Here is a 69,282-nt window from a genome sequence, read left to right as displayed (position 1 = left end):
CCAGGTGAGGTCCTCCCTTCACCCAGCCTCCTCACTGCCCTCCCCAACCCCCCAGCCTGAGCAGCTGCCAGCCAGGAAGCTTAGCAGCGGTGGGGCTCCCCCCCCCAGCACTGTTCCTTTCCAGGAAAAGAACAGCCAGGTGGCAGGGGTGTAGGACTCTGGTTTTACTGGGGCCTGCACCTGTACCTGCCCCCTCCCCCCCAGACCTAACGGTGTCCCGCAGGCCTGGAACGCAGTGTTGCTGCGGTATTTCAACCCCACGGGCGCCCACGCCTCAGGCTGCATCGGGGAGGATCCCCAGGGCATCCCCAACAACCTCATGCCCTATGTCTCCCAGGTAATGGTGGGAAATGACAAGAGGGGTGGCCCCAGGGTTGAGGGGTACAATTGGTGCCAAGGGCCCGGGAGGAGCTGACGTGACCTCCGCACCAGGTGGCCATCGGCCGACGGGAGATACTGAATGTCTTTGGCAACGACTATGACACGGAAGATGGCACAGGTAAGCCCAGGACCAGGAGGACCCAGGAAGGGGAGCCAGGAGGAAAACTGAGGTAGGACAGAGACTGGGCTGAACCCGCTACCCAGACTGTCCTCCTCTGCAGGTGTCCGGGACTATATCCATGTCGTGGATCTGGCCCAGGGCCACATTGCAGCTTTGAAGAAGCTGAGAGAACAGTGTGGCTGCCGGGTAGGGAAAGAAGGGAAGATGGGCGGAGAGGAGGGAGAGCAAGTCCTGGGCAAATGTGGCCAGAGAAGTACGGAGTCCAGTCTTCTCCACAACCCCTTTTTCCTCTTCTGGGCAGATCTACAACCTGGGCACAGGCACAGGCTATTCGGTGCTGCAGATGGTCCAGGCCATGGAGAAGGCCTCCGGGAAGAAGGTAGGCTAGTGGGAGGATGGGGTGGCTGGGCGGCCTACCTGATGGGCACCCCACTGCCACATCTGCTCAGCTGGCCTTTGTGCCAGGCACCTGCAAGCTAGGGCCTGCCTCGCACCTCCATTTCTCAAGGGGTATGGGCAAGGCCAGCTCAGCTGAGTTCCGAGGGCCCCCTCTTACAGATCCCGTATAAGGTAGTGGCGCGGAGAGAAGGCGACGTGGCTGCTTGTTACGCCAACCCCAGCCTGGCCCGGGAGGAGTTGGGCTGGACTGCAGCCTTAGGGCTGGACAGGATGTGTGAGTGCTGGCTTGAGCCCTGGGAGAGCTGGGGCTAGGAAGGGGCTGACCGGGGCTGCGCGTGCGTGCCTATCCTGGGCAGCTCTGAGGTGGTGGAGGCCCCGCGTTCCAGGGTGGACTCTGACCCACACCTGGCTGTGTTGCAGGTGAAGATCTATGGCGCTGGCAGAAGCAGAACCCCGCAGGCTTTGGCACACAAGCATGAAGACTGTCCTGTATCTTGCACCAGAGAAGGGAAAGAGAACAACTGCTTGCTCTCCAGCTCTGGCAGGAATGCAGGGGCCTCAGTACCCCTCTACCTCAAACCCCAGCTGGGCCTATTCAGCCCACCAGGTCTGAGGCTGAGGACTCCTGGTAGGAGTAGGAGTCACTAACTCCTCTCTCCCACAGGGGTCAGGAACCCAGTGGGACCCCAAGAGCAAGTGGGGGAGACAGGGCCCTGGGATAAAAGCCCCTCCACCAGGGCACTAATTTATACTGCTATGAAGGCGCTTTCCAAAGTATTTAAAATAAAATGTTTTCTTATGCTGGGGCAGATTTTCACAGATGTTCACTCTCTATCCCTTGGATAGACTCAGCCAGGCCTAAGAGTTGAAGCAGTTTCTTTAATTTTATCGGAATCCAGGACACACAAGAAAAACACCCAAAACCACATGAAGACAGAAGACGAGACACAACTCCTCCCCCACGGCCCCTTGGCCCTAGTGTGGGGACAAGGTGGGGTGAGGCAGCTAGGAGAGACCTTGAGCCTCGGGCCAACCCTGCAAGCTCCTGGCCTGCAGGGAAGGAGGGTGATGGGGAGGCAGGGCCCAGCCCCCGTGTTGGGAAAACTGCTGAGGGAAGGCCCCCTCGCCAGTACTGCCAGAGGCAGCAGCCCGCAGCAGCAAGAGGGCCCGGGCACGGACACATTCATGACTGAGAAGCAGCTGGAGTGGAGGCAGGAGAGACATACGATTATCTGGGCAGAATCAGTTGGGGGTGGGGTGGTGGTAGGTGGGGCCTGGGAGGGCCCCATGGGCCAAACCCTGAGGTCACAGGAGGGGGCCCAAAGCGGGGCTAGTGAGTGAGGTCCTGAGTGAGTGGGTCAGCGGCTGGGCCCCTTTCTCCCGCTGCCTACAGCCCCTCCAATACTGCTGCCAGGGGGCCCACCTCCAGGGAAATGGGTAAGAAAGCAGCCCACCACCTGCTGCTGCAGAGAGCCAGTGGCTGAGGAAGACCTGGCCAGGCCCACCTGCCCCAGAGGCCTGTGGGAAGAGAGTAGGTTGGGAAGGGTGGGAACAGGGGCTCGACCGGCTCAGATCCAAGATGGTGCCACGCTTGCTGGGTCCCCCTGTGAGCTGGGGGACTATGCTGGGGGTCAGCGATGCTGGTTAGACAGGAGGCAGCAGCTTCTCAAGAAACTCCTTCACAGCTGCCATCTCCTGAGGGCGAAGGGGATAATTGTGAGAGGTTCCTGGCTGGAGGGAGGAGGAAGAGGTGGGAAGAGGGAGAGGTAGGAGGAGTGGGCCCCACCACTGACCTGAGGACAGCAGGTGTGCATGACACCTGGGTAAGTCTTGAACTGGACCCTGGCGGGTGTGACAACCGACCGGAGCTTCTCGGCAGTCAGGGCCCCAAACCGTACGGGAACCATGGGGTCCAGCTCCCCATGACACTGAAGGATGGCCAGGTCCTTAGCACTGCCATTAGCTGCCTGTGGGCCAGACAGGACTCAGAGGACAAAGCCAGCACTCTGGCACAGCCCCCAGGCCACAGCTGACCAGAACAGGAGGGATCTCGGGAACACTCACCTGGGGGAAGGCCTGATGCAGAGGCAGCCAACAGCTCAAAGCCACAATGCCAGCCAGAGGGTGGGGGCAGGTGAGAGCAGTGTAGAGGGACAGGGCCCCGCCCTGGAGGGAGGAGAGAATGAGAGGTCATGAGGGCACTGCTCACCCACCTGCCACCCACCGCCCTCTCTCTCCCCTCACCTGTGAAAAGCCTCCCAGGACGATACGATTGGCAGGGATCCCATTCTTCATCTCGTGCTCAATCAAAGCCTTGACTGGGGGGAGGGGGCACACCTGGGTGGGGGAAGCTGCGGGAGGGGCCCAGGGAAGGGAGCCAGACAAGTTCTGCCCAAAGCTTTGAGGGGGAAGAAGAAGAGGTGGGGGTGCTGGAGGGGGTGGGGCTTACTGTTCTCTGCTGCCTTCTTGATGCCAGCCTCGTCCTCAGGGGCGTCTGGACTCAATCCCATCAGGTCAAACCTGGGGGAGCAGAGGTAATGGCAGCTACTGGCAGAGCCCCGCCAGCACCCAGCAGCTCCCTCCACTGCCCTCCCTGCTCCCCCAACTCACCAGGAAGGCATGACCATCTTCATATTGAGTGTCACAGGGATGCGAGGCCTGCAGAGAGACTATGCTCAAGAGGGATGAAGCCACGCCCCAGAGCACAGGCTTGGGGCAGAGCACTCTGGGGGCGCCTCCCAGCAGGCAGGGCCTGTGTTTCAGGTGTTGCCAGGCAACCTGCCACGTGGGGCTGGGGCCTGTTTGGGGCAGAAGCCGCAGCAATGGAGTAGCAGTGCGCCACTCAGCGTGACGGGGTCCTCTCAGTCGGTGAGTACTTGGAGGGACGGGGGCACTGGCTGTCCTGCTCCTAGGGGGCCTCAGGTCTAGGGGGCCTGGGGCTGGGTGTTGGACCCCATTCCTGGGGGGTCCACAGAAGTGAAAGCCACAAGGCTACTCCCGACTGCCCTGGGCCCGAGCCCCAAGACACACCTGCAGGAGCACCTAGGCTTGGGATCACAGGCTTCCCCCCAACAACAGACTCAGCGCCCCCCTGCTTGGGTGACACTTACGCATGGGGACAGATGTACTTGACGTGAGGAAGGCGGATGGAGGAGAGGGCGTCAGCCCAGCTGTGCCTATAGGAGAAAGGGAGAAAAGGCACTGATAAGGGAGGCGGAGGAGGAGCAGGGCCTATCCAGCCTGGTGCTAGGCACTTGCCCCCACCCCGTGAGCTCCCCCTTCCCAGCCCACTTACCCTGTGTCTCCAAGTCCATGTAAAAAAATAACCTGGAAAAGAATCAGAGAAGGGAGATGGGAGACAGGGCAATCACCATCCTGCCCTATCGACTTCTGTCCTCCAACTTGTGGTGCCCTGAACCCCTCCCCACACCTGGGAGCTAAGGTAGCAACCTAACAGGTCATTAGCCCCAGGCCTCCTGGCTTCAGGCCACTCCCCTCCTCCCCCCCTTCCCTAACTGGCCAGGGGGATGGCAGGGGAGGGAGGGCTCTTACCGCAGCCGTTTCCCGCTCAGCTCCAGACACAGTGGCAGCATCAGTGAGCAGGGGCACAGACATGGTGTTACCGCACATACACTGCAGGCCTCCAAGGCTGGGGCCTGTCAGTCAGGGGGCAGTCAAGATCAAGGCCAGGCAGGAGCAAGACTCTTGACACAGGGGCATAGCCTCAAACCCAGAGGCCACCCAGTCACCAACCCCCACAGCACCTCGGGTTCTGTCCTGGGCCCCCTGCAGCCTGGCTTGGGTGCGTCACACCCCCTGAGCTCCCTGAAGAAGTCAGAGGCAGGGCTCAGGACCCTGGCGGGGGCAGCCAGGGGCCCCCAGTGCCTTCCCACCAACTACACTGCTCAGCACTAACTGCCTCATCCCTGGCTCTGTTGCCCCCCTCCCGCTCCTCCCAGCAGATGATGGAGAGAAAACTGCCAGGGAATTATGCGCGCAGCCCCCACCACATACATTCTCCAATCTCCCTGCCTTTCAGCCCCCGTCAGTCTTCAAGGAGTTTTTGGCTCCCCATTCCCAGATGGCCTGGGGGTTGCCCGCAGCCCAAAAGGCACACCATCCACATCTACTCACCATCCACACCCCCTGCTGCTGCCCACTAACTCCAAATGGGTCCGGGCTAGACTGCACTCAGGGACTCCCAAGCACAAAGGAATGTCAGGCTGGCCGGCTCCTCCCCATCCGAGCATCCTCCCAACTCTCCGGATTCTTCCCCGCCAGTCCCCCAAGCGCCCATCCTCCCACCCCCCAGCTGGCTCCCAGATTCCACCTGTCCCCGTCCACCCCTCCACACCGGATCCTTCACTTCTGATCCTGGGGTCCCTCTTCCCACAGGCGAGGGCACCTTTTGCCCCAAGTTGAGGTTCCCTACTTTCTCGCAGGGGACTTGCACCTCTCTCCCCGGTCCCCATGTCTCACGGAGGTGCCCTCCCGCCCCGACCAGGGTTCTCGCTCCCCACAGTAAAAAACTTCGTTGATTCTGGGCTCCCACAAGAGACCAACGTGGGAACTTCTGTGCCGACCAAGGGCCACCCCCTCCCCGCAGAAACATCTAGATCAGGACCCGCTCCTGTCACAAAGGGGTGTTCTACCTTTGACCCTGGGAGTGCCCGCCCACAAAAGGCGCTTCCACTTCCAAGGCTGGAGTCCCTGTCATCACACCCCAGCCTTCCTGTCCTGTCCCCCAAGTCCTCAAGACCGGCCAGTGCCTCTTCGCACATCACTCCCCACCCCCATCCCTCACAACCGTGCTCCCTCCCCACCCGCCAGGCCAGCGTGGGTCTCCCCAGCGCCCTCCCGCTGCCTGGGCCGGAGGCTACCTCTACTCCCTGGGGCTTCGAGACCTCTCGGCGAGTCTCCTCTTTCTCCCGCACAGACACACACTCTTCCCCCTCCGCCGCCCCCACCGGAACTTCCGCTCGAGTCCCGGGAACCCAGCCATCGTGCTGCCGGAAGTAGCCTGGCCAGCGCTACGGAACCCGGAAGTGGGCGTTGGGGCTTCGCCCATAGGAGCTGCCATGTTGGATCGGAGGGTCCCTCCCCGTGAGTAAGTTGGAGAGGCACCTGCAGCATCTGGGCAGTGCATCCCAGAGACGCCCACTCACTGCCACCACCCCTCCCCCTCCAGAAGGAAAGCTTTCTGGAGGGAAAAGGCATCCCTCACCGCCCCCCCCCCACCTTCCCCGGCCTTGGGGATTCACCACTGACAGCATGGTGGACAGACATGCCTCTAGGGACCCTCTGGCCTTCCAGTCTTACTTTCAAGATGAGGATCTGAGTTTCAGGTAGGGGAAGTAAATAAACAACAATCTCAAGATGACCCTGTAACGCTGCCTTGCTGCGTCTGCTTCCTGAACTGTAAATTGGTGATAATAACCACCCCAGTCTACTTCAAGCTTTGCTCAAATGAGGTCAAACGGAAATGCTTTGTACACTGTTAAATCAGTGTGAGGCCTTAATGACTCTAAAATCAACCCTGGGAAAATAACACAGGCCATACCAGGACAGCTGGGCAGGCATGGACAGTGTTGTCTTAGCTCTGCTCCAGACAAGCCAGCCATGCAGATAATGTGCAAAATATCACCATCAATAGTGCCTAGTTACGAACAAGAAGGGCTTCGTCTGGTCAGTCTTAGCCCCTTGCTTGCTCTGGTAAAGTGGAGACAGGGCTCAGTATCCACAGTAAGGTTAGAAAGGGAGGCAAGTTGTTGGAGAACCACACCCTGAGAAAACATGTGGGCATCTCAAACTGGAAATGACTTCTGCTCATCCCTCATCTTAGGGCTCATTCTCCCAGCTTAAGCTGCACATTTTCCCTTGAACTAAAAACAGTGAACTTGGAAGCTCAATAAAATACTTTCCCCCAGATCGAGTAGTTTACTCTGAAGTGCTCAAAGGATCGATGACAGGACCTAAAACCTAGGATTCTAAGCAGGAAAATGGCACCCAGGGGACCACAATAAGCCAAAGTCCCAAGAGTAAATGTCAGAAGAAAGTGAAGATGAATGGACAAAGACCATACAGCTGCACCTCACCCCCAACAGAATGCCTGCTAGGTCTTTTATGAATGATTCCTGCACCTTCGATCTCTGAGACACTGTGGGCTCTGAGCGAATTCTTCAGAGTGAAACTTCATATGCAGAGATCTAGGGCTTTAATTTATGGAATTGGCAAAGAACTAATCTCTTCTGAGATTCCTAACTTTTCTCTCCTTGCTCCAAGTGAAAACACAGCTCTTTTATCTCCAAAGTGATCCAACTAAAAGAGGCTGTGGCTGACGAGTAGGATCCTTAGTGCAGCGGGAATTGTTTACACTCTGATTCCAGGCTGCATTTTAGAAAACATGATGTTCAGCTAAACTTCGGTGTCTTTTCTAGCAGAAAGTAGGCAAATTCCTCAAAGGATTCATGGAGGAATGTAGTGGGTGCCCTCCCCAGCCTAAAGCTCCCAGGACAAGGTGAATCTGCTGAGGAATATATACTCGCTGTGACTGCCCAAGAGCCTACCTCAGGACCCTCTGGATGAAGACAGCCGGGGAAGGAAAAGGAAACAACAGCAATTAAGAAAAAGGTCAGATTCAACACTAATTCCCATTTTTTCTGCAAAGGAAAGAATGACCATCTCAAATTCCAGTTCTTGTACTGATTTTAAAAATTTATGTCCCAAGTTTTGGGTCCACCTCAGACAGAAATGTGCTGCTCACTCACTTTCCTCATCCCCATTTCTTCTGGGACTCTGTAAATGCCATTCCACAAGTTACTACTTTTCACCTTCCTCTGCAAAATGTGGGTGGGTGTAGGAGTGTTTTTAGCCTACAGTACAGAATTAAGCTTTCTTTCCTTGAGAAACTGACCTCATCTTGATACACCTGCAGTTGTCTAAAATAACAAATTCCAAAGTTCTACACAGTTCTCAGTAAGCTTCACTGTAAATCAAGAACACAACATACAACCATTAAGTTTGGCAAAGATTTATTTGGAAGCTTATTAGTCACAGTGAAAAAAAGCCATCAACAGAAGAGCTGAGATCTCCAATTCTGGCTTTGAGCTTACAACACTAGTTGGAAACTAATAAACATTAAAGATGTCCCAGGGGGTTGCTGAATCCCAACTGGATGGTGAGGAGGATACCTACACACACACAGAAATGGTGTCCCCAGACTGCTTATGTGGGTGGTAGGAAAAAGGCCTTCTCCCCAAGCTATTAAATGTCATCAGGGATTCCTGCTCTTCTAGCTATTACCATAGGACACTTGGGCCTGACAGGTAACTCCAAACTGGGCAACTTGACAAGAACGCTGAATGATGACAGAGATGGAGCAAGCAGGGACAAGTATTTTCATTTGAAGACCTTCCTGACAGCTAATACAAACACAATGCCGAGTCTTCAGAAAAGCTTACTGCAGGCCAGGCTGAGATAACATTTTAAAAAAACAAGTCACATTATTAAAATCCTGCTGTAAAGCAACACTTGAGATCCCCTGGCCACACTGACTGCAAAGACAGGCAGTATCCAGGAGCGCCAGGTGCGCTCCTAAGACCCATTTCTGCAGTGACCTAGAGAACTGTGATTGCCCCTCAGTCCCCACACAACCCTCCCTGGAGGTGCAGATGTCTCCACAGGCCAGGTTTCTGCAGAAGGCCCCAAAGACGAAGCTTGGAAGACGCCGTGGCAGCCATCTCTCTCTGGAGCCAAACTTTGTCCTCCTCAACAGGTTGTTATACATCTTCACTGATGTGGCCCTCGCTAAGCGCCTGGGCCAGCACTTAGGAAATGAAGTGTGTCTGCGGGGTAACCTGATGGACCTTGTGGTCTGCTGGATTGGCTGATGCTTCATAATTGCAGATTGTCACCTCATGCCGGCGAAGCTGCAAGAAAATTGAGAGGCTAGGTCAGCTAGCCATTTCCCAGACCACACTCATTGGTATGGTCCATATCCAGGTTCATTTCCAGAAGTCATCATCTAATCTCTTCCTTCTCTGGTACTTTATCATTACCAATGACTTACCCCTTAACTTAGAAGGTTCATTCTCCTACTATCATGGCAGCACCATAAGAACAGAACCTTGTCTATCTTGTTTATTATCTTATCTCTGGTGTCCAGACAAAGGTTATCAAAAAAGTTGACTGAAGAAAATGACTTTTTAAAAAAATAATATAATAGTTTATTTTTACATCATTTTGTACTTTTTTTCCATCTCAATTGTTGAAGAAAATGATTTTAAAATGAAAAAAAAAGGAGAATTTTTATCAGTTATTATTTCAACCCCATTAAAATTACTCTTTACTGTCAAATGAGATGGATGGTTTACAATGAGGAAACCAAGAAAAAATATAAAACAGACAGCGAGCTATTAATGAGTGCCTTATTTGCTCTAGTTGCTTTTCTTTAAGCTCCCACAGCACAGCATGTGGTGATATTACACACAGACAATAATGCCTCCAACTCCATCTCACCTCAGTCCATTCTCCTCTCAGGCCAATGTAAAACACCTTTGTGGTATCTGCTCCAAAGTTTTTTGAAATATGAATTGAGAGATGATAGACATTTGAAAAACGAGAAATCCTAGGGACAAAAGGAATGGGGAGAGAAAATACGGGTTAGAGATCAAGGAAATCTCACCACATCAAAAACAATTCCAGCTCTCAATTATGGGAAAATCCAAGAAAACACCCTTGGGTTATGTTTCATTTTTCTCTTCTGGACAAGAAGTTCAGTGAATAGTTACTAAGCATCAGCTAGATTTTGCCTAGGAAACAGGAACAGAAAATTCAACCAACACTGCTTCTGCCCTCAAGGAGAAGGATGCAAAATGCTGTGTAACCAAGTAGGTATTCTAAAGCAAGCTCACCTCAACCTCAGAAAAGAGAGAGCCAGTAGAGAGAAGGTGGTCACCTTTAACTTGGCCATAGCACTCTAAGCCCAGCGTGCACAGGAGTGCTGAAAACAGCTTTCCTAAGGCCACTCTAGACGCTTACTGAGATCTGCCAAATGCACTGAAGTTAACAAGTCTGTGGCTTGCACTGAGTCTCTGCCAAAAGTTGACCGAGCCAAGGATCAAGCCTTCTCTGCTGTTTTAACTCGTTTCTGATGCTGAGAAGAGCAGACAGCCAAAAATAAAATGCATGCGTGGTAAGCATTAATACATACATGCTCATTGCAAGTGAGGAGTCTGCTGCTCCTCCAAAGACACAGAGATGGCAAGACAGGCCCAGGGCTTACTTTGTGGCATACTCTAATTCTCCTGTAAGGTCCCGGTTCAGACTAAAGGTCTGATCTGGCTCCCTGTCTGTATCATCAAAGGACATCTGTGGAATGTTCTTGTACCTGATAAAGGAAAAAAATGTCCATTATCACATTTTTTAGTCTTTTAAAACTTCCCACCAACTTCTCAACTGCCTATCAAAAAGAAATCAAATTCTGGAAATGGCATTTATACACAAAGATCTTTAATCAGCTTTTTGAGTGGGTTAAGATCACATGAGAAACAATACACAAAGAGATTGCTTAAACTAGGTCACATGCAGCAAGACTTGGAGAAAACAGCAACTCAGCACATTCAGACCAAGCTAAGGATGTTAAGTAAAATAGCTTACTCACGGGGAAAAATACTTTGGCAGAAACATTAGACTCAGTTAAAAGATAAAATCAGGTAACCTGATATTCAAGCATTTTTTGAATTTTTTGCTTGAAATTACCCTCTGTACTGAGTATGTTCTTTAAAAAAAAATACAGCTTGGAAATTTTCACTGTGAAAAGAGTACAAGAGACTGCAAACTCCAACCAGGTTTTGGAAAGTCACGTACAACTATTAATGAAGTATAAAATACTGAAAATAAAATAAAACTGCTAATGAAGAAAAAATATCTTTCAAAGAAATGGCTAAGAATCCCAATGCTGTCTCCTCCGTAACTCACAAATTGTAAAGGACTGAGCCACACCCCCCCACATCTCTGGTGTTTTGCTGACGCATCCACACAGTAAAGGCCTAGATATTAACTGAAGCACAATGCATGTAATTTAAGAAAGTAAATGTTTGCTTCAAAGTATTTCTAAGAATGATGCACAGAAGAAGAAGAATAGTAGTAAACATTTATGGGCGGCATTATGAGAGGCAGGTAACACTGTAGTTAAAAGCAGTGTCTGGAGTCAGACTTTATAGGTTTAAAGCCTGGCTCTACCAGCTTCACTTACCAACTAGGTAATTTTGGGCCTGTGATTTAACCTTTCTGTCAGTTTCCTCATTTGTAAAACTGGGCCCATGAGAGTACACATCCCATAGTTGATATGGAGATTAAACTGAATCAAATTATGCGACACATACATTTAAAAAGTATTAAGGTAAGTTTCAAACACAAAACTACAAAACAAAAACTACAAAAGTAGAGAAAATATAAAGCATCTCCTTATAACTATCCCTCAGCTTCAATAGGCAAGAAAATGTGCTGATTTACCACCCCCATTCTTTTTCTACTTGATATTTTTTCATTGAGTTAACTTTGGTTTACATCATAATTTGTGTTTTAGAGGTACAGGATCTCCCCTTCAGGTATTATTACACCAACCACTACCAAAGCCTCATAGTCCACCCCATAGTCCTTTGTGTTCTTGCCCCAACTGTCTGATATTTTTTATTACACATGTATCATTTTACACCCTTGTGTTTTCATGATATAGGATTTGTCTCCTCAGGTGTGGTCCCCATAGTATTCCCAATAACAAAGCACGCGGGGTACTCCAATACAGTCCACTGTGTGCTCCTCACCCTGTTTTCTACCTACATAGTCTTCCTCTGCTTGGTATTTTAAGGGGATCCTAAACATGTTCATTCCACTCATAAATGTTTCAGTATGTATATCTAAAAAGAAATTTAAATATATCTATGATGCCTTTCACAGTATATCTTTAATATCATCTAATACTTTCCAAATTTCACCAATTTTAAGTCACAATTTAACTTTTTTGGATGTGTCAAGGGCATGTGATAGTCAAGTAGGGAGTACTTCTTTAATGATAATATAGGAATGATGATGTATTTCACATTCATTGACATCTTAGATTCAAAAAAGCCTAATAAAGTCCTCAGTAATAGGGTGCTGGAAAGTGTGTAAGTAAAACCACATACAACAAAACCAGGCCTCAGAATAATGTCATTTTGCTCAACACCAGTGGAATTTTTTTCATCAATGTTAAGATGAAACATCTGAAGCCACGCTCTATATGTAACATGCTTAGAACCCAAAGGCTATCTATTTGTACATGTCCTACCCAAAGTAGGCGCTTACTATGTTCCAGACTGACTTTAAGGTCTTTATATGACATCATTTTATTCTTTCCAGTCTTATGAGGTCTGTACTATTACTGTTCCCACTTTACATATGAAAAAGACGAAAGAGATAAGCCTCAAAATCAGAAAGCTAGCAAGTGATACCACCACAATTTGAACGCATTTATTCCAGCTCCTATTCCTAACCAAATTGTAATACAAATGTGTAGTCTTTTCTAGCCATTCATCTCAAGCGATGAGTTTCCAAAAGCATCAACTCAAATGTACGTTGTTCCTTAAAATGCTTCACTATGTGGATTTGCTTGCAAATAGATTTTTAACATTCAAAGGCATCGGTTTCTTAATTCTCATTTAAATTGACCAATTTTTTCATTTTTTTTTTTTTAATGTAAAGTTCTTCTGATATCTGTTTCTCCAATATCTAGAAAGTGGTTTCCCCTTCATTTGGGAAAGTTATGCTGGAATAAGCCAACATGTCAAAAAAGGAAGTACCTACTTCTTTTGGTGAAACCAGAGCCCATATGCAATGGCATACGGAACTCTTGTAACTACACACAAGTTCAGATTCCATGTCAATGATGCACACACAAAGATTATAACTATGAAAAAGCAAGGGGAAACTTTAAACGGCCCCAGACATAGAAGGCAGAGAGATAAGCCCTGCCACAGGATGATAACGAAAACTGCAGAGTCATCAACAACTGACAGTCACAGGATGCTCTCAGGATGAATGGCGCCATGGTAGGCACCCTAAAAAGAAAAGATGTTGGCCTTACAGATACTTAATCTAAAAATTCAGGAAAATAAGTGCATTCTGATGCAGAACAAGAACCAGACCAAGATTAGGGAATGGTGTGGTGTTGATATTTATAACCCAGTTAAAAAATAAAATGTGACTCTAGAATATAGTGTTACTCAAGAAAAGAGAAAAAATTCTAGGAGTTTGAGGGCCTAAGCCCTTGCCACTTACAGTCTCATCTCAGAGGGGTGTGAGTCATCATCCTCTCCCATTATAATGATGCCTTTGAGCTTGACATTGCCTGTAAATCTGCCAGAATGCAAAAGAGAGGGTTGTCAGCATGGGTTTGATTTTCTGCTTAGCTGTGTGACCCTGGGCAAGACCCTTCCCATTTCTGGATTTCAGTTTACTCCTGTGTCAGACTTGACTAAGAATTTCTAAGGTCCTGTCTACTTCTGAGTTCTACTTCAACTTTGCAGTTATCTTTCAATAAATAGATCTTTTTTCAATCTGTATCAAGAAAGCTATGATGCTTTCCTCCTCAAATGCCCCACCATGATCTGCTCCACTGCAAGACACAGATGTGTGCTCTTGACACAAGCAATGAATGAATGGATTCAGCTAAGCCAACTGAAGACAGCTATTTAGCCTGAGGTGAGCACTATGGAGATACTTACGGAATATTAAATAGAAGCTCTTCATCCGCATCACTTTCAACAAACTGGAGGGGAGAGAGACGGAAGGAAAAAAAAAACATTTGCTCCAGAACCTAAAACTTCATGCATCTCCCACCCTATTCTACAATGAAGTACAAAGCAAACAGAATCAAACTCCCTCAGTTTTCCGGGGCATACTAACTTGAGATGAATCAGTTAATAGACACAGACCATGCAATCAGAGTTCTTAATGGGGAGCCCAGGAACAAAACTCCAGGGCGACTAGCCTCTTGACACTACGTGCAAAGCTCGGAGCCTAGGCCGTCCACTGCTTTCACCCAGCCTTGTGATGCCATCACGGTAATGCTCTGGACAGGGAAGGCAGACTCCATCTCCCTAGGTCTTTAGCCTTCCTGAGGCGTTCAGATCAGGTAGCTATTAGGGACAGTGGTCAAAGGCTAAGGAACACGCCCTCATGGTCATCCTCGTCACTCCCCACTGCCTGTCACCCACATCCCCGCTGCGTGGATCGCGTCGTCAAGGACCCCTTTGCCCTGCCTGGACTTCAGCACCTCTCCCGGCAAACCGAGGCTCTGTTCGCCTCCCAAAGGGGCTGTCACAAGAGAGGCACGGGAACGCCGCCGTCAGCCAGCATGCTGTTTTTAACATCAGGAGTAGGCTGACTGAACGCGGGTGGCGGGAGACCCCGCGCGCGCCCCGCCTCTCCCGCCCGTCCAAGCCCCGAAAGGCCAACCTTGGAGCGGTCGGTCCGCTCTTCCCACGGCTTGAACACGCCCCGGCCGCTGCCCTCGCGGCTCTCGTTGAGACACTGTAGCCGCTCCAGGTCGATGCGCAGGTACAAGCCGTAGGCTAGGCCGCGCTGCTCCGGGGGCTCCTCCCGTTCGGCGGCGCAGCGGCAGCCACCCCCGCCATGGCTGTGGCCGTGCGACATGGCGACGCCGCCGCCGCTACCTGTGCGGGGTTCCCTCCGCTCCGGCCGCCAAGCGCGCCGCGACCGCCGCGTCGTAAAAGGCGCGCCCGTGCGGCGCATGCGCCCCAGGAAGTGGGCGTGGCTCGGAGGGGCCGGCGTTTGACTGTGCTTCCGGTGCCAGGAATTCTTACTTTTTCGCGCCTGGAGGTGCCGCTATTGCTCTCCCTGCTTCGCAGAGGGGGACCTGAAGGGAGGAGAGATTAAGCTGGGACTCCGAGGACACGGTGGGGCGGGGATTCGAACCCCGCCCCCCTCCTCCCCGGGCTAAAGTCTCCGCTCCTTTCTTTACGGCGCTGTTTCCTCGGGAGCTGGTGGTTTAAAGCTGAGAACGCCGAGTCCCTGAAGTGCCCGGCGCGGCGTTATCGTCGCCTCATGTGTGAGCATTTAGCGCGGAGCTCACAGACCCGCGCTCCTAACCTGTCTCTTCAGCGAGCACTTAGCGGTGAAGCGCACGGCCGCCGGAGACAAGTCCTGAATCTGCCACTGACGGCGTGACTCAATAAGCCGTTGTCCCCATCCTGAGACTGCCTTTCCGCGTCTTAAAGTGGGAGTCAGATGTGTCTCGCAGGAACACAGTGAGTATTACATGAATGAAAGCACTTCGATTTTAGCACGATGACTGACGCTCGCTGAGAACTCAGTAGCCCGGTCAGAGGGCTCAAATCCAAGCACCGCCACTTCGGCTGTGTGGGCAAGTGAATTAAGCTCTGTGAGCCTGGTTGGTGCAAAAGTGCTAAGACTGGGAGAGGACCCACAATCAGGCAACCCTTTTCATATCGGGGTTGCCCTGCAACGATTGGACAAAATTACCTTTACCCCTCCCCATAGGCTATCTCAGAAGGTGTTTCAAATAGCCAACTGGTTGCGACTCATTCATAGGTCTTAAAATTCACTAGAGGATTGTGACTAGCTTTCAGAAAATGCAATACAATTTAAAATTCAGAATGTATCTTACATGCAAGTCTTAATTTATGGAGCTTTGGTCTTAGCGTTCAGTTTGTGTACTCAGCCGAAATGTAGAATGTTTTTCATATTGTGGTTGAGGCCAAAAGGACTAAAAGCCACTGTTTAGAGCTGAAATGATTGTAGTTGTGTATGAGTAGCCCTCGTGGCTCCTGGTTCTCTGAAGGCGCCCAGGTGCCCAGCTGAACATCATCAGCCTGTGCGGCAACCTGGTTTGGCTTTAAGGGAAGAGGGGGAAACCCAGGGCAGTTTTGTAAACAGGTGGATCAGCCCGGTTCCTTCATATACAGGAAAGTTTATCTGCCCAGCTTTGGTGCCAGACAGTGAGGGCAGGTTGGATGTGAGGGCAGGTTGGATGCACTACCAGGGTTTTGGTTTTGAAGCCCAAGCTAGCTTTTTTTTTTTTTTTTAAAGGGTGGGGTTCCAGCTCCCCTGGCACCATCAGGTTCAAGCTTGCAGGGACACCAATTAAGTCTTGGAAACAGCTGGTTTGGAAAACAGACCAATCAGATTCGAACGGTACCTTGAAGGGAGATATTAGCCAAAGTTTCAGGGAGGCCAGAGACTCCACTTGAAGGAAAAGGGTTTTAGGAGATGCTAAACTTGACAATGAGACATAAAGAGAGGCTTAGAGCCAGCTTGAGAGGAGAGGTTTGATTGTTTTGGGGAGGCTTCCGTCTGAGAGAAGCTGCTTACAAAGGTTTCTGTGGGCTTGGGAGGATGGCTAGATTCGAGAAGGTTTAAATTCAGCTTGGAAGAAGCTTCAGGAAGGATGTTGTGGCCTTAACAGTAACACCTGTGACCCCCCCCCCCCCCCAGCTACTGCAGGTTAATTGGGTCCTGGTCAACAGCTTACTGGTATGCCAACAGCTCCAGCTCTTAGCAGAGGGACAGCATATATTTAACTGTGTGGCCTTGGGCAAATCAGCTAACCTCTCTGAACTTGTTTGGCCCCAGTAAACAGCAATGATTAGATAAGCTGTCCATATGCTATTTCAGAGCAGGGAGTGTAGCCATCCTGCCCTTATAGTCTGGGACCAGAACTGTATCTGAATGAATGGGGCTGACACACCTGTTCCAAAAACTGCCCTGGGCCTTTTTCTCTTAAAAGCCAAACCCGGTTGCTGGGCAGGCTGATGACATTCAGCTGGGCATCTTGGTGCTGTTAGAGAATCTGGAGACACGAGGGCTACCCTTACACAACTAAAACCATTGTCTTGGCAGCATAGTTGTCTTGCATGAGCAGCTTTTACATTAGACTGTTGGACATTATGGTCACTGTGGCATAGGACAACCAACCATTTGTGGCCTTAGGAGCAATTTCCTTATCTTGATTTCCCCTTTGGAAACACCCTGTTGTTTTGCACTCTGAGACTGAGCAATTATGAGGGCATGGGTGAAGAACCCAAAAATAGTGACCTTTTCCCTAACTGTACAATGCTTCAGGGGATGTGTTCCAACTCTTTGGTGAGGCGTGGGGGAAAGGGGAGGCATGGTGGGTGACTCTGGAGTGTCCGGTAAAGATGGGAGGCTGGTGAAGTACACAGTTTATCCTACGTTCAAGTTCCTCAGAAGTATATATATATATATATATATATATATTTTATTCATACAGAATTGGGGTACAGGCCAGAGATGCGGAGGGTGAGAGGATTCACCAGAGACAGAGCAGGGAGCAGAACAGGCAGATTGATGAAGTACACTGCTGAGGGGAGCAGCGGGCGGGTCAGGAGAGGTCTGCCACGCCATGTGGATCTCCTCCGGGGCAGGTGGGAATCGAACTCATGCAGAAGTGACTTTAGCTTCCTAGTGCCGTACTTTAACCTGCTGCGCCACCAGGGAGGGCCCAGAAGTATATATTTTTTAAAGATTTGTTTTTATTTATGCATACGAGAACTGGGGTGTAGGCCAGAGATGCCGGGGGGTGGGTGAGAAGATTCACCAGAGGGAGAGTGGGGAGCAGAACAGATGAATCTACTGAAATACACTGCTGAGGGGAGCAGCAGATGACAGGAGAGGCCTGCTGCACTGTGTGGGTGAGCTCCCAGACTGGGGATGGAACTCAAGCTTCAGTGGTTGGCAATAGCCCACCATCAGAAATATTTTTGACGCCTTCGTTCAATCCAAAGTGTGAATTATAGACTTTTGGTTCTGGTTCAAGGTAGCACAGTAAGCCATTCCTGCTTTCACTTCAGTTTCAGGCAAGGGACCCAGCATGGTGTAAACTTAGTAAATGTTTACCTGAATGATGCATGCGGTGCCCTTCTTTAAATTAACACAGGCCTCACCTGGGAAATCTCACTTTTGGCTTCTTTCTGTCATTTTCATTGTAATTACCCTTTACTGATTTATTGAGGACTAGGTGCCTGGCGGTTATGTGCTAGCTCATTATGTAGTTTATCTTAATTGTTTGTCACATGAACTTTGAGAAGAAGCCTTACCATGTGTTATCCTCCATTTGAAAAGGAGGAAAACCAAGCCTCAGAAAAGTGAATGAACTTGCCGGGTGTCAAGACAGGTTAGGAAGTAGCCAGGCCTTGAACTCATCTCTGCTTTTCCTAAAACAAAAGTAACAATTAGTTTATGCTGCCTAATAAATAACACCAAAATGTTAAGACTAAACAGCAAACATTATTTCTCATGATTCTGTAGTTGGTTTGGGCTGGGGAATTTGGAACAGCCTCACTACAGGTTTGCTTGATTCTATCTGTGTGTGTGCAGAAGCGCTCAGACTACAGCGGTGGTAGCACTGAGACTCAACCTCAAGGCCACCAGGGAGCACCTGACTGTTGCTGAGATGACAGGGCCCCCAGTCTCCTGCAGACTGCTTGAACTTAGTCACATCGTAGCAGTTGCCTAGTTCAGGAGCAAGAGGGAAAACCCAGGCACTTTTTAACCATCAGTTTGAAATTTTTGCTCCTGTCCCATCAAGCAAAACAAGTTTCATAGCCAAATCCAAGTCAAGAGTTAAACTTCACCTTTTGATTGTGGCTCCTGCTTCACCTGCTCCAGACCCCTGTTTTAATTATGTTTTTGTGTGTGATAAGTTACTCCCAATATTAATGATGTAAAACAACAATTAACAGTTCTCTCATAGCTCTGAGTCAGAGACTTGAGACAGGCTTAGCTGTGTAGGTCTAGCTCTGTTCTCTGAATTCTTTGGAGGGCTGGACTGGGGCTGGAGGGCCTTCATCTAAGGTGGCACTCATGTGACTGTCAAGTTGGTGTGGGCTGTGGTGCATTCCAGGTTTGAACACTAGGAAGTAGAACCCAAGAGAAGTCAGCACAGTGACATCACAGCTGGACCTAAGCAGTGATCCCCGAAATGTCTTTATTCTTCAGTTGGTGACTTGGCTTGAAGATGTACTTCTTTCAGAATTTTGAAGCTACTGCTTTGCTTCTAACTTTGAGAAGTATGATGCCATTCTGGTTCCTGATTGTATCCTGCCCCCCCACCTTGGAGGCTTTTATTTATTTTATTAAAAATCTTTTTCACTTTTGTCCCTTTTTTAAGAAGTATTTTAAAAACAAAGTTTTATTGAGAAAATTTAATGGAACTGTAGCAGGTGCTGGATTCAGCAGGGTCTTCTCTTTTCCATCTTCATGCTCACCCCTGGTCTTTTCCAGACCCACATCCTAGTGCTCATCTTCCAGGATGAGCTGTGAGTTCTCCCTCTCCCTCTTCTTCAGATTCCATATCTAGATTCTTAGTTGGTGGCTTCTCTGGCTGGGAATTTTGGTTTCTGGGCAATCACAGTTCCAAACAGATTAGAGGACTCTGGCCCATCTTCCCCTTCTTCTAGATCTCAACCTTATCTGTGCAGTCATATCACACAGCTTTCCACAAGACAGCAGAGCCAGGTGGTAGAATCAGAGAGGGAATGGAAATTGAATCTATCTCCCAGTGTACACAACCTACCTCCAGGGAGCTTTTAGAAACTCCTCTTGGGCTACAGTGTTGTGACATGTGATGATGATGTGCTTCTTTTGCTTTTCATTGTGCTGGATACGTGATGGGTCCTTGTTCACTTTGGCAACTCCAGGACAGGACATGAGCACATAGGTTAGGACTCTGCATCTGCCCTAGACTCCTTACAGGGAAACAGTGAGGGCCTTGAAGAGCGGGAGGAGGGCCAAGGTCCTGCTGCTGTTTCTTCCATCATCTTCTAACGCAGATCTCCAAGAGACCAGAAATATGAATGTGCCTTCCAGGTCATTGTGAAGGTGTATTTGTCAAAGCCTCACACTTGGCTGTATTTTGTTGGTTATTTTTGTAGCTGGTTAAGTCGGCCTCCATTTGTACGCCTGCTCCCACTCACAGGTGTTCTTTATGGCCTGCAAATCAAGTGGTTAGCTGCTCTGAGCCTCAGATTTGTCATTACATGGGAGTAAGAACATCTACTCTATAGAGTTTATTGGGAGGGTAATATGTGATAATGCATGAAGTATTTGAAACAACTTTTTTTTTTTTTCAATTTATTTATTTACACATACAGAACTGGGGTACAGGCCAAAGGTGCTGGGGCGGTGAGAGGCTTCACCCAAGACAGAGTGGGGAGTCGAACAGGCAGATCGACGAAGTACACTGGTGAGGGGAGTAGCGGGCGAGTCAGGAGAGTTTTGCCGTGCCATGTGGGTCACCTCTGGCAAGTGGTTTTAGTTTATTAGTGCCGTGCTTTAACCCACTGTGCCACCAGGGAGGGCCCTGAAACAACTTCTGATCCATAGGAAAAAGTTAAATTATTGTTGTCACTAGGAGCGAGACTTTCAGCCCAGCACCCCTGCCTTTGGGTGAATGGGAAACTGTAAAATCCAGCCAAGAGCCCTGGATTTGGGAGAAACCAGCCCTTGCAAGGTACTTCAGTGCTGACTAGGGAATAATGCCTTGTGCTTCTGCTCACTCTAACTCTGAGTTTCCCTTCTCTTGCATGCCTAGGTAGTAGGGAAGTCTGAGGGTAAATGGAAATACTCGCTGACTTCTACTGAATTAGGGTAGATAGGAAAAGCTTCTAATTTTCTTCTTTCTCCCATTCCAAAGCTCATCTGCAGACATTTCTGAAGCCCAAGGACTGCTGGATTTCTAACCGTCTTCCCTTCTTCCCCCCTTCTCCCAATTAAGCTGGGAGTAGCTGTTTTTCCCTTATTTTTTAATGTTTCCTTGTGGCAAACTGAGAGTCTAGTAGTAATAATAATCACTAACAACCATATGGCACTAGTAATGTCCCAAAGACTTAATATTATTTTTAGTCTTCATAATTGCAGAGGTCCCATTATTATCCGTATTGTATAGACTGCTGAGACTGGCACAAAGAGGCTAAGTCCCTTGAACCTTCTCCAAATACTAGTACTTCCTGAGTATTTATGCTAAGCCACATTGAGATCCCAGAATTCAGGCTCCTAACTACCATCCTGCACTTTACCACAGTGATTACCTTGAACAAGTCACTTTCCTCAGAGCTTTCATTTATAACAAGTTTTTTTTTTTTTTACAGAATGTCCATTCCATGTCAATGACGTCACCTAACTATGCCCTGGCTAATGAGTCTGGAGTGCTGTGTGCCAGTCACTGCTCTCAGCAGCCTGCATCTTTTTTTTTTTTTTAAGATTTATTTGTGCATACAGAACTGGGGTACAGGCCAGAGGCTCAGGGGCGGTGAGAGGCTTCACCAGAGACAGAGTGGGGAACAGAACAGGCAGATCGGCGAAGTACACTGCTTAGGGGAGCAGCGGGCGGGTCAGGAGAGGTCTGCCACACCATGTGGTCTCCTCCGGGGCAGGCGGGAATCGAACTCATGCGGAAGCGGCTTTAGATTCTCAGTGCTGTGCTTTAACCCGCTGTGCCACCAGGGAGGGCCAGCCTGCATCTTTTAGCTCAATAAATCATTGTACAATAGCTCTCAGGTTAATGTAGTCTCAGCTGGGGTGGAAGACAGGTGGCTTGAGAGCACCTCAAGGTGTAGGATTTGAAGCTGCACAGGTGGGCTGCGGTGACCGTCTTGGAGTCTCTGGTTCTGCTGGAGATGTTCTCGTTTGTCTGCATCTAGGCACAGGATCACTTGCATGCAACTGCTGATCCCCTTGTTCAGGCACAACCAAATATCAAAACAATGGATCCCACTTGCGGGCATACATGGGGGCCAGCGCAGTGTTCTTTACTGGCCATGGAAGTAGCAACAGAGGCAGGAGCCTCCCTCAGCCTGGTCCCCGGGTGAGGGTAACAAAAAGTAAAACCCCAGACCCACAGTGGACATGTGTGAATGAGAAACAAACCTTTGTTGCTTCTAGCCGCTGAGACTGGGAGTTATTACGACAGCGTTACCTGGCCTAAGGTTCCTCAGCCTCAGCAAGATTGCCGAGTGGGCTAGATAATTCTTTGCTGTGTGGGGCTTTTCTGTGCATTGCGGGACATTTAAATTTTTGCTGAATGTATCTTACAGAGGCAGGGTCATCTCCACTTAAGAATAACTGTCCTCGCCTCTCCTGCCAGCCCTAAATTTAGGGGTGATGTCACTGTTTTAATATTCTAGTAGATTACCCCAATATTTAGGATAGTTACATCAATATTCATAAGTCAGATTTGTCTGTAATGTTTTTATTGGCATCGTCTTTACTCAGTTTTAATGTGACTCTTAGAGCAGGTGGATAGAGGTGTCTTTTCTTCTCTTTAGAATAGCTTAAGCGGCACTGGTATTACCAGAACTTTAGGTTGAAAGAATTCCCCTGAGGAGCCATCTTGGGCCTGCAACTTGTTAACAAAGGAGTTTCTACAATGTCTTTATCTGTCTTTTCACAGTAATCAGTCCATTTAGACTTGCCTTCATTATAAGGGTCAACTGGATTTTTCTGGAAAATTATCCACTTCATATAGGATTTCTGATAAGATTGCATAGAGTTGTGGCACCAGGTTTTAAAAACAGAAAACTTGTAAGTCTAGGTTTGTTCTTTTAAACATACACAGGTGGTGTGGCAACACTGGCCCAGCCTTCTAACTGCAGTCAGAGGGAGCTGTCAGCATTCCCACCAGATGCTTTCCACCACAGTCACGGCCACTTCTGAAAATCTGATGCATAGAGATTTTGAGAGGAGGCATTAACTTGTTCTATTTTGTTGTTACTGTTGGTAATCTCTCACTGCTTAATCTATAAATTACACTCTCAAGGGTGTGGACATATAGGAAAAGCACTGCCTATAGCAGGTCTCAAGCTTGGGGTGTGTGTGTGTATGGATGTATCCTTGAAAGGGGAAGTTCTCATTTTCCTTTTGTTCCCCACTCCCTACTGTCTCATTCCAAACTTGGTCTCTATCCCATGTCTAATAATACAAGTCCTGGCAGACATTCAATGAGTAAGGGACAAGGGCTAACTGACAAACTCCAGGTAAAGTCATCCCTTAGATATCACATTCCATCATTAACTTCAGTGTTTAGGTATTTCTGACATTGAGAATGAGATCTGGTAAAAAAAAAAAAAAAAAAAAAACTGGAAAAAGCAAGTCCAAGTCACACACCAAGGATGCCCCTTTAGGGGAGAAGGGGTAGTAAAATGTGTTGCTGTGAGATGTAGGGTTGGTTTAAGATTCCACACACCCCATGGGTACAGGGGCTGCCCTGGTGCCACCAGTTCAGCCAGGGTCAACCTGGCAGGGCTGCTTAGGTCCTTGCTGATCTCTCTACCTCTGCCTGTGAAATGGGGTTAATAGCTTAGGTCCCCACTAAGTGTTCCTTTTTACCAGCATTTCCCCGGAATTCCCCTTGCCCACAATTCCTGCTATGCTACAGAAAGCTGACGTCTTCTGTGGGCCAGCCCAAAGGCGAAGCTGTGCCTCCAGGTGGGAGTCAGACACGTCCATCCCAGCTCCCATCTCATATAAGCAAGACAATGTATGTGCGTTTTTTGTTTTTTATTTAGACATGGAATTTCCTTTTCATATAACTTATCTAATTAAAATATTCATCTTGGTAGTTACCACAAAAAAGTAACATAGAAAATTGTATTTACATTTTGGGACCAAAATACAAATGAAGAGCAAGATAAGACCTTGCTCCTTTCCCTCCCACTTCCCAGAAAGAGAAAGCCCCCAAAGAAGCTGCTCATTGCACCAAGGGTCACAAAGGGTTAATTTGGAACGGGTGATTTGTATGTAGTGTAGCACAGGGTAAAAAACTGCACAAGTTTTCACAAATGAGACCACGTCATCTTGTGTCTGCTCTGCAGCCATTTCAATAACCTGGGTGAGGAGGTCGCGAAGATGTTAGTTTTTCCCCTCCCTCCTCACTCTTCTTGCCAAGTCACATCCCTGATGCAGACACGCTTGGAGGAGGAGGAGGGAAAGATCTGGCTCTATGTAACCAGAGGCAATGCTTTGTGCCAGAAATGGGTAGTGATGCTGGGATGAGTAAGTATGTGTCCCATCTTCCCGCTCTGCCCAAAGACTCCTAGTAAAGGCAGTAAGATGACGCACAACTGAGTCGAAAATAGGAACTGGACTCAAGGCTGGAGATCAGACACAAAGCTAAGAGACAAGTCAAGGTGTGGGAAACCTTGGGGAAGCTATTCTAGGGAACAGATGTCTGGTAGCTGACCCAGATGTTCATTGCGTTTTAGAGTAAGAGGCTTCCTGTATCACATTTGGGAACAGGCTGGGTAACAGAGTGGAAGGGCAATACAGATGATCAAAGGAAACAATGCTTTACCCAGTTAAGAAATACAGCAAATTAAAACACAGCGATACCATGTATCAATATCATGTATCCAGCTGCCACAGGTGCTCTCACTGCAGTGTGTGCCCAACAGTGCTTTTGTTGCACAGGTTTTCTGCATTGCTCTGGCTTCTGCAAAGCTGGCCTGGGGTGTGCAGGATAGTTAAAAACAGGGGGCTCCACAGCCAGGGCCGTGAGCCAAGGGTGAGCAAGTGTGAGCAGGAGCGGACTGCCTGGCCCCTCAGGTTATCACTGTAGCCATGCCCTCCGTTGCTGCTCAGGTTTGCGAAAGACCGGCACCTCAGAGTCAAAGCATCTGCTTCCATCTGTGTGACAACCAGTGTGCTCCTACTGGATCAGAGTTCAACAGCCAAGACAGGCCCTACCACTGTCCTCCTAATTCTGATCTCACCAATAGCAAGTGGAAAGTGAGAGCCTTCCTCCCCTAACTGGATGGATGTCCCCAAGGGACTCCCTCATCCTGATAATCCTGCCTTCTTCCCTAAGTTGGCCCTTTCTTCCAAATCCTGGCTTCAGCACCCAGAAGGTAGAGAGAGCATCACCTGCACAGTTCTCTGCAAAACAGAGCAAACTTGTGCTCTTGCAATCACATGATCTTACCTTTTAAAGAAAAAAGGAAAACAATTTCCAACATAGCATTGTGACTTTAAAAACCATTCTCTTGTAGTAACAATTCATAGGCAACAAGAGATTAAAGTGCTGGCATTTAAAACTCTAAAGTTGTGTTCAGGAGCTACAAAAAGCCCTGCCGTGTGCCTGTGCTTTACCCCCATGCTAGTGAGAAGGGAAAGCAGGGGAGCGAAAAGACCTAAAGTTCTGAATCAGAAACTGGTAAAATGCTGGGGGTTCTGTGCAAATTGATCTCCCAAATTCTGTGACCTCCATTGAGCCTCAAAAAAAAAAAAAAAAGGGAACTGGCTAAAATGTTAGAGGAAAGACTAGACCTTTACAGATAACCTCCCTTAATAAATACTATTTAGTGAGTGAGAGAGATGCACCTGCATAGGACTCAAAGCAACACTGAGCAGGGGCAGGATGTGCGGGTCTGTCCATGTTGAGTTCCCTTCAATGGGCAGCCCAGCACCCACTCCTGGGCCCATGAGCAACAGGCACCACTCAGGCTCTGTCAGGACTGCCCAGTCCTGGACTGTTGGCTCAGGAGAGCTGAACTGGGCAGGGGAATGGCTTTCACTAGGCTTTCAACTAACTTTAATAAAGGGCCCTGAAAATAAAGGGCCAAGCATGTGGTAGAGGACCAAAAAAGGAAACCACCCCCAAACAAAACAAAATAACCTGGGGATAATATAAATACAATCTGGGGGCAATATTTATTCATTAAAACTATGTCTGGTAGTTTACAAAGAAGCTAATTAACAACAAAAGTATAATTGACCTTAAAATCCTCAGTGAGACTGAGGCTTCACATCTTCCTCGGCGCTCTGAAGCATTCTCCAGGCAGGAGGCAGTGGCTGCGCACAGGCCCACAGAGGAGCCCCAGCAAACTGTGCAGAATTCAGAGACCAAGGACTCTGGTCTCCTTTGGAAGTCCGTTCTCCAATCCCATTGTCCTTATATTCCTCCCCCCAAATTTCATCTCCAAGGCAAGTCCTCCGTTTATCTTCGGGAGAATCTGTTCTTGAAAGCTTTAATTGTCTTGGCCATCATTGGGGCGATTTCTGTGAAAAGGAAGTACAGCAGTGGACTCAGATCCATAGCGGTTCAGACATACACCGCCAGTGGTTAGGTCCAGGCCACGCCTAGGTCCTCCCAGCTCTGCGTCACGAGTGGCCTCTAGTGCCACAATCAAAGCATCAGCACCTACTGGCCCAGGGCAGTTGTGATCTCTAATTGTAACCACCTTCCCAACACTCAGACTGGACCCTTGTCCTCGGCTGCACAGTAAGTGGCAGGACTAAAATTCAATCCTTCTCAGATTCTAAAGGCCACAGTGATGAATCACTGAGGTAGTTACATTACCTCACCACTATCCAAAACAGCCAAAAAAAAAAAACAAAACAAAACCAAAGCCCCTATACCCTGCTGTTCAGTGTAGCAAGGGGCTAAGAGAGGCTCAGTGCAAGCAGCACTGAAGGACACTGGCTGCCCCCGGGACTGAGCAGCCTGAGCACAACCAAAGCTTGAGCCAGGTAGGTGACCTCACTCTCCAAGGAGCCCTAAATGAGTACAGAATGATGAAGTTAGGACACTCCTTAGAATATGTGTGTAAATGGTAATAAAGTTAAAAACATAAATACACTCAACTAGATTCAAAAAGTACTTGGACCTCATTTCATAAATCCCCATTAAGATAATCGCTTGGCTATTAATTGTAATTATGAAACCCATGAGTTGCCTGCAAAAACAAGTTTACATTTAGGTTTTAAAAAAGTGTGAGTAAGTAGGGGAAGGAGGCACCAGCATCCTAACCAGCCCTGAGGAAGGCTTCAGCGTGCTACATCCTGTGCACGCAACAGGCAGTGGTGATGGTATCAGTGGGGTTCAAATATTAGTTTTGGAATATCTGAGCAGGAACCCTGAGTCACTTACTCTTCACAGTTGGTTTCCTGGGATCATAGGACACAGTGCTGCTGACCATGGGTGCCAAATGGGCGCTGCTGGTGCTTGGGCCGTCGTAGGCGGGCTCCTCTGGGCTGGAGTTAAAGCTGTTGCTGCAACCACTATTGGCGGAAGTGTGGCCACTTCCAGAATGGAAGGGAGCTGGCTTAATCCTGTAACAGAGTGAAGCTGGGGTTAGTCATGGCCTACCTGGGGAAGACATGGTTTTGTGACTTTAACCATTGACCGCAGCTCCTGGAATCTGGTGGTGGCTCAGAGGTGACAGCATGAACCTTCCAGCATGAAAGATAATCTCACCCAATCTTTCACTGTGTGGGGATAATTCCGAAAATGCCAACATGACTTCATTATATAATTTCATCATCACCACAGTATTGCATTTTAGTTTAAATGGGGAGAGAAGAATCATAGGGATAGTTTCCAGGAACCAGGTGCTGTTTCCCACTTATTCTTGATCTGAGGCAGGTGTACTGCAATACTCAGCCCTATTGCAGTTAAGGAAGCTGAGGCTCATGGAGTCACTTCCTGTGCCTGGGCTGCCCCTTTGCATTGATGACAAGCTCTTAGGTGCTCTTCCCTGAGCATGGGGAACCATGGTGGAGCAGAACTCTTACTTGATTCTGTCAGGCACAGCTGCTCCTCCTGTTCCAAACTTCTCCTGCCTCCTTCGAACATCACGAGGTGGCTTGGCCACAGAGTTGACAAAAGCCATCTTTGCTTGTCGGCCTATGGAAAATATGGAGATTAACACCTGCCTTCCTGAGCAGTGATGCTAGTTATTTTAATAACACACTCTGTTAAGAAATAAAGGCTTTTTAAGTACACCTGAAACTAGGGGTTTATCAACCTTGAGAAACCCATTGAAGGGCAGCACAGGCGGCAGCAGGAGAAACAACCCCCCATGCTGAGGGTGGACAAACAAGCTAGCATAACAATCATTCAGGAGCAGGAGGTCCCGCCCAGGCGAGCCCACCAAGGCCTCACTACCTTGCCAGGCTCCACCCTGCTGGTAGTCCCTGCACCCCATCACCTTTGGGCTTGTTGGCATGCGCAGACTGGATGTTCTTCGTCAGTAATCTCAGCCGCTGCTCCCGGGCGTCTTGGAGCCGCAGGTACATCTCCCGCCAAGACTCATACTCTTCAGGTCTTTCTTCCTTAAAGTCTCGGTGACAGTGAACTTTCCATAATTGATCTGTTTCTTCGATTAATACCTAGGAGTGTCATGTATACAGGACATCACTTGTACACAAACTCTCTTACTCATCTTTTTCCATTTTTAATTACCTAAGGATGACAGTTTCCTATTAATGTTTGGTTCTATTAATATTATATTAAAATACCACAGTTCTAGGAGTAAGTAAAATCATTTTATTAAAAAACAAATGCAAGACTCTTGTACTAGCTACTTTCAGGGGCTAAGAGAGAAGACAACACCAAAACTAGGTTAACATCAGTTTTTTTCTTCTAGAAAATCAGCAAAAAAATAGAACTGGGATGAAGTCAAATGCAGGTATTTTCCCAGCACTGCATGAATCGTAATAGCAAGAGGCCCCTATAAAAGATGTGACCTTAAGGATTCCCTGGCATTAGAGATAGCCAATATGAGCAAATGAGTATGCCCCAACACAATGGGAAAGGTTTTTTGAAACAACTGTGCTCTTTTCATTAGACACTTGAGTATCAACACCAGGCTTGGATGCTTTTTACTCCCTTTAATCTCACCTTGATCCTAGCCCAAGAGACCCACTTAAGATGGCAGATGCAAGAGATATGCATATTTCTAGGCCCACAGGCAAACCAAATATGCCCAGGATAGTGATTCGACTTCCAGCCTGCCCTTCAGCCATGGCAGTTCACAGAGACAAAGCAACTTCTGAAACTACAGGCCAGAAAACTGTTCTCTTTCTACTCCATGGGATACTCACGTGATTGTATTCTTCTATGCGATATAGCTGTTCAGGGGTACACCTCTCCAAAACGGGTTCAAGGACAGAATACGGGACACCTCCCACTTCAAAGATTGCTGCAGAGAACCAAAGGTGAAAGTGCTGAGTGGCAGCCAAGCTGCTGAGCAGTCAGGGCCCAGTGCGACAGTGGGCTTGAGGGCGAAAGACAGGCGTGGGACTTACAGTCAATATTATTTTTAAGGACCCGGATGCACTGCTGATGCAAAGTCATCATTTTGGGGAGATAGGCACACTTGGAACCAGAATACACCTGCATCTTAGAATTCATTCTTCGTCCAGTGAATCCAGCTTCTTCCTCTTCGAGGGGTGAAGAGAGTGCTATAGGACAAAAACAGGAATGTAAATTAAATAACTAAAGGTACTAAGTTAGTGAAAGCTCTCCTTTCCACCCTGTTCCTCAGCCTCCCAGTTCCCTTCCTCACAGGCATCCAATGCTTCTAATTCCTTGTATATTCTTCCAGATTGTCTATGAAAAAATATTTTATCCCTTTAGCCAATGAATAACATGTTATCAACTGTTTCACCTTTCACATCTTCAAAATCATCCCGCCAGCACCTAGACTTTCCACGCATTTTACAGGATGCCACCATGTGGGAGAGCCGGGATTTAACTCCTAGTCTCTTGCTAACAGATGCTTATATGGTACGTAATTCTTTTGCTATTAAAAGCAGACTTTTTAAAAAGTTCACACAGAATACATAAAGAATCACTAAAACAGCAGGAGCTAAAATTTACGGAACACTTACTATATGGGAAAACCAAGCACTAAGAGCTTCACCAGCATTTATCACTTTTAATCTACTTAACAACCCTATGCTGTAGATATCCCACGTGCAGATTATGAAACTGAAATCCAAGGAAATTAAGTTGCTCCCCAAGCTCAATAACTGGTACAAGCTAGAGCTGGATTCAAACTCAGGCCATCTACTCCAGCCTGCACACTTAGGAAATGCCTCAAATCTGTTGCCAGATCATGAATACATTTTTTAAAAAAACCTTTTCCACTTAAGAAAAGCTACAGAAAATTACCTTTTCGCTTTGGTTGTAAGGAGATCAGTTCAAGGGAAGGGAGCGGACGGTAATTGGTCTGTATTACGGGGAGTGGGAGGTCTGGCAACACTGGCAATAGATCGGTGGGGACCTGCAGAGAAGAGACCAGTGACTGGGGAGCCCCTCTCCACAAGCACAGCTAGCTCTTTTTGTCGACCCTCAGCGGTGTTGACTAGGCAGGTGACTTGCAGGCAGGGCAGCTGGAGGAAGGGTGACAGCCATGTCTGACACCACCCACCCACATCAAGAAATACCTATAGATGGGGCCCAGCACAACACAGCGCCTGAGGAAAGACTACCTTGGGTACTACCTGCCCTGGAAACTGGGGAGGCTCAGGGGAAATGACCTCAAACTGAAGTTCAACATGGCAAGTCAAGGGGCCTCCCTGGTGGTACTAGGGGTTAAGTCACAGCACAATGAAGTAAGCTCCAGCCACTGCAGCACGAGTTCGATCCCTGGCCAGGGAGCTGACCCACATGGCACAGCAGACCTCTCCTATCTCACCCACTGTTCCCCTCAGCAGTGTCTTTCAGTAGATCTGCCTGTTCTGCTCCCCACTCTGTGGTGAATCCTCTCACCACCACCCCCAACCTCTGGCCTATATTTATGCTCTTGTGTGCAAAAGTAAATCTTTAAAAAAAAAATTTTTTTAAAATGCAAGGCAAACAAAACATCAGTCATGTGGATGCTGGGAGTTCTACAGGTGGCCCGAATGGGAAGCCATCCAGGGGGCTGAATGGTTACCTTTTTCAGCTTGGCTGAGTTGGCTCCAGAAGTCTGCAGCTTCTCTGACTTGTTTTCATTCACCTTAGGTAATTTCTGAACCAAGTCCAAATTTTTACTAGTGCTTTTAGAATCATTCTTTTTAAGTCCTTTTTCTCCAAGAGCTGTGGTGGAAGTTTTTACAATCTTTTTCTTTTTCTTCCGGGGCTGATCGTAGCTGAGGTATGACTCAAAAGACATGGTGGGTTGCTCAAATTCATCGTCCATGTCCGCATCCTCACCTTTTGGAAAGGAGCCCACTGACTTCCGATCCAAATGAGAAGTTTTCACTTTCCCTTCTTGATTCTTTAAGTTGTTAGAAACCTTCTCTTTTACCTTGGGCAACAAGTCTCCTGCCCCCTTTCCTATGTCTAAGCTGTTTATATTTTGCTTATTTTTGTCTGACTTGGTTTTCTCTGAGTCTCTGTGCTTTGGCTTTTTAAGGTGGTTGTCGGAAGTAACCTCCAAAGGGGGTAACAACTTCTTCTTGGCACTGGCCTCTTTTTCCTTCTCCTTCTTGACACCACTAGCTTTCTCCTTTGTTCCATCCCCAGAGAGCAGCCTTTGGTTTTCCTCTCTGCAGATGGCCTTCTGTGACTTCTCCCTGCTCAAAGAGGACTTCTGACCCACCTTGGTGTCTCCCGAGTGCTTGTCCTTATGGGAAGATTTGTGCTCCTTGCTCTGACTCACAGCCCCTTTCCCCTGGGACTCACCCAGGTGTCGCTCCTGACCAACCCCCAGTCTGTCCTGAAGGGCATTGGTGTGGCCCCTTCCAACCTTCTGGTGTGGAACGGAGGGCTCAGGGTCCTCATCCGGGGATCTGTAGTGGTCCACGGACATCTGACGAGGACTGGCACATGATGGAGGGGACTGAACATGGCCATAATCAGAAGACTCATGGTCTGAAGAGTAAACTGGTGAATTTCTGTGGCACCTCTTTTTCTCATCTCTCCTCTCATGGCCGTGAGACACTTTGTGAGTTCTCTCAAGCTCTGAGAGTTTCCTATTTTTTTTCTGTCTGTGATCAGGGCTGTATGATCGGCTACTGGAAGCCTTCCAGTTTTCCTGATAGTCCCCTTCTAGATCCTCCTCCTTCTGAATAGCATCCCTGGGACGCTTTCGGGAATTGCTTTTCTCAAAGTCCTGTTCATCAGGCTCAGTGTTTCTAAAATAGAAGAAAAATCAGATAGAAATCTCAGTGTAATCCTTGATCAGAGGGATAAAGAACATACAGAGCTACAGCCTAGGAAAGTAAATGGGTTCTGCTCCGCAGATTCTCAATGATACTGGAAAACTCAAATATTCAACAAGTGGAAAAGGATGTATTTAACCATAGCATCATAACCTAACAAAGATTAGAATCTTTGTGGATATGGGGGCTTCCCTAGTGACCTAGGAGTTAAGTCTCAATGTTATCACCATGATGACCCACCGTGACAGTCTGAGCTCTATTCCCAGCCAGGGATCTGACCTACATCGTACAGCAGACCTCTCCTATCTCACCTGCTGTTCCCCTCAGCAGTGTATTTCAGTGGATCCACCTGTTCTGCTTCCCATTCTTTTTCTGGTGAATCCTCTCACCCCCACCCCTCCTCACACCTGTAGCCTACACCCCAGTTCCTCTATGCAAAAATAAAATAAAATAAAATTTTTTAAATCACGGATAGGAAGTAGCTTGACTTTTTTTTTTTTTTTTAAAGATTTTATTTCTGCAGTTAAGAACTGGGATGTTGGTCAGAGGTGCTGGAGTTGAGAGGATTCACCAGTGACACAGTGATGGGAGCAGAACAGGCAAACTGACTGAAATACACTGCTGAAGGGAGCAGCAGAGGAGACAGGAGAGGTCTGCTGTGCCATGTGGGTCAGCTCCCTGAGTGGGGATTGAATTCATGCTTCTGATAGCTTCACAATGCTGAGAAATAACCCTTTGTATAACCAGAGAGGCCCTACTTAAAATTTTTTTCAACCTAGGAACATATTGGACTCATTGTTACTGTTACTGAACTGTTGTTACATAAAAGGGGGCTGCTGGTTGTATAATTTGTTCACAACTATATAAAAATGCCTTCTAAGAACAGTTAGAAATATATCAAGATGTTAATCATGCTTATCTTTGGATTGTAGCATTATAAGGGATTTTGATTTTAACATGCATTACATGGATAAAGTGATTTTAAAAAAGGAAAACAGATTTTGACTTTTAAAAATATTTTTCAATACTCTATAATTGTGGTTTATTTCTATAGTTGAAGTAAAATGAATAGTTTACATTTAAAAGGCAGAGAGGTAATAATAAAAGCTGTTCTGTCTATAAATCCTCCAACCATTTAGTTGAACAAATCTACAAGTCATGTCCTTACCGTTCCACAGGAACCAACTTCTTCCACTGGGCCACTAGGTCCCTGGCAAAGCTTCCAACATGCTCGTGTTTTCGAAAGCTATTTACTGTTTTCCCAACCCCTGTCTCCTACAAGTTGAATAAAGGAATTGTTAAGAGGGTTGTGGAACCAGGTTCATAAATATCTTAGGAAATAAAAGGCTTTTGCTCTGAGAAAATCAACAAAGTAACACTTCCTTACAGAAGTATACCCTGTAAGTCTTAATACAAAATTACTCTGTGTCTATGCACCAAACCTCTAATGACAGTTTAGCAAAGCACATCAGATTCAGAAAAAGAAATTAAAACACTTCTAGAACTTTAACAGTAATAACAACAATGATTATAGCAGGTGTCAGGCACAGAGGAACAGCTTCTGGTATCTGATTCAATCTTTACAATGAGGCAGGAATCAGCCCCATTTTACAAAGGAGGACTAAAACTTGGATATGAATCCAGGACTCACTGATGCTCTTTTAATTCTTTATGAAAATTTTTGAAATAAAACGTACACAGTTCCTCATTTTAAAAGACTTAGTTCCGTAATCTCCAGAACACAGCTATCACCACTATCTAATTCCAGAACATTTCCATCATCCTAAAAAGAAAACCTTCTTTTTCCCAATTTCCCCTCCTTCCTGGCAGCTACTAATCTGCTTTCTGTTTATGGACTTAGGTGTCCTGGACATATCATAAAAACAAAATCATACAATGATTGTTTTCACTTTAATTTTTCACTCTTCATCTTACACTACAGTCTCTCCCAGCGGGAAGAGGGTGGGATACAGTTCTATCTAAAGTTACACAGTTCTTACCGCAAGAATGTCTACTGTGATAGGCAAGGTAGAAAGTTTCTTCAAATATTTCAATAGCTGCAGAGAGAATGAAATAAACATTAATTTCTATAAAATCATATTCATTAGAAGAGATAAGAGTAGTATCTGGCAGTTAAGTGCTGACTCAGTGCTAACCAGGTATGATTTTACCTATTTTATAAGTATAAAAACAGGCTCAGAAGTTATTTGCTTCTGGTTGCAAACAGGGCAGGAGTCACTAAGGTCTGGGGCTTTAGATTCTTGGCTTTCAAACACTCACAAGAGGTAGTAGACTTAGAGAAGAAAGCCAAGCCCACCAATGCTAACAATAGTCATCAACAACTATCATTTCACCCACATTTTGAGAGAAAATTTCTGAAAGAGGTACCAATTTTTGGAAAATTACCTATGGGCCCAGCACAATGAAAAGTAAAAAGAAATCTCCACCAGAAAAGAGGATCGTGTTTCCAGGAAAAGTGACAATGTTTAACAGAACTGTTTTCCACTACTTTGGATACAAGTGAAAAGTTACCAGAATGAGAGCCTTGCTGTTAGTGGTAACACAAAATCAAAATGTCTGGGTAGATTAGAAAAGTGATCTGGGCTTGGCCACATTTCCTTTCTGTAGTTCCTAAAAGTAGGTCAAAAACATGATAGCAGAGCTGCTAAAAGAGTCTTGGAGTCACAGACAGGCATCAGAGCGCAGCCACCTTGTCTGGTGATCTTGTACAAGTTGGTAACCTCCCTGAACCTCTGTTACTTCTCTAGTAAAATGGGAACTGGATCCGGTTGTCACTTCACAAGTTGTGGCAATTCACCCTTGACCCTCAACGAGACAGTCCCCAGCCAGTTCCTACTTGGCTACACTTCTACCAAAAGTCCTGACTAGCTATGTCTTTCTTCAGGAAACATTTACTTGCATATTACTACCCAAGGAGTCCTGCAAAGTACAAATAGTTCAAAACAGATAACCTCACTAGGTTTGCATTTAAATATTAGATAACAAGATGCATTCTTTTTCCATGTGCAGGCTGGCTATAATTAGTATGCCATATTGCTATTAGGTGGAGTAGCAAGAATGTTTTTCTGGTCATTCTACTTCGGTAATTACTGAACATGGTCACTATGTAGAGCAATTGATGCAGAAGTGATAGTCTTGTCTGCCTGGAACAAGTGAGAAACCAAATGGCATAGCTAGGGAATTTCACTTTTTTTGGTTAAGACTTTTATTTATGCACACTAGAACTGGGGTGCAGGCATAGGTAAGGGGAGGGGGGCCTAAAGGATCCACCAGAGAGAGAGTGGGCTGCCTACTGAAATACACTGCTAAGGGGAGCAGCAGGTGAGACAGGAGAAGTCTGCTGCACCAAGTGGGTCACCTCCCTGGCCAGAATCGAACTCATGCTACTGCTTGATATCATCCAGACTAACCCCTAAGGAGTTTCACTTTTACAGATGAGTGAAACTTACCCTCCACTTCCAATTTGATCATCACCAACATCCAACTCAGAAGAAAGTTTATGTGTGTTTCTTTTCACCTGAGCAATGGTGTGAAGACTAAGGCCAATTCCTTTTATTAAAGAAAGTCACTGAAAAGGCTAAGTACAGAAGTTCTGCCCTAAAGCCATTCCACGAGAAGTATTTATTTATATGCTATCCACTATGCTAACTCCTTAAATGTGTTACCTCAGTTCATCCTCATTAGCCATCTTCATAAAGTGGAGATTATTCTCATTCACAGATACTGAAACAGCCCCAGCAAGGTTGGTGACTTGCCTACCAAGCTAGTAAGTCAAGTTTGTCTACCGCAACACATACTCTAGGGTCAAGAGGAGCAGCCAGCATCATAATTTTGTCCTTAGAGAACACAGCAATAGCTACAAGCCTGTGAGCACACCTGAACCGAAGCACAACAGGTGCTATTCGGTGTGATGCTGTCAGACAGTGTAGAGTCCAGTGTTGGTGTCATCAAGGGCACAGAGACCAGGGACCTCTACAAAGCCAACATGTGTGGTTGGGGCCAGAAGTCACGGAGGGTGTGTTCAGTTCAAAGCCTGGTGCTAACTGCAAGTGTAAATGTTGCCTTTGTGCTTTGCTTTGTGAGTAGGGGTGACTTAAAAGCAGAAAAATTTAGACCCCTCAAGATTTCTAAACTGATTTAGACCCACATAAGAGAAAAAGGATTGCACAGCCCTGTTTTCAATGAGGTTCAAGAAAGAACAAAGCACTAACAAGGTAAAAGCACTTTGGCATCCTCAAGTAAGTGGAAACTTGCTGTTATAAAACCAAGGGACCAATCGTAGAAGTGGCAAAAATTGGTAACAGGTCACTGAAAAAATGTCAAAATTTCCATAGTACAAGCTCAGGTATCTGAACTGTCCTTTGCAAATTCCTTCTACCCAAAGGGCAAAAGTGAGGGTTCCAATGGAGCCCTCCATCATCAGACTGTGTTCATGATAAAGTTTTTGCATTCAAAATATGACACAGGACAGGTAGCTTTACTAGCCATGAAAATTATTTCCAGGTAAATAGCTAGAATAAGAGCCAAGAGACTACTACCATGTCCCTGATACCTTCTCTCAAATAAGCCTAGATGGTAGATAACTTAAAGCAAAAATGGAATTATATTCAAACGCCAATGTTTAACACCAGAAATCCATGAACACAAGTGTAAAATCAACTCTTTGGCTAATAATGGTTTGAATTAAGATTTAGTTGCAAATTCATTCTGCCACATAATCACCTTGAATTTCAAGAACAACCTGTGGGAGCTTGTTGGGTTAACAGAAGGTTGAGAAGAAGGCTAGTGTGCCAGCTTGCAGTTTTCCCTCTGCTGTTAGCTCATTTCTGAATGCTGACTATTGTGCCCTTTGCAAAATGGTCTCCCAACATTTTCACATCTTAATAATGCTATTTCATGGTGCAAAGCCAGAAATGCAGGATGGTTTTTTATCTGGGGATAGAAAACCCAAATGCTGACAACAAATACAGTTCAACCAGGATGAGAAACTAAACAAACCTCTAATTTGATATTTCATGCACATCAAGCACTAGAAATGCTACCTCAGAATTAAAACTTAAATCATATGAAGCATTTTTAATCAGATAGAAATAAAAGTAAATCAAAATCAGACTGCTTTAAGCTTTTAAAATCAGTAACAAACCAGTGTTTAGGAAAAAAAAAACAAACTAGTACTCAAACAATGACCATAAATTAGATGCCCACAAAGGATTATTGTAAAAAGAAATCTGTAAATATACTTCATCACTAGGTGCTGAAGTTAAAATATGAAAATATATAGCACAAAGCAACTGAAAGCATTTAAGTTTTCACAGATTTAATACTAAAATGGCCTCCTGAAGAAGTGGCTCTTTGATCTGGGTATGAATGAGAAGAGTTGAAAAGTGGCCTGATGATAATAAGCTGTATGCAACCGGAAGAAATGGAGAAGGAAACCTCACCTAAGTCAGACTGGGAAAAGGTGAAGAGAAAGAGTGGTGATGAATATCTACTATGCACTTTCTTTGAGCCGGTGCTTTAACCTTTTACTTTAGTCTTAGGAAGAAGCAGGTGAGGAAACAGGTTCGGCAGAGTTTGCCCCAACATCCATAGCTGGTAAATGGATTGTAACCCAGGTCTCCGCTATCACTTACTCTGGACTGCCTTCCTGGATTACTTCCTCTTAGAACAGCGCTCTGGGGCTCAGAGCCCCAGCTCTCGGGACTATACACGCTACCCAGAACGCTGACAGAAAATGCCAAACCCCCTAAGTGTATCCATCATTGTTATTTCAAGACAACAGGATCCACCAGACACTCTGCCTGACACCGAGAAGCTGGATACCAAGCCAGGAAGAAGAAAGCATTTACCTTAACAGTAAAAAAAAAACAAAACTAGCCGAGTACAATTAAAAATGGTTGCCCGTTTATCGCATTTACAAGAAATGAGAGTTCTTACCTTTCAATGGAGGCCAAGAGAAAATCTAGAGGCAACTTTCTAACCCTTTCTCTTTTTGTCCAACTACAACCTAAGGTTTTTGGCATACACACACAGCCCGATGACGTGAGGTTTATTTTGGTTTGTTTTGAAAAAGATTTACAGAGAAAGCGAAAGGGCCACGTTCTAACATCAAGCCGGAAAGCAATAAAAACGTCTCTCGGGAGACGCAGGACCACACACCTAGCCCAGATTCTATCGTGCTCAAGCAAAGTCATCTCCAGCTCCAAACAATATTAAAAGGCGTAAGGGAGAAGAAACACCGCCGGAGAGGAACCGAGCAGGCAAGAGTCCACTCCGAAGTCTCCCGACAGCAAACAGCTGGCCCGGGACGCCGAGGGCGCGGCTCCCGGAGCCCCGTCGGCACGCGGTGTCCGCACCGGAGCGCGCCCCTGCCCGTCGGGAGCCCACGGGCGCTCCGGTCCCGGTCCCGGTCCCGGCCTCGGAGGGCGGGAGGGAGGATCCGACCCGCCGAGGTCCGACGTGCGGGGTCCCACCGCGTGGGAAGCGGCCAGTGACTGCGAACTTCCCAGCGCCCCGGTTCCGAGCGCGGCGGGGCCTGGCTCCGGGTCCGAGCCCCCACGGCTCCGGCCGGTCCGGAATGGGCCGCGCCCGGGTCCGCGACCGTTACGGGGTCGCGCCGCGCCCAACGCCCGCTCTGCCCGCTCGCTCACCTTCTTAGGGTCTGGGTTCGCGGCCAGGCGCGCCTGCAGCTTCTCCACAACTTGGAGCGCCGACTCCGCCGCCATCGCTGTCACTGGCGCGGCCTCCTCGCCGGAACTGGGCTCGCGTCGCGTCCTCGGGCCGCAGCTCCGCCCTCCGTGCATCCCCGGCGGAGACGGAAGCGCGACTGGCCCCTTCCGGGCCTCGGCGCGGGTGGGGGGAGTGGGGACCCGCCGGCTGCAGGCCCCGCCCCCGGGCCTGGGGCCGGGTCCTCGGTGCCGGCTCCGTGGCCGCGCGCGCTTGGGGCTGGGGCGCCTGCCGCGGCCCAGCTCTCCTGCGTCTGGACTCGGCGTACGAAGCCGATGCTGGGAGGACCTCTCTGATGTGCGGTCCTAGGCGGGATGAGGCCACAGCGCCGGACCCGGCGGTGCGAATCCTAATCTCCCCCTCCTGCGCCCAGGCGGGGAGGTAGGAGCCACGCCCTAATTAACCCCGGGAATGGTCCCGCTGCAGGTAAAGAGCAGGGTTAACGTTGTTGACCACCCTAAATCGAGTGCACGAAGCTGAAGCTGGGCTTGCTTACTTTCACCTTCAGTACAACCCGATGAAAGCGAGTGTGTCACTCCCATTTTATAGCTCCGGAAACCCAAGCTAGACCAAATTAACTTGTATGTTGACCCTTGACAGCAGAAAGGAGAAATTGGTATTTGAACCTAAATAGTCTGGGTCCTCTGCAAGCGTAGAGTATCTAAACAGGTTGAAGAATGGAAGCCCTAAGAGAAAGGATTTATCAAAGTGAGACAGCTAAGCTACATGAGGTAATAATCCATGTGTCTTACTTTCGCCCCAGTATCTGGTAGGTGGGTACCAGATAGATACATATTTCTTAAATGAATGGATATATGGACAAATGACTCCTTGGAAGCAGTAAGTCCTGAATCACCAGCTTGAGACACCGTCCTGGAAGGCATGTATCCTCATCCTTAAAGCACTACTATTATAGCCACTAAGAACAACTAAATAGTTGAAAATTGACTTAAAATAACAGCACTGCTTATATATCATTTGATTTGATTAGATGAGATCCGAATCATATCGCCAGCAGCAATTTGCCAATATTGTTAGCCTGACCTCTCAACCAATGAAGTCTAGAAGGGAAGTGCAGAACATATACATAAGTAACTTGCAGGTCTCAGCACTGAAAATAAAGAGGAAAGAGGGGAGGGGAAAAGAGGGATGAAGAGAGAAGATATATAAGTTGTTTCTTCAAATGAGCATTCATACACTCAAGAGGATCCCTTCCTTTGGAGTTCCCTTCGTTCACTTGGGGCTCCTCCCTCAGCAACTGACCCTTCCCCCTTTTATGTGTCTGTGTAATGTCAATTTAGTCTTCTGTCTTGCCTTTGTGTGGTATATTTGTGAAGTGTAGTGACCCACCTACCCAACTCTAAATCTGCTGCCCAGCCTAACTCAGTCCATACAAGATTGATGACCACCCACTTGGTACCCTATTAACTCAAATAAGGAGTGTAATGGAAAAGGCATCAAGTTGGGTGTGAAGAGACTTGGATTCCTGCCCCAAAGCTAGAGTCTCTCTCCTCTGCACAGCAAATGTTTCGCACTTTAAATTCCTTTCATTTAAAATGTAGTGTTGGTGTAATGGAAAAGGAGCTGATTCTTGAAGAACTGTTGGCTGACCTAGCCAATACTATGAACACATGGGGCATTTTGAGCATATTACCCAGGAAAACCTAGACAGCCAGAATGAAGAGAAACAATGCATGCTGCATTGTTGGAGAGGGTATCCACCATGCCCATCTATGTCACCCTAAGTCAGGGTAATCTACAAAACAAAGAACTACTACACTTGAATATTTAAATACATTTCTGATCAGTTAATTATGTATGTGTTGTTCTCTGATTTAAAAGAAAGGTGTTTTTTTTAATTTATGCATACCAGAATTGGGGTACAGGCAGAGGGGAAGAGGGTGAGAGGACTTACCAGAGACAGAGTGGGGAGCAGAATAGACAGATTAACTGAAATACACTGCTGAGGGGAGCAGTGGGTGAGACAGGAGAGGTCTGCTGTGCCATGTGGGTCAGCTCCCTGGTGGGGGATTGAACTCCTGCTGCAGAGGTTTCAGATAGCTTCATAATGTTGCGCTTTAACCCATTGTGCCAGCAGGGAGGCCCTAAAAAGAAAGTTTTTAACCGCTGCTAAAAATGGTATATGTTCTGTATATGGCACTGTTCTGTATCTGCTCATTTTGTAATCTTTGCTGCATACAACATTACATGTGATTGCTTAACCCCAGAATAAATTCCCAAGGTCAGAGGTTGTTGATTACATCCTGGATTAGAAACACCTAGCATGCAAGTGACATTCCAAGCAGGTTTGTTGAAAACTGAACCAGTTAATACTTTTATTTGTTAGATTTATTTATTCATACAGAACTGTAGTACAGGTCAGAGGTGCGGGGGTGAGAGAATTCACCAGAGACAGAGTGGGGAGCAGAACAGGCAGATCAACGAAGTACACTGCTGAGGGGAGCAGAGAGGAGGCAGGTCAGGAGAGGTCTGCTGCACCACCCGGGTCAGCTTCTGGGGTGGGGATTGAACCCACAGTGAAGGGGCTGCACTTTTAACACGCTGTGCCACCAGGGAGGGCCCTCAGCTAATACCTTTTAAATGAAATAACATGGGTTTACAACACTGAAATAACATGGGTATACACCTCTTCAGAGGTATGACCACTCCACACCCATTACCATGTACCCACAGTCCTCCACCATAGTTCAGCTGGGTCCCTTTCCACTTGGCTCTCCATCTTCCTGCTAGTCCAGAGTATCATCCCAAAACCTGTGAGGGAGCTCTCTTACTAGAACTTCAGGGTGCCCTGTGAGAATATTTTAAAAACACTAACCAGGGCTCCCTGGTGGCTGAGAGGCTAAGTCTCAGCAATATCACTGATCTCACCCCTGATCTCACCAAGACAGCCTGAGTTCCATCCCCAGCCACGGAGCTGACTCACACAGCACAGCAGACCTCTCCTTTCTCCGCCACTGCTCCCCTCAGCAATGTAGTTCAGTACATTTGAGTCTGCTCCCCACTCTGTCTCTGGTGAATCCTCTCACTCCCTGCAACTCTGGCCTACATTCCAGCTCTTATATGCATAAATAAATAAAATAAAAATCTTTTAAAAAGATTTTTACTATCTTTTACTTACTCTGCTCAGCAGGCACGTTTGGAGGAGAAAGCAGGGGAGGGGGGGTTCTCATCTATTAAGCACACTTGTGAAATTTTGCCACAAAAACCTTTTATACTAAAAATACTTTTATAATAAAAACAAAATTATTTTATTTTTGGAAAAGAACCACCCCTGTTGGTTAGTTCCAGAGTCATTTAAAATACTGAAAGACAAGGGAGGCAAAAACCAACCCAGCAACCTCAGCAGCACAAAGGAGCTTTAGCCTGTCATGTCACAGTCAGGGGGGATTCTGAAGGCCAGACAGTGTGAGGGGCGAGGAGCCCTGGGGGAGGGTCTCCTTGGACTTCTCCTGGTGTGGGCTCTGCCACTCCTCATCTTACCAAGTAGGCAGCCTCTGACTGAGGAGACAAAGGCTGTGGAGTGACAGCCTGAGCTCCATCTCCAACTCTACCAACCCAGACTCCTGTCAAGTCACTTAAACATGCTGATCATTTCCTTCAATTTCACAGATGCTTTGGGAGGTGTATTCATATGCTAAGTAACTGGCATAGTAGATTTTTCTTTAAAGATTTATTTATTTATGCACACAAGAACTGGGGTATAGGCCAGAGGTGCAAGAGGGTAAGAGGATTCACCAGAGACACAGTGGGGAGCAGAACAAGCAGATCTTCCAGTAGACATTTTTCAGGCAGCGATTACTAGAGAAAATTCATTGCTTTGGTAAAAAGAGTATTCTGCTGTAAAGAATATCAGATCCTCCATCTGGGCAATTCTGTTCTGCACAGCTGTAGCCACTGTTCTCCCCAGTGAGCTATTTTTCTCAATTGGCTACATTCATCTTTGTTTCACATCTTTCAAACATGCTCAGTGGTTATTTACTTTCTGGATTTCACAGGCTGGATTCACTCTCTGCAGTCTAGTGATACGAGTGGAGACTGCCAGCTTCAGAGAATGAAGCTGAGATTCAGAATCCACACTCCTCACAGACTGCCTTGAAATTGGATTAAACTCTGCTAAAACTTTAAGGGTATCATGCCTGAAAGCCTCTGAGGCCCTTTGTTTAAGAGAGCCAACTGCAGCAATGTCCCGTAATGCCCAGGGAGACCAGTCCACTGGGAAACTGTATTTACCAAGGGGAAGAGCTACCAAAATATACTTTGACACTTGTATACTTCACATATTTATATAAACTGTATCCAGGTAGTAATCTAAATGCATTCCCTTAGCTTTTAGCTTGTTTTATTTTGATTATAGCATTTATCACAATTGGAAATTATTTAATGATTTATGTGTTTTACTCTCTTCCCATCACGTAAGCTCCCTGAACCATCACTGGCTGAGCAGCATTTAGAACACAGCAGGTACTCAATAAGCGCTGAGTTGCGTGAAAGATCTACCTTACAGCATTATCGTGTGAAAGGACAGTATATGTGAAAATACGCAGCAAGGTGCTCTCAACCAATGTTACTTTAACTCATCTTCACCATTCCATTTTGCAGATGAGGACACCATGTTCTCAGCCCCAGAAACCGAAGAGCATTGGTTGTGGTCTTTGTTGGGAATGCCCTCGGAATACGTTATTAGAAAAAGTGTGAGCTCAAGGTAAGCAGCCGTTCACCAATTGTGAGACAGGAAAGAGGTAGGAAAGGGAGGTGGGCAGTGGGGGAGGGCAACGTGACTGGATTGGATCTGGCCTGATGATGTTTTCATGTCCAATACCAGCAGAGGTCTATGAGCCCTATAGGTTTGGCTCTTCATAGATTAAAAATTCTCAAAGGGGTCCATGTATCCCTTCTCTCTTTAGGGGAAAAAAAAAAAGATAAATTACTGGTTAAGTAGAGACAATTAAAACAGCAACACCACAGCAGGCAAGAACTGCATCTTGCCAGGCACCTTCTGAACGCCCAGCCCGGTGCTGCTTTTATGTGTCATCTCTCCACCTTCCCACACTCTCAGGAGGCATTTTAAGGGTGGAGAACCCCAGTTTCAGTGATGCTTAGCAAATAGTTCAAATGTGGCAAATGACAAATCCAAAATGTGAATCAAGGTCTGCTCAGAACCCAAACTGACACTGGCCTGCACTTCATGTCTGAATACCTGGGTGTTAGTCACCCGCTTCCATCTTTGACTCACGGCAAGATTCTGGCCAGCCCTAGTTCCTCATCAGCTAACTGAGGAGCACTGCCTGTCAAAGTAGTGAGCATAGTAACAATCTACGACAAATTCGTGGCTCTTACAATTTACCAGGAAAATGTGCACTAACTGTCAACTTTATCCTGAAAACAATCCTGCAACACAGATATCATTTCCACTTCCAGGTGCGTAAAATGAGGTCTGTGACCTAGCCAAGGCTGCAGAACTTGTAAGAGCTGTAGCCAGGAGTCAAAGCCAGGCTTGCCCACACCGAAGCTCAGGCTCTCTGACATTCAGCTACCTTGCTTCCCTTGGCCATAGCAGCTGCAGGACAGGCACCAGCCGACTGAAACACTTCACTCTCTGGTGCTGGAGTGGGATGAGAAAGGGGGAGGGCAGTACCAGGTGAACTGGCAAGAAAGGCAGAGGCCAGATTGTGAAGTCTTAGAGGCCATGGTCAGACACTTGTATTTTATTGTCAAGTTTTATGGGCCCTAGGTAAAGGGATGCTTAAAACTGTACATTATTTTAACACTATGGACAATGTATTACAAATTAAAGATGACAATCAGTCTGATATTAGCCCTTAAAACAAATTCAGTATTCCTCAGGTATACCTTCCCTAGTGAAGCACTTGTGAAAATGTGTGCTCACATGCACTTCTCCAAAGAAGTCAGTGCACCTGGTGTACGTTATGCTGGGTCTCCCTCTCCACCCCAGGAATATAAGCTCTGTGAAAGCAGATACTTTTTGTTCACTGCTTTATTCATCACCATCTAGAACAGTTCCTGATACATAGTAAGTAGTCAATAGTTACTGAATGAATGAAAGCAGAGGTAATGTTGTATCTCCTCCAAAGAACAGTCTATGTTTGTTGTCTATGCTCATCAGTTTAAATGATGGCTTCTGTTTTCATCATTCTACTAAAAACAACTTTTCTAGGATCACTAGTAAAATACCAGTCACTAGTTTTAGTTTTTCTTTTTTATAAGTTTTTTATTTTACTTATTTAAGATTTATTTATGCATATAAGAGCTGGGGTATAGGCCAGAGGTGAGGGGTGGTGAGAGGGTTCACCAGAGGCAGATTGGGGAGCAGGACAGGCAGATTGACTGAAATACACTGCTGAGAGGAGCAGCAGGCGGGTCAGGAGAGGTCTACTGCACCATATGGGTCGGCTCCCTGACTGGGGATCAAACTCAGGCAGTCACTGCAGTCACTGAGACTTAGCCCCTAAGGCGACCAGGGAGGCCCCCTTAAGGTGTTTTTATCATATCAAACTTCCCCGCTATATCCTGATGATTTTTCTTCTCTTCTCCCATGAAACTCCATTCTATTGGTTTCCATGATACTTCTCTCCTGGTTAACTTCAACTGTTTCTGCCTGTCCTCTCTCCTTAATGGTCTCCTTTCCCATCACTTCCCCCACTCCCCCCGCCACACCCCCAATGCCATAGTTTCTCTGGATTTAGTCCTGGGCCTGTTACTTTTATAATCCTACACTTTCTTTGTGCACTCTTGTCTGTTCTCTTGATGTTTACCAATACCTATAGGCTAGTGATTTCCAGGTTTATAGGTCTAGTCTCAAACATTGATTGCCCAGGTGGAATTCAGAATCTCTGAACAGGCAGATCCCCCATGGCCCTATGACTCAGCAGGTTCAAGATGCATTGTGCCATTTCCTTACACCCCCTCTCCTCTGGTGAGCTAGGAGGGTTGAGTCAGACATGACTGAGAACACAGCTGCCCCTGGGATTTTCCTGCACTCCCTCACTGGGGATGGCAGTGCACTGTCTCAGGCCAGCAGGGTCTGCAGTAGAGCAGATTCACCAAAGTGCTGCCTCTGCAGCTCACGTTAGAAACCCGCTCTGAACCCGCACATGGCTGTGCTGGGCAAGATGTACAAAGTTTATCTCATCTCCCTCTCTCCTAAAATGAGTCTCTTGTGTCTGTCACTGGCACCATCGTCTACCCCCAGTCTTCGAGGCCAGAAACCTTAATGTCATTCTGGAGTCCTCATTCCCCTCCTCCCACATCTGATTAATCCTAGTGATTCTCATTCCCAACTTTTCTTGATTCTTTGCCCCCTCCCCCCACTTAAATTCCTACTGCTATGAACTTTCTTGGACTCTCTGTTCTCACAAACTATCTTTATACTTGGCTAACAGTTGCATAGGTGCCCCCTCCCCCTTGATCTGTGGGAGGGGAGGGTCTTTAGACAGGGTAAAGGGGGCAGCACCTTTCAGCAAGTGTCTTCGAGAGAGGAATATGCCAGCTTCATTTTACAATTACCTACTCTCCACATTGATTAATAGTTTATTTTCATTTTCACTTAAGGTTTCCCTTTAAAATAAGTTTGAGTTAAAAAATAAAGCGAGTTTCATTAAAATTAAGAGGATATTTAGCAGGGAGGAACTCATAGGAGGGGAAAATCATGATGGTAGTTCAAAAATAACAGAAATTTGAGAAAGGCTAAGAAAAATCAAAGATGATTAGGGTAGCATCTTAAATAAATAAAAAGGACTTATTTATGTATGCATATAAGAACTGGGGTACAGGTCAGAGGTGTGCAGGGTAACAGGATTCATCAGAATCAGTGAGGAGCAGAATAGGCAGATCTACTGAAATACCCTGCTAAGGGGAGCAGCGAGTGAGACAGGAGAGGTCTGCTGCGCTGTGTGGGTCAGCTCCTTGGCTGGGGATCGAATTCGCACTGCAGTGGCTGTGGATAGTGTCTAGTGCTGTGCTTTAACCTGTTGCGCCACCAGGAAGGGACCGGTAACATATTATCTTGAACTGTATGATATTGGGTGATATCTGACTATTCTCTGACCTATAAAAATGACAATTTCATATACTTCAACTTACTAGAATGTTTTACTTTTTTTTTTGGCTCCTGCTTCTATTACAGCAAGATCAATTGCTTGCCACTAGCCTGCACATACCACATTATTTCTCTCCTCTGTACCTTTGCCTAAGTCATTGCCTCTGCCTTGATACCCACATACTCTTGGGACTTGAGTATCGAAACCTTCAGGCCCCTGTCACCACTGCAGCAGTTAAGGTGCTCCTCAGAGCTTCCTAACACAGAAGGCACTCTGACAGCATGTTGGAATGTACATCCCACTACAATGGGCTCCTCAGGGCAGCTACTCTCCTTATTATCCCACTGTGCCCGCACAGCAGTTACAGGCCCTCGGTACGGCTGGGGCTAGCAGAAGGTAAAGGATGCATGTCTGTAAGGACGGGAGGACTACTTCTGCTTGGAGTGCCAGAGGAGGCTTCAGAGAGTGATCTTTTGACCTAGAGGTTGAAGGGAGAGAAGGAATTTACCAGGTGAGAAAGAATGGAAGGACATGCCAGGCGAGGCAACATCAGGCATAAAGGGACTCGCGGCCTGACAGTCCATAGCACTAGAAGAACAGAAGTATGGCTTAGATGGAGTATATGAAGGAGAGTTGCGGGATAAGGCAATACCCCTCTCCAGCTTTGCGTAAGGCACCCTGAAATTGATAAACACACTCACAAGTATCCAGTGGACACTGATTGAAAGGCCTGTGAAGCTGGCATATTCCTCTCTCGAAGACCAAATGCAGGTACCCTGCACAGTTGCAAAACCAGCCGTTCGGAACCACTATGTTCAAACCAGCATGAAACACTTGTTCAAACCAGCGTGACCTTCCGGCAGCCCTCAAGGAACTTTCTAGAGAAGCTGCCGTGTAACCAAGAATCAGAGAAACTGGCACCTGACTTGGTCATCAAATCTAAAGACCACTCTGCAAGTGAAGTTGCCTCCAAGGAAAACAGATTAATTGAGAGACAAGGATGGGATAGGTGCATCCCCAACAGATGAGGGGTCGCTCTGACCTAGGATGGTAGGCTAACCATGGTAACAGTAACAATCAGACTAGAAGGCGATATTGTTACAGTAGTGGGTGCTTTAAATGCTTTCTTACTTACAGGGCAGCCTCATGTAGTGGGTATTATCTCCCTCATTTTAGAGAAAGAGAAGAGGAAACTTATATTGAAACATAAAAAGACTTTCAATCTCAGTAGCAGTAGTAACAGAATCCCCTGGGACTGGAACCCAGTTCTTTCCATTTCACCAAGGAGGCTTTAGGTTGCCACTGGCCCTTCCTGTCACTTCTGGGGAAACACTGTCGTGAGTACAAACGACCAGGGGGACCGTCCACAGCTTCAGGTTAGGGCGATTTCTGTGCACTTGGTTCTAAGTTTCAATTTTGCACTCTCTCTCTCAGTACTTCTTTCAGGAGGTACTTCCTCAGCCACCTAAAAGAATCACTGTTCCCTTAAGACCAGCTAGTTCCTCTTTTTACTTCCTGGTTTCAATGGAGCAAGACACAGACAAATCTCTCAGTCTGTTTATTCCTCAAAGTGACAGAGTTGTGCTTGCAGAATATGTTGATAGCTAAATCAATAACATTTGTGCCAAGAGCTGCAAAATAAAGAAACATGCTCTTGAAATAGGACTCGATTCATTCACTATTTGTTGACCCCTTACTCTGTGGCAGGCACTGTGTTTGCTGCTGGGCCTCCTAAGATGTTCAGACAGCCCCAAACCTAAACAAGGAGTCCAGTCTAGTGGGTGTGATATTACGCAGAAAGAAAAATTCCATTCAGAAGCCTTAAATCTTTCAGTGTTTGAGGATGATACAAAGACATGAAACAAAAATTCTACTGAGAAGGGGAAACTTCTACTGAAACATAAGAAGACTTTGAATCTCAATAATGGTCAGGGCAGTCACAATGAAAGAACTTTCCAAACCCTCCAGATTACATTAGGACCTGACAGGATACTGGGCCAGCAGACCCGAAGTTTCAGAACAATAAACATGATCAGGCACTGAAGGAACACAGGTACAGCAGGGACTTAGTAAATATTTTGCTAACTCAAGGAGAGAACGGCTAGGGCAGAGATAACAAACTGACTTTGTGGGCTAAATGTGGCCTGTTGCTATGTTTTGTTTGTCCTCAGTGTTTACAAAGTGGAAGTAACTGCCAAAATTCAAAACTTAGCAGATTTCACAACTTCTCTCTTAAATAGGTAAGGTCTGTCAGCTTCTGGCCCCGTCTCCATGGGGCAGCCTAGAGCTGAATGCTGCCCATGCCTTCCAGCACACCCCCATCAGTCTCCACCCCGACAGGGGCTGCCACCCCAACTTCTACTACCTCTAGCTCTGAATGCACTCAAGTATGCTCTTCCTCAGGGGGAGATTTTTTTAAAAGATTTATTTATGCACACAGAACTGGGTTACAGGCCAGAGGTGCAGGGGCAATGAGATAATTCACCAAACACAGAGTAGGGAGCAGAACAGGCGGTTGTACTGAAACACACAGCTGAGAGGTGCAGCAGGTGGGTCAGGAGCGGTCTGCTGCGCCCTGTGTTTCAGCTCCCTGGCTGGGGATCCAATTCATGCTACAATGGCTGGTGATAGCTTGACAGTGCTGTCTTTAACCCCTGTGCCACCAGGGTGGCTCCCTGAGAGGCAGATTTAATGGGGTTTATTCTCAGGGGTAAAGTCCAGCGACTCCTATTTACCACTCTGCAGTAGGGTCAGGAACAATAGCTAGGGACAAATTTTTCAGCAAGGTGTTTCCATGCTGTATCTCAAATCCTTACAACCCTGCAGGTCACAGAACTCAAGTTTAAAAATCTGCAACAAAGTGGTAAAGCTGGATCACAAACTCAGCAATCTCTGACTTAGCTAATATTGGTATGATTTAGCTAGTGTTCCTAAGCTTAAGCACTGTTAGTATCAGACATGAACTAAGTCATTTAATTCTCACCTCAACAATTATTATCTCCATTTGACTTCTGAGAAAATGAAGGCATAGAAGGTTAATAACTTATCAAAGGCCACATAGTAGGAGGCAGACCTGGGATTTGAACCCAGGAGTCTCAATGTAGATCCTGAATCTCAGTACACCAGGGGAGGTCTCTGAGCTTCTCCAGGTTAAGTACCCACTGCCTGGGTCTTGCCCATGGTCACCACTGTTCAGTTTAGTGTCAAGACACAGATGTTTTGTGTTTGACCTTAATACCAAACCAGGACACCACCTACCACCCTGCAGTGTGGTTTCCCCCACTTAGCACCACACAGTAGAGCACATTCCATATCAGTGTGGTCTTCCACTTCTTTGGGTATAATGGAATTCACTCCACTTTTCTCCTAGAAAGTTAGGTTGTCTCTAGTTTTTCCTTAATAAAGACAATGCATCAATATCCTCACCTCTGGCCTGTATCCCGGTTCTTATACGTATAAATAAATAAATCTTTTTTAAAAAGACTAGCAAAACCCTGAGGCTCAGCAATCAGAAGGCCACTAAGAGCAGGACGTTGTTGATAGATATGTCACCTAGTTGGTTTACCTAGCAGGAAACCGTCTCTGTTCAGCATTTCCAGTTCCAGGAAACAACACCAGCGTTCACCGAGTCTTTCAGTATGGGAGCCAGGCTCGATTCTAATCTACCCACCCCAAGTCACTAGATTCTTTTGGTTTTGTCTTCCTAAATGCTCTCAAAATCTAATTGTTCTTACCATCTCTGTAACAGGATTCCAGTTCTCTCACCTGGATCACCAAAACAACCTCTCAAAACACCTCTGCCCCCAGCCTCACTCATGTCCTGCAGAACTTCAATTCAGACTGATTCTAAATGCAAGTATGATTTCAGTTAAAACCTTCCAGGGTCTCTCGTGGTCTGAGCCCTCGGCTGCATTTTTTAAAAAATCATCTTAACGCACCAAGTCCCCGCATCCTAAGTCAGACTTAACCAGTTGGAGAGGAGGCCTGAGATTCTTAGTCACCCTTCAGCTGGTAGGAAGATGGCACTCGTGGAGAGGAAATATTTCGAGAATACACAGGCAGGAGGAGAGGGAATGGCTCTGTGAAAGTGGGACAATGGCTGGGGCAGTTGAGTCATCGCTTCTGATGGCAAAAACCTCACCAAAAAACAAAAACAAACCAAAGAAAACAGTTTGAAAACATTTTCTGGTAAACCTGGGAGAGAAGTTTGAAAAACTACAGCTGATGACAGAGAAATCAGACTGCTACTTCACAGAGGGTGAAGGAGCATGGGACGGGAGGAAAGCACAAGCCAAACAAAACTGGCAGGTGGCAAATGAGTGGTGGGATGCGCCTTCAACAGCCACACCAGTACTCATGTCCACTCAAGTAAAAATGCCATCATTTTGGACAGGAATTAGTTTGCTGCTCAGTTCAACGAGCAAATCTCCACAGTTTATAAATATTCAGTTACCTTCACCGAAGTACTTGACATGCAACTATTCCAAAGTATTGGTTTCATTAGAATCATCTGTCCAGTTAGTAAATATGTGTGTTTTTGCTATTACAAACAAAACCAAGGTGGCCAGACAGCCCAGTAACAAGGAGGCAGAAAGATGACACAGTTGCAAAATGGAAAACCACAGCGGTAGTGCTGATTGCCTCACTTCTCTGTGAAGAGGTGGCCTTCTTGGAGGAAATAACAGAGGGTCTGTGTTCCGGTTTGAACACTCATTTCTAAGCCGACTACCCCTAATATTTGCTGGGCTGGTGGCAGGAATGCAGTTGGTGGCCCACATGCCACATGTCAAACTGTCTAAAGGTTACAAACTAAAACCATTAAGTACAGTTTCTATTCTATGCTGCCTTCATAAATATACCTTATAATGACCTGGAAGGTTTGGTCTGAATTTAGGGTTCTCAGAGTTGTGATAGCACAAGGAAAACAAGCTCCTGACGCACTTCTCCCAGGATGTCCCTTCCCCGAGATGTGCTCAGCCTGATCCCTGGAATGTGTTCTCTCACCTGGCAAGGGGCAATGGACACTGCTCATCACCTCACCTCAGATGGGGAGACTAGCTGGATTATCTGGTGGGCCCACTGTAATGGCAGGGTTCTTATAAGTAAAAGAGGGAGGCAGAAGAGTCAGAGTCAGAGATAGAAAGACAGAAGCAGAGGTGAGGGTGCTGGGCTGCAGGCGTTGAGATGGGGCCAGGGAATACGAGTGGAGCTGGAAAAGGCAATCAGGTTCTCTAGATGCTGCCAAATCTTGATCCAATCAGAACATCTGACCTCCAGAACTGGAGAATAAATGGTGACTTTGTAGTAATTTACACTGCCCTGGCTCCGCAGCTCAGGGCCTCCTGCTCCCACAACTCACCCGTGCCTACGGGTAAGTGCCAGTGCTCATGGGGCTCGTCCTCCCTGTGGTCTTAGATTTGGAGCTCCTAGGGAGAAGAATCACATAGAACATAGAGGCCGCACACCTGTCCCTCACCCTTCATCTTGCAGCAGCAGCACACGGTGAGGGGCTGCTTTGAGTCAGGAAGAACAGGGTTAGAATGCAAGCTCTGCTACTTCTTGGGGTGATGCTGAGCCCTTCCTCCCTGTTGAATGAGGGTGTTAGATCACCTTAGGGCAACCGTTGAGGTTATCTCAACACTGGGCCCAGAACAAAGGAGATGCTGTCAATAAATGCTGGTTCTCCTATATCTCCTCTTCAGCTGCCCCTCCCACACCATGTGTTTAGCTGGTGGGCATGATAATCTGTTTGTGAAGTCTTTATGGTTTTTATCACCATGGGGGCAATTTCTAAAACAAAGACCAAAGGAAAGTAGTCTAGAGCACAGAGGAATTCATTATATACCACACACCTCTCCACAGACTCACTTCACAATTAGAGCTGAGAGACGCTGCTATTCCCAGATCAGCAAGGTCAGGCTCACTGACAGACACTGACCACGCCTGTGGTGATGATAATGGGGACACTCTCCAAGTACATACTGTGGCAGTGTCTGCGTGGCACTTTCATACATATTATCTCAGGCGGGAAACAGATGGCGAGTCTGAGATTTATCGAAGGCTGCATGTGGCAGGAGGCAGAAAGCAAACATTCTGGAGGTGTGGCTTTAAATTCTGACTATCCTATTCACTCACTTTGTGATTTCAGGCAAGATAAAAAGTAAATGACTCAGGTTTCAGCTTGAAAAAAAAAACAGGTAATGACTTAAGGAATATGACTTTTTTTTTTTTCACAGAACTGGGGTACAGGCCAGAGGCTCAGGGGCAGTGAGAGGCTTCACCAGAGACAGAGCGGGGAACAGAACAGGCAGATCGACGAAGTACACTGCTGAGGGGAGCAGCGGGCGGGTCAGGAGAGGTCTGCCGCGCCATGTGGTCACCTCCGGGGCAGGCGGGAATCGAACTCATGCGGAAGCGGCTTTAGATTCTCAGTGCTGTGCTTTAACCCACTGCACCACCAGAGAGGGCCCATATGACTTATTTTTAAAAAAGATTTATTTATGCATACAAGAGCTGGGGTGCAGGCAACAGGTATGGGGGTGAGAGGATTCACCAGAGAGAGAATGGGGAACAGAACAGGTGGACTGACTGAAAAACACTGCTGAGGGGAGCAGCAGGTGAGAAAGGAGAGGTCTGCTGCGCCATGTGGGTCACCTCCCTGGGGGGATCGAACTCGTGCTGCAATGGGTGTGGACAGCTTCATAGTTCTAAGACTTAACTCCTTGTGCCATCAGGGAAGCCCCGTAGTATTATGACTTCCAGACATTTGTCCTCTGGAGTATGATATTTTGCTTTTTTTTTTTTTTGAGTGCGAGGAAGTGAAAATTGAATACAAAGGGGGAAGGTGAGTATCAGGTCTATTCAGAGTGTGCTTGGGAGACCAGCAACATCAGCATCACCTGTAAGTGTAAGAAATGCAAATTCTTGACTCTACCTCAGACCTACTGAATTGGAATTCCTAGGATACCCAGGAATCGATGCTTTTTTTTTTTGAAAAAAAGATTTATTTATGCATACAGAACTGGGGTACAGGTCAGAGGCTCAGGGGCAGTGAGAGGCTTCACCAGAGACAGAGCGGGGAACAGAACAGGCAGATCGATGAAGTAACACTGCTGAGGGGAGCAGCGGGCAGGTCAGGAGAGGTCTGCCACGCCATGTGGTCACCTCCCAGGGCTGGATTGAACTCATGCTAAAGTGCCTTTAGCTTCTTAGTGCTGTGCTTTAATCTGCTGCGCCACCAGGGAGGGCCCAGGAATCTGTTTTAATAAATTCACTAGGAAAGTTGTAAGCCTGCTAAAGTTTGAAGCACCCTTTGTTATATACATAAACTGATTCTCCCTGTATCTTGGTAACCCCCCAGTTTAAATCTGCTTCCCATATTTATCTGACATCTCCATTTAGATGACTAATCTCAAAAATGTGTCTAAAACCAAACCCTTTATTTTCTCTTCTCAGACTCTGTTCCTTTTTAGACTTTTTCCTGTTAGTAATTAACACTATTCACCCAACTTTTTTTTTTTTTTTTTAAAGATTTATTGATTTGTACAGAACTGGGGTACAGGCCAGAGTTGCAGAGGGTGAGAAGATTCACCAGAGACAGAGTGGGGAGCAGAACAGGCAGATCTATGAAGTACACTGCTAAGGGGAGCAGCGGGCGGGTCAGGAGAGGTCTGCCACGCCATGTGGATCACCTCCGGGGCAGGCGGGAATTGAACTCACGCAGAAGTGGTTTAAGCTTCTTTGTGCTGTTCTTTAACCCGCTGCGCCACCAGGGAGGGTACTCACCCAACTTTTTAAGCCAAAAACTTAGGTGGTCTTGATGCCTTTCTCACAGGTCTCTTATCCAATCTAAAACAAATCCTGTCAATCCAATCTTCAAATAACTGCAGAATCAAATATCTAGAATCCCACCCGACTCACTGTATCTTCACCACTACCAACCTGGTCCAAACACTTACTTACTCTTACCTAAGGGCCCTGTACATCTTTCTTTGCTACCTTCCCACTCCCACCCATCTTCACAAGTCATCTTTTAAACTTACATCATGGTATGGGTGTGTCTCATCACTGGAGATAGGGATGGCTTGGCTAAGGTGATGGTTAGCAAGCTGTCACTGTTTTTAACCTCAGCAGAAAGATAGGAAATCTGTGCACTGACCCTAACTCTTAAATGCCCACACACATTTTCCTCTGATACACACCTTGAACTCCTCATCCTCACCAGCACCAGGGCTTCATTCTGGCATTTCCCCTTTGCTCACTGGTAGTGCTCTTTGCTACTTCTTTTCCAACACTGAGAAACTTGGTTCTTACTATCTACAATATACTTACCTATTATTAATTTCAGAATTGCTAAGTCGGATTCCTGCTCCATTCTCCTTTCCCCCACGGTGGCAACAAACTCACCAACTGGAGTACAGAATTTGTGTCCAGTTCTTTTTCTCTTTAGTCTTAAAAGTTTTCAAGGAACACTAGTTCCCAAAATTACCTAGAGGCCCTCAAGGATCCTTCTTTCTCTTAACTTTTTATTAAAATAGCAACATTATTTGCTCCCCATTATGATTCACTGAAAGGCCACATCACCTCTGTGGTATTTCTCCTCCAAATGCACTAATTTCAGTTTAATCATGAGAAAACATCAGACAAACCCAAATTGAGGGATTGTTTACAAAATAAGTGATAACTACTCTTTAAAAGTATTGATATCATGAAAGACAAGACTAAAAATTGCCACAGACTGGATGAGACTAAGGGTAGGTAGCAGCTAATGCAATGTAGGATTTGGATGAGATCTAGGAACATAAGAGGATTAGTAAAAACAAACCAAAACATACAAACTGGTGAGATTCAAATAGTATTCACAGTATTGTCTCAATACCAACTCCTTAGTTTGGACCATGGTTTCTAAGAAGGTAATAGCAGCGAAGCAGGGTGAAGGGTTTAGAAGAGCTCTTTCTAATTGAAATGGTTGTTGAGATCACTGTAGTCATGTGCAGATATAAAAGGGAAGCCAGATCCATTGTACATTTTCCCGTTTTCCTCCAATAACAGTATTTTGCAAAGTACATACAATATCACAACCAGGATACTAACATTGATACAGTTTATCCATCTTCACCATTTTACTTGCACTCATTTGTGTGACTTGTTTTTTACAACTCTTCTGTAAATATAAAAGTATTACAAAAGAGTTGTCTTTTTTAAAGGCAAAGTTGATGAAATGCTAGAGTGGGGAAGAAACTACAGCAGGCAATCAAGCTCCCTGTCGGAACCTCAACACCTTCCCATCACACAACTGACCTAGTCATTATTTACCTCATCGCTTTTCTCCTTCAGGTGCTCCACTGTCTAGGCAGGTTCCCTTGACTTGAATAAGGTTTCCCTATAACCCCCTACAGTTTCCTACAGGGGGAAGGCAGCCTTGCTGTGTCTTTCAGGTCTGCTGAAATGTAACAACATCCCCAGAGTTCTCCTGATAACCCTTTTAACACTCCCTTCCTACCACTTACTCAGTGGTTGATATTATGTATCTGTTTGGTTACATCAAATGGAGCTCCAGGAGAGTAGATATTCTCAGAATTCAAACAACACCTGAAATACAGTAGCCTTCAGGGAGTATTTGTTGGATGAGTAACTAACTAGATAGATGGTTACAATGGCTGTTTTGAAGTTGCCCATATGATGGAGCCAGTGTTTGTTGTGGACCTATTATATGGCAGGCACTGTACAAGTATGATGTCATTGAGCTCTCAATAATCTTGTACTATACAGTATTAACCTCTGTTTTTCAAATAAGGAAACTGAGGCTCTGAGGTTAATGCACAAGCTCAACAGTACATGGCAGGTCCCTTTAATTTCAATTCTAAGACCTCTTACAGCTCACTGGGAATCATAATATTACATGTTATGTATGAAATGTAAATGGAAGTCTGAACCTTTACATGCTTCTACCATGATGAATGAAATGTGTTTGTACAAGATCTCATTCTACATGCCTTTTATGCTTTTACCTGGAGGTCCTCTAAAACTAATTGGCCACAGCCCTTTAGAGATAGTCTAGTAAGTGGCAAATACTTGGAAAGACTGTACCAGGATACTAGATCACTGTATATCACAAAATGAAGCTCCCTGTCCTATAATTGCTTTTCAGAACCTTGTTTATTGTTACCATCTTTAAAAACAGGAAAGTAGAAGGATGAAAATTACAGACCAACATCTATGAATTCTACAGAGAACATTTGATAGGGGACAGGAAACTTCTGCAAACACATACTCCTATATAATTGCATCCAAAGTGTAACTTGGAGGGAGAACTTTAGCTATCCCCCGATCATAAAAACTCAGAACTACAGTACTTTATAAAGCTGTTACATTGTCTGTTCAACTCTTGTTTGACCTGAACCTTCTCCTTAGATGAGTAACTTATATTGGATAAAAATAATGAAAACAAATGGCTCCTCCCTCACTGCAGCATGCACAGTACTCTGCCCATACAGGGGAGCCTCTCACGGTGGCTGCTGGTCTGCTCCATCTGACTGGAAGTTGGTTTCTGCTCAGAAACAATTTTCCATAGATCACACCATTTTCTCCTCATCTCCATCATCCTTGCAAACAAAAGATTTAAGAGTAGACCCTTTGTAGAGTATCTAAGAAAAATTACAAAATTTACGTCAGACTTTCAGAGTGGCTTACAAACAGGAGAAGTTTTGACTAAAATGTACAGGTCCCAATTATCGCATAGCTCTCCCTCCTGTATCCCATCCCTCCTTGCATGCCTGAATTCAGGTCACAGCGTCTCATGTCAGTGGCTAAATGTTCCTGCAGCTCTGCCTCTGCCCAGTCCCAGTGCCCCAAATACAACCGCTGCTAGGATGGGCTTTCGAAAGGCAAAGGTAACTAATAATAATTAGGACCATCCATGTCATGGTAACTTCACTTGCCTTATTTTTGTACTCCTCACGATAACAAAGTCCAAAATAAATATTTACCCCTATTTATTAGATAAAAATGCAGAGAAATAAACTTTAGTAATAAAAAAAAATGCAGAGAAATTAAGAAATTTACCAAGATTGGAGTAAGAGCAGGGACTGAGACTCTGCTCCAGATCGCTAGAGCCTCAGGCCCAGCCCTCCCCATTAGGAGCGGTGTCCTATCAGTCTCCCAAGACCTCTCTCAGCTCCAGACCCACCAAGTAACTTAACACCCATTTTACATCCACACCTCATGACCCTACTGCCTTGCCTGGAATGATTGTCCTCAGTCCTTTCTTTGCCTGATTCATTCCTGGCTCTGAGATTTAAATCAAATGAGCTTTCTGTCATCACCCCACCTGCCAGCCCCCAGCACTCACAGAACAGCTTAGAAACCTCAGCACACCACACGTCTTCCGACCTGCTGACGCAAGTGGAGAGTGTTGTACTGGAGGGTTCACTTTAGACAGCACATGAACACAGTGCTACGTACTGAGACAAAATGAATGAGAGGTACCCCCTTTCAGTCATTTTTCAAGCTCTGATGAGTTGTTATTGTGGTGGGGGTGACAAGGGCGGACTGCAGCCAGACTGCCTGGCCTCAGCCCTGCTAGGGCCTTCCTAGCAGATTGAGCTCTCTGTGCCTCAGCTTCTTTACCTTTAAGGTAACATGGGCAACGAGGTGCATGTAGATGCTAGTACTCTCCAGCACCTCTAATCACTGTCACTGATTTGCAAACAGGGCAATCCTCAGGCCCAAGTCTAGCAGGCAACAGAATCCAATAGCTAATGGTATTGATGACGCTTCATTTAAATATTTAGATTAACAGGCTCTCCCTGGTGGCACAACGGGTTAGGGCACAACACTGCAAGCCAGCTGCAGCCACTTCAGTGAGTTCAATCCCCAGCCCCTGAGGTGATCCACACGGCGCAGCAGAGCTCTCCTGTCTCACCTGCTGCTCCTCTCAGCAGTGCACTGCATCAATCTGCCTGTTCTGCTCCCCACTGTCTCTGGTGAACCCTCTCACCCCCTGTACCTGTGTGCTCTGTACTCCAGTTCTGTATGCATAAATTAAAAAAAAGAAAAACACATAAGATAATACAGGTTGTAGGTGGATATGGCATGTTACTAAAAGCCACACTGGAATGAATCAAGTTGGAGATATATACTGAAATGTTTCCCCGCCCCCCAAAAAAGGGTGCAAGCCCCCCATATTTATTGCTGCTTTATTTACAATTGGAAAGACATGGAAACAGCCCAAATGCCCAAGAGTAGATGACTGGATTAAAAAGATGTGGTACATATACACAATGGAATATTACTCAGCAACCAAAAAAACAAAAACCACATGCCTTTTGCAGCAACATGGATGGAGCTGGAAAATATCATGTTTAGTGAAATAAGCCAGAAAGGAAAGGAAAAATACCGGGTGGTTTCACTCATAGCAGGAGTATAACAGACCAGGTGAGAAAATAATAATAATAATGAACAGCTATAGATCAGAGACATTTTATGGGGGTAGAGTGAGGAATGGGATCAAAAACAGTGAGGGGAGGGAAATGCACTGGACTATGGTGACGGCACAGGGTGATTTAGTGATGGGAAGCCCATGGGAATTACAACTGAGATGGAAAAAGGCACAAAATGATGTAAAAATAAACTATTATTACAAAAGAAAACCAAGGATGCAAGCAAGATTTGGAAGTGAAGACGTGTGAAGAGTCCCCGCCTCCACGTAGTCAGGACATAATACACAAAGGGCCCCGAATGAGAACCAAGGACACTGTATACAGTGAAAGGGACAACACTGCAGAGGGGCAGGAGAAACAAGTTTAATCCTGTTCACAGCGTCACTAGGCAGGGCCACCCTGGGGGGTGGCAGGGATCCACTACAGAAAGAGGGGCTCGTGCCCACCTCTGGACGTAGAACCAGGGCACTACAAGAGGTGCGGTAGGGTACAGTTGGGTCTGTGTCCAGCAGCTACAGTGGAGATGCACAGACCTGTAGGTGGCTCCAGGACAGTGACACCTGCAGATTCAGACATTCCTCTCCTGGACAGTCTAGGCAGCCGGAGCTGAAGAGCAAGACTCCAGTCCTTAATAGGGAAGTTTGAAGAAAGCATACATGCTTGGTGAGTGCCAGCACGGGGTCTGTGTAAGGAGGTGATTGCCAGCCGGAGCTTGAGCACCCAATATGAATACCAGAACTGACGGGGGAGGGCTAGATCGGTTCCCGTGTCTCCATATTATTCTATAGCCTGCAGATATGGGAAGCACCTGCCTCTCTTTACCAGGGCCTAGAGCTGAGATAACCAAATGGCATACTGTCATTAACCAGAGTTCAAAGCACCTGGGCCCCAGCAACTACAGCAAGCACCCCAAGGTTCTATGTTCCAAAGAGAAGGGAACACACCAGTGACTGTGCCCCATCACAGCCCTCCCACTGCTACATCTATTGACTGGCTGCAGAACCCGGTAACTGGACTGAACCTCAGCTAAGAAGCTGAGGTGAACATGAGATTATTTAGGGCCTTTAACTGAGGAAGGGAAGGGGTAGCTACCCTCCTCACCCAACTTGGGTAACTGCAGCACCTTAGAAGGCCTGGACTCTTGGTACTCGCTAGCAGCAGCCTCCCCTTACCCTGTCACCTCTGCTCGGGCCACCAACCCTCTGGCACTAGTGTTCCAGTCTTTCAAGCACGCGCAGAGGTGCAGAGGCATGGGTCTCTGAAGCAACAGACACCTAAGGATCCCGGGTAAATAACCTAGGGACATGCCCTGTAGCCTGATATAATACAAATTCATCAAGACAAGAAAAGCAGGGTCTTTATTTCAGCCCCAATGGAAAGAGAGAGACAAAACATACTACAAATAGAGGGGGGAAACCTGAGCAGTCTCAGTCCAGTAGAACTGTGTGACCTGCCTGGGCACGATTTTAAGGTGACAGTCATAGCCATACTTACCAAAATAAGCAAAACAATGAGAGTAGAAGTAAATGATAGGTTATCAAAAAGACTATGGAAGATCAATGAAACTAAGAATTGGTTCTTTGATAAGATAAAAATCAATAAGCCTTTAGTACAGTGGATTGGAAAAAAAAAACTTCAATGAAAACTACAAATGAAAGAGGAGAAATTACTACAGAGAGCATAGAAATACAAAATATGTAAGATTACTGTGAACAACTAGATGCTAACAAATTTGATAGTTTTGAAGAAACTGATACAATTTTTAGAACAAGAGCATTTACCAAAACTAGGAAGAAATAAAATCTGAATGGACTGATCTCAATTATGTGAAATGCAAGTTGTCAAAAATCTCTACAAAAACAAAGCCCCACAGCACCAGACAGCTTTAAGTGAATTCTACCAAACCTTTACAGAAAACTTTTGCTCATTCTACTCAAATTATTCAAAGAAACCCAAGAAGAGCAACTACTTCTTAACATTCTAATTGCCCTTATACCAAAACCAAAGTGCACAAATAAGAAAACTACAGACAAGATTCTGATGAATGTTGACATAAACTTCTCAACAAACAGTAAAAGGAATTCAGCAGAACACTGCAAAGATCATACAACATTAGCAAAAGGAATTTATCCCAGGGATGTAAACAACTTAATATACGAGATCAATCACAATACACTACATCAACAAAAGAAATGATTAAAAGTCATATATCAACAGATAAAGAATTTGCTTAAGATATGGAACCCATTTAGGATAAAAATTCTTAACAAAATGAGAAGTGAAAGAAGCTATTCTCAACATAATAAATCTTACTCTTAGTGGTAAGAAAGTGAGTTTTCTCTGTAAGATCAGGAACAAGGCGGCAAAAATGCCCATTGTCACTTTTGTTTAACTATCAGGTTTTAGCTAGAATAATCAGGCAAGAAACAAAAGGAATCCAGATTTGGAAAGTGAAACTATCATTATTTGCAGATATGACATTATGTTAATACTAAATGCCCCATCAAACAAGCTTTGAGAAACAATAAATGAATACAGCAAAGTGGCAGTTTACAAAATAACATACAAAATGCTGCATTTTAAAATACCATACAGGATTCACACTTACAGTGCAATTACTATTCAACTATAAGGAAAGATGATGTGTTACCATTTATAGAAAAATGAAGGCGCTTAAGAGATGTGTAGTCAAGTCAGAAAGATAGTGGACAATTTAATGAGTATAAATGAGGAATCAAACAGATGAACTGACAAAATAATTATTATTGAAACTGATAACTTTCTGAGGTTAAGAGGGACATGGGAGGAAGGAAGGGCCAAAGGGTAGTTGATGGGGAAAAGTACTTGGAACTGCTGGGGGTGGAGGCACATTGTCATAAGGAATGAGTGTAAGTGTATTAATGTGCAAGGAGTAAACACAGCATCAAGTATTTTATAGATGAGACTTGTGCATTTTATAGGCTGCTAGGAAAGACTAAGATGCCTATGCCATATATAGTTCTTATAATTTTTATTTATGCATACAAAAACTGGGGTACAGCCAAGTGCAGGGGGTGAGAGGATTCACCAGAAACAAAGTGGGGAGCAGAACAGACAGGCTGACAAAGTATAATGCTGAGGGGAGCAGTCAGAGAGACAGGAGAGGTCTGCTGCATCAAGTGGGTCAGCTCTGGGGCAGGGGTCAAACTCACACTGAAGGGCTGCGCAGTGCTGCGCTTTTTAACCTGCTGCGCCACCAGGCGTGGCCCTGAACACCGTGAACTCACACCTGTGTCCAGGTCAACACATCCAAACAGTTTTCAACTTTTCAATGGGGGCATAGAATGCTCTTAGGGGTAATAAACCTCAACCTTATATTTATTTTTGGTGGTGGTAGAATTTTTGGTGGAATAGCCTATCACTGTACTCAGGAGAAACCCTATTTTGTAGGGTTCAATTTGTAACATTGAGGTGGGCACTGGATTTTTTCCACCTGAAAAGAAGAACATGTACTTTTTGGCCTACTTAGAAGGTTCCATGTCATATTTCATGTGAGCACTCAAGTATTTGTTGAATTAAGAGCAGAGAAATAACAGAACAGGAAGCTGGTCATGGTCTTTCTTGAAGGTACTATTAGTCCCAAAGCCCAGTCCTTTGTAGATTTTAGGGTCTCCTTGAAAGAAAGGAAGTCCAGCAAACAACCCTGATCTGCACTTACTCAATGACCTTTACAGTAAATAACCCCACTGTCGTCTTCTTTTCCCGCAAAGAGTAGTACTCAGGGCAGATTGGAAAAAAAAGGCCTGTGGCAGAACTAATGGGCCTGTCTTCATAGACACCTATAGTATCTGCCAGGGACCTACAAGGGATTTGAAATGCTAAAACTCCAATTCTATGCTCTTATTCACTATAATATACCATATAATGTTTGAGCAGTACTAATCTCTAAATCAAAAAATAAAATACCCTGAAGAAAAATACTTGCAGAGGCAGTCACTGTGATAATAAAACCGGTAGTTAATACTATCAAAGCAATACCTTCAAGCAAGGCAACAGGGAACCTAAACCACCATTCCTACTTTCTAGGTACTTTCAGACCCAGGTTAACTCCTGACATATTTATTGTACAATTAAATCAATTGTGAAAATGTAATTAAATAACACCCTAAAATCAAGTTATGAGAGCTTCAATGGGTACAATCAAGGCTCACCATCTTAATGGAAACACACTATGTGCAGACGATTATTTACTGTGACCACCATTAATTAATGGAAACACACTATGTGCAGTTGTTTCCTAAAGCTTTCCTGCACCTTGAAGAGTCAAGTTCTGTCCTCCTGGTGCCCTGGGTGTCTTAAACTGGATTCCCTTCTGACTACCACACCTGTAGTTTCCATAACAAGCTGCTCTGAAAGTAGTTCTGTACCCCCAGGCACCCGTTAAATCCCTAGGGGCTGGCAGCTTAACCTACTTGTAGGTGGTTTCTGGGTCCTGACCTTGCTACTCCCTGAAAGGCCTACTCCTTAACCCTTTAGAAATCAGACCCTTCTGATATCCACTTTGTGCTCTTGACCCACCTGAGCACCAGAGCATACATATGAACAGGTCAGAACTCAGAGGGGCTTAAAGTGCAGCGTAAGGTCGAAGCACAACTTTCAAAAGACTAAGGGCAATACACAGAATCTAGAGAGCCAGAGAGGCTGCAGCCTGCTGTTACCTGCCTATCATCTTGGATGCTGGCAAGGGAAGCAGAGCAGAAATTAGAACACAAATAACCTTTCTCCAGCTTACTGTCCTTCTGGCCCCACAACACCTAACTGGTTTAAGACTCTAAATAATGACTTAACAGGTATTTAACAGGACCAATAGCCAAGACATGAAGGCGAGCCTCTACTGAGCAGTTCTAAAAAACTGCCATTCCAGACATTTAGTGCTAGTTGTACAGATAAGGCGATGTCCCACATGTCTAATAAAAGATGGCAATGCTTGAAGTCACTATAGTCATATGAGAACATGCTACAGTGGGGAAGCACAAACTAAAATTATAGCTGTAACATCTTGTCCATTGTTTTTTTAAAAAGCCTAAGTTAACATTAACCACATTTTTAGTGTTTTCCATAGGGAAAAAACCTGTCACTAGCCCCTTATCTATCATGTCATCTCCTACCAGTCACTTGGCAGTCTGTGTATCAGCAGTTCCTACCTCACAATTCAGAACACATGCACACACCTATTGTTTTAGTTTTGGTCATTTTTTTTTTTAACTTCAGTTTATTTTGGTAGTCTCTTAATTTTCAGTTTAGAAATCTTTTATCCCTTGCTAAATTTACTCCCAAGTATTTATGGGGCCTGGGTTACAATTGTCAACTGGATTGTTTTTATCTGTTTTTTTAAATTTATTTTTGCATAGAAGAACTAGGGTGTAGGCCAGAGGTGCAGGGGTCAAGAAGATTCACCAGAGACAGAGGGAGGGGCAGAACAGGCAGAGCTGCTGAAAATACACTGAGGGGAAAAGACACCCCCTCAGCTGTGGGTCAGCAGCCTGGCTGGGATCAAACTCAGGCCACAAGTGAGAGCTGTGACTTAACCCCTAGGCCACTACGCCAGTTTTGATGGTATCTTTAAAAGAACCATAGACTATTAGCTGAATTAGCTCTTTGACCAGCATGTATGCTTGAAAATCCCATCACTCTGATACAGTAACCCATTTGATTTCCCCGTTTTTGCTCTAATTTCCTTCTAAAGATTGTTCTGGGGCAGCAGCTAGAGCCTCCAAAGGTAGGCTGTGATCTGGCCCCCTGCTGGCCTGATCTGATCTCTCCCTCAATTGTGCTTTAAGTAGTTTTCTTATTTCTCAACCAAATGCCATTTGCTCAGCTGACTAGTTCCATCAAGTACCAGTGTCCACCCCATACCTCGCTCCATAGCACCTCACCTATGCATAACCTGATAACATGTTTTAACATCTTCCAGACGCAATGCTGATTATCACCCAAAAGATGATTATTTACTGTGACCACCAACAGCCTACCCCACAAAACTTCAAATACTCCAAACCTGAGAACTCCTGCCCTAGAGGGGAGTTGCAGCACCAGAACTTTCATTCAGTAAAGTAGTATCCAGTATTACTGGACCTGGTAGTGGGATACAGACAGATGCCTACCTGGCACCTTACTCTGAAAACAACCACAGTGTAATAGAGACAGAGGGTCAGCTCTTATGTTTTCACAGTTAGCAGTTGAGGAAATGAGATAAACAACTCATGAACACAAATTTTATAAAACTAATTTATTAAAGAAATCTTGGATACTGGGCCTTCTTGGGGACAAAGGGTTAAAATCTTAGTGCTATCAAGCCATCACCAGCTACTGAGGCATGAGTTCGATCCCTGACCAAGCAGACCTCTCCTGTTTTGCCCACTGCTCCCCTCAGCAGTACATTTCAGCAGATCCAGCTGTTCTGTTCCCCACTGTCTCTGGTGAAAGCTCTCACCCCCCCACCCCTGGCCTACCTGTCTTCTATGCATAGATCTTTAAAATTAAAACAAACAAACAAACAAACAAAAACCTTTGTTATGAGTTAGGCAGCACTTCCACACTTTGGTGTGTACATAGATCACCGGTGGAACTTTGTTAAAGGCCAGATTCTAATTCACTAATTCTGAGGTGAGTGAGGCTCAAGAGCTACAACAAACCCCTAAGTGATCCTCTTATCTGTAAGTTCACCCCAAAACATCAGTGCTTCAGATCCCAGTTAAACATGTTGGAAAACAAAGCTTTAAATAGGAGAGGGGACAAGCTTTCCTAGAAATGCCCTGCTCGGGGCCATTATGGAATTAGCCCCGTTTGCTCCAGTCCCTGAGATATTTTAGGTAATCACTCACTGCTAGAGTTAGGACTAAAATCCAGTTAGATCTCTGGATTCCCAAGAGGTCTTTTTCTAATGAATCCAGGCCATGCAATATTTTTAAAAAATAAGTCAACTGAGTACAAAATATAGCATATTAAAGAGGGTTAGGCAGGATATAGTATTAAAAGTTAAACACAAACACAGAAACATCTAAGTATACAGCAAGTAGCCAACAGTATAATAAACAAAAATGTAGGTCTTTCACTTTCTTCATTTCCTGATTCTGAAATGCTTTAGATGAAACTAGCATCCGTGGTATATACTGACATCCTAGCAGCTAGCACCCAGGGCCAGTTAGCTGTAACTTGCCAAGTTAATTTATTCTTCAAAATGTTAATTCCAGTTCTTGCTACTGTAGTTACATTATAACAGGCGAGGTCTCTAAAAATGAAGCTAAATTACAAGAACCAGATCCCTTCAATTTCACTCCATTTCTAAGGTGGTTGGTCATGCTAGCCCCACAGTGAAAAAGGGAGAAATGAATACATGGACATTTTAAGTGAAATAATGTGTATGGTAATACATTCCATGATTCTCTCTTTAACCAACCAGATCTGATCTTATTGGGTAAGACCATTATCAGCCAAACAAGTCATTTTTATAAAAAATTAACCATACTCCTGGTCTTAAAATACCTACGGGCAGTAAAAAATCATTGAACAAATGAAAATGTGGCCCAAGAACAACTTAACCTTAGTCACAGGTGAGTAAATTATTGAAGTTAACGTGCTCAAAATCTAAGCAACGGTTTATAAACTATGAACTACCAGTCAAATATTGTAACTAATGGTCAGAGAAATGGCAACTTTGGAATATTAATGGTCCAAGTCCCACTTCTACCAAAGGGTAGAAACATTTCTATATACCAAAGCACAAACCTTTTTTGAGCACTACATGCATGCCTGATAAGTCTTTAGCATTCTACTAGTATAAAACCCTCGGAAGGACATGCCTATTGTTACTACTTCTATGATACAGATGCAAAAACCTCTCTGGTGGAGCAAGAGGTTAAAGCACAGCACTATGTAGCTATGTGCAGTTGGATCCCCCACCAGGGAGGTGACCACATGGCATGGCAGACCTCTCCTGTCTTGCCCACTGCTCCCCTCAGCAGCGTACTTCAGTATATCTGCCTGTTCTGCTCCCCACTGTCACTAGTGAATCCTCTCACTACCCTCCCCACACCTCTGGCCTGTACTCCAGTTCCTGTATACATACATACATACACATATGTACATATAAATAAGTAAATCTTTAAAAGAAAAAAAAAAAGATTAACTTAAAGTACTTAGCTAACAGAAGGGCACCAAACCCAGTCAGCCTGTCTCAAAGATCACCCTTTTCTCTATATACTGCCTCTCAACAACCTTGTAGATTCTTCTTTAAAGGAACACTGAGTCTGAACAGTTAAACTAAAATTTAACCCTGTGTTCTCTTCATCAGACATCAGTACTGATAAAATCTCCAGAGTTACTGAGAAGAGCATTCCAAAACATGGGGCACTTCACCCCAAGGCTCTACATTCAACTCCAATCCCAAACATACCCTCCACCCCCTCTAAAAACAGTTTCCATGGAACCACAGGCAATGCTGCAAAGCTTGTGCGTGGGCCACCCAGGAACACTGGCATCCAATCAGGGAGACAGGGTTGTTACCAGCCAGTCCCATCGAAGTTTTGAGTGGCTTGAGGTCCAAGGACTCGAGAATGGCCAGGCTCCTTTCACAGAATACACAACAGTAACGTACATTTCTGAACAGGCTTTATTGGTCTTTTTTGATAGAAACGGGAATTTATTTGCCAGGAAGGATGATCCCATCATACTGAAAAAGAAGAGATTTTTTTTTTCAGGATAGGAAGCAACAGGGAATGATTGCAGCATAGGATAATGTTTGAGAATTCAAATCTCTTGTAAACTTCGGCTTTGAATCCCACATCCCTATGGACTAAATAGGAAGCTGGCAGTTGTAGCAATTGCTAAACTGCTCGACTGTACAGACTACTCTGAGAAAAAGGGAACTCCCTATTCACACTGTAATCTCCCCCTCCAGCTGCCTGCATTCAGATGAGTGGGGAGACCTCATTCTGGGCAGTCTTTTAAACTACCAAGCCTAGAAGCCCCATTTGCCAAGGCGCCCACAAATTCTATCATTAAGAAGGTACCCACCAAATGATGCACAATTTTTGTATAACCAATCCCAACGCCATTCACCAACACCACAGTCCACCACTTCACCTGAGGTAAGTCAGCTTTACCTTCTGCTGGAACCAGCGCATGGCCTCCTCTTTGCTGATTCTGTGTTTGGCCCCAATGCAGCCTGTCCTGCGTTTCTTGTCTGCGATGCTGAAACCTGGCCTACCCAGCACCTGTCCCAGGAATAACCAACAGTCACCTAGCCAGCTCAGAATCAGGGGCAGACGGACGGACAAGACTTATACATTAAAGATGGATAGCCTGATGGCTAGATACATTCTGGAGCAAGAGACCCATGATTTTGTGATCTGATGAAACTGCTACCAGCATACTAGACACAACTACCACACTACAGGTACGCTTTGGAGGCTGGATCTTTCACCCCCCCAACTTCCAGCAGTAGCTAAGGATGCTCCATCACCACTCTCAAATTTCCAAAGTACTTAAAAAAAAAAACCAAACCAACCAGTCTTACTATAACATATGCATTATAGAAAACTTAAAATTCTAGAAGCACAAATAATTTTTCCTGTGCTTGAGCTCAGAAGTGCTTTTTAAAGGTTTGCTCATCCCAAACTCCCTGTGAGCATCCCAATCTGGCTGGGTAGATTCAAACTGAATGAGGGTGCTGTCATTATTTAGGTGCCATACTAATCCACACTTCTAGCAATCACTTACTTAGTTCTTACGGTTGGACCAAAACACTGCGGTAACACAAATGGTTGCTTCTACATTAAAATTCCTACCCCAAGCAAACAGCCCAACCAGAAGATGTGCTTCTATGTCCTCTGGATGGAAGCCAGTCTATCCCTAACCTAAAGGAAGAAGCTGGGAAAGAGCAGCCCAATGCCGCCACCCCACAGCCAACTGCAGCGCCAATACTCTCAACTTTTCAGTTCAGGCTGGTTGGCTGGTAGTTTCCTTCATCCACCTTTGAGCCAGGTCGGTGCTCCCTAAATCCTAGACCGTACACTGCATGACAGCAGGGCTCTGTCTACCTTGCTCAGTATTATAGCCCTGCACCTGCCACAGATGTGGCACATCTTCCCGTGGGGAGATCACAACAGCA

General features: G+C 45.9%; 5 protein-coding genes and 1 long non-coding RNA gene across 9 annotated transcripts in view; 2 read left to right on the top strand and 4 right to left on the bottom strand.

Annotated features, from left to right (window-relative positions):
* The window catches only part of GALE (UDP-galactose-4-epimerase), a 4,393-nt gene extending 2,692 nt beyond the window's left edge, over positions 1-1,701 (top strand). For 3 of the 4 annotated variants that reach the window (XM_012722004.1, XM_012722005.1, XM_012722006.1), the window contains 6 exons: positions 1-4; positions 224-337; positions 433-499; positions 603-688; positions 804-881; positions 1,322-1,701. The exon at positions 1-4 is cut by the window's left edge and continues 173 nt beyond it. In XM_012722004.1, coding sequence (XP_012577458.1) covers positions 1-4; positions 224-337; positions 433-499; positions 603-688; positions 804-881; positions 1,322-1,549 — 577 coding nt within the window. In that variant the 3' untranslated portion in view covers positions 1,550-1,701. Of the gene's footprint in view, positions 5-223; positions 338-432; positions 500-602; positions 689-803; positions 882-1,060; positions 1,176-1,321 lie in introns of all 4 variants that reach the window. The other variant, XM_004678607.2, reaches the window with a different exon arrangement.
* A 67-nt stretch (positions 1,702-1,768) lies between these two features.
* LYPLA2 (lysophospholipase II) lies at positions 1,769-5,884 on the bottom strand. Its single transcript, XM_004678606.2, has 10 exons — positions 5,782-5,884; positions 4,454-4,557; positions 4,197-4,228; positions 4,012-4,077; positions 3,512-3,559; positions 3,351-3,421; positions 3,146-3,219; positions 2,966-3,067; positions 2,695-2,868; positions 1,769-2,596 (listed from the first exon to the last, which is right to left on the bottom strand). Exons 2-10 carry the CDS (start codon positions 4,529-4,531, stop codon positions 2,546-2,548), a joined length of 696 nt encoding a protein of 231 aa, XP_004678663.1. The 5' UTR covers positions 4,532-4,557; positions 5,782-5,884; the 3' UTR covers positions 1,769-2,545.
* A 2,037-nt stretch (positions 5,885-7,921) lies between these two features.
* On the bottom strand, positions 7,922-14,671 carry PITHD1 (PITH (C-terminal proteasome-interacting domain of thioredoxin-like) domain containing 1). The gene is made up of 6 exons (XM_004678605.2): positions 14,399-14,671; positions 13,666-13,709; positions 13,220-13,297; positions 10,185-10,289; positions 9,419-9,527; positions 7,922-8,829 (listed from the first exon to the last, which is right to left on the bottom strand). Exons 1-6 carry the CDS (start codon positions 14,594-14,596, stop codon positions 8,728-8,730), a joined length of 636 nt encoding a protein of 211 aa, XP_004678662.1. The 5' UTR covers positions 14,597-14,671; the 3' UTR covers positions 7,922-8,727.
* Positions 14,672-23,489: 8,818 nt separating this feature from the next.
* On the bottom strand, positions 23,490-38,730 carry TCEB3 (transcription elongation factor B (SIII), polypeptide 3 (110kDa, elongin A)). Its single transcript, XM_004678604.2, has 11 exons — positions 38,539-38,730; positions 33,868-33,924; positions 33,036-33,142; positions 30,658-31,840; positions 29,892-30,003; positions 29,024-29,179; positions 28,820-28,917; positions 27,925-28,105; positions 27,509-27,620; positions 26,865-27,046; positions 23,490-25,993 (listed from the first exon to the last, which is right to left on the bottom strand). Exons 1-11 carry the CDS (start codon positions 38,689-38,691, stop codon positions 25,932-25,934), a joined length of 2,403 nt encoding a protein of 800 aa, XP_004678661.1. The 5' UTR covers positions 38,692-38,730; the 3' UTR covers positions 23,490-25,931.
* Positions 38,731-38,910: 180 nt separating this feature from the next.
* On the top strand, positions 38,911-47,846 carry LOC105853405. The gene is made up of 3 exons (XR_001145259.1): positions 38,911-39,040; positions 43,235-43,337; positions 46,779-47,846. It is a non-coding gene; the product is annotated as an uncharacterized LOC105853405 (long non-coding RNA).
* A 19,918-nt stretch (positions 47,847-67,764) lies between these two features.
* Positions 67,765-69,282, bottom strand: part of RPL11 (ribosomal protein L11) — a 3,733-nt gene continuing 2,215 nt past the window's right edge. Inside the window, exons 5-6 of the mRNA XM_004678602.2 lie at positions 68,276-68,386; positions 67,765-67,842 (exon numbers count right to left, since the gene is read on the bottom strand). Of these exons, the coding sequence (XP_004678659.1) occupies positions 67,813-67,842; positions 68,276-68,386 (141 nt within the window). The 3' untranslated portion in view covers positions 67,765-67,812. The remainder of the gene's footprint in view (positions 67,843-68,275; positions 68,387-69,282) is intronic.

Source organism: Condylura cristata, unplaced genomic scaffold, assembly GCF_000260355.1.
Source record: "Condylura cristata isolate star-nosed mole 26May11 unplaced genomic scaffold, ConCri1.0 scaffold00008, whole genome shotgun sequence".
NCBI classification, from domain to species: domain Eukaryota; kingdom Metazoa; phylum Chordata; class Mammalia; order Eulipotyphla; family Talpidae; genus Condylura; species Condylura cristata.
Note: the sequence above shows the minus strand (reverse complement) of the source record. Positions and strands in the feature narration are given on the sequence as shown.

Excerpts from the sequence above, each read along its gene's own strand:
- TCEB3 (XM_004678604.2), bottom strand. The coding sequence starts at position 38,691 with ATGCACGGAGGGCGGAGCTGCGGCCCGAGGACGCGACGCGAGCCCAGT. Across the intron at positions 29,180-29,891 it reads CTTACAACCAAAGCGAAAAG|CACTCTCTTCACCCCTCGAA; the intron begins GTAATTTTCTGT and ends TTTGTCCTATAG. Across the intron at positions 28,918-29,023 it reads CCTTAAAAATAATATTGACT|CAATCTTTGAAGTGGGAGGT; the intron begins GTAAGTCCCACG and ends GGTTCTCTGCAG.
- PITHD1 (XM_004678605.2), bottom strand. The coding sequence starts at position 14,596 with ATGTCGCACGGCCACAGCCATGGCGGGGGTGGCTGCCGCTGCGCCGCC. Across the intron at positions 10,290-13,219 it reads CACCCCTCTGAGATGAGACT|GTACAAGAACATTCCACAGA; the intron begins GTAAGTGGCAAG and ends TTCCTTTATCAG. Across the intron at positions 8,830-9,418 it reads TGAGAGGAGAATGGACTGAG|CTTCGCCGGCATGAGGTGAC; the intron begins GTGAGATGGAGT and ends ATTTTCTTGCAG.
- LYPLA2 (XM_004678606.2), bottom strand. The coding sequence starts at position 4,531 with ATGTGCGGTAACACCATGTCTGTGCCCCTGCTCACTGATGCTGCCACT. Across the intron at positions 3,220-3,350 it reads CAAGAAGGCAGCAGAGAACA|TCAAGGCTTTGATTGAGCAC; the intron begins GTAAGCCCCACC and ends CCCTCCCCCCAG. Across the intron at positions 2,597-2,694 it reads TGCACACCTGCTGTCCTCAG|GAGATGGCAGCTGTGAAGGA; the intron begins GTCAGTGGTGGG and ends CTTCGCCCTCAG.